Source organism: Lineus longissimus, chromosome 17 (assembly GCF_910592395.1).
Source record: "Lineus longissimus chromosome 17, tnLinLong1.2, whole genome shotgun sequence".
Classification (NCBI taxonomy): domain Eukaryota; kingdom Metazoa; phylum Nemertea; class Pilidiophora; order Heteronemertea; family Lineidae; genus Lineus; species Lineus longissimus.
Window position 1 is genome coordinate 5,449,804 of NC_088324.1, and position 72,089 is coordinate 5,521,892.

Sequence of the window (72,089 nt, forward strand, 5' to 3'; positions counted from 1 at the left end):
GCTCCCTAAATTCTGTCTTTTGTGACTCTGTTAGGTGTGCACCATCTAAGTTCACATTTGGAGGATCGGTTTTGGGCTCACTAGTAGTGCCCTCTGTTTTTAAGGAAGTGGACTGCACATTATCCCTAGGTCCAATATCCTGTGTTGGTAAGCTGAGATTAGCAACTACATCCACTGGGGTCAAATCTATGTGACCCAAATTAGTACACCTGTACAGTTTAATAGGCCTAGTTGTGAGATTGTAAATTTGGAAAGGAACCAAGTTGCCTTCCACTGTGGCAATACAGTGTGCCCCTATCAAGTGACTTCTACCGATTAATCTTGGGTTTGGAGTTATTACTCTCTCCGCAGGTCCCGGCACACAACAATTTCCATTCTGTAGTTCGCCCCAAATTAGCTGCTGCTTCCCTGGTTGAAGAACAACTGTAGGACTTGCCCTAAGCTTAACTGCATTATTTAGATAGTGAATTTCCTGAATTTCTATTGGTTCACTGCCAGCTAGGGTTAAGGTACCATCACCAAAATCTATATGGGCCTTGTGTTCATTCAAAAAATCTAAGCCTTATACAAGGTCATGGGATAAGTCCCTTGCAACATAGACTTCCTGCTCTCAATCAAAATTACCAAGTTTAAAAGGTAATATAACTGTACCCAATAAGGGTAGGGCGGCGCCACTGGCAGTGACGGCCCTCTTCCCCCTTGCATAATCAATGGTGAGGGAAGCCGAATTATATTGAGAATCAAGAAGCTGTTGCTTTATCAGAGAGATTGTCGGACCACTGTCAAGCAATGCTTCAACCCTCTTCTTCCCACCAGTGCCGGTGGTGAATTCGAAACTTTGGTCAAAATTCGAGAGTCATCGCCGTCGAAATATACTTCATTAGTATCAACCGAAAGTGCCAAAGGATCACTGGTAGTGTCAAATGTTGCTTGAACATCTGGTTGGGTAACAGTGGGCGTTCTTTCAGTTTCCAACCCTGGTGGGGCACACCAGCGTGGATTGCGGCCAAGCAACCATGACCTGAATGACCAGGATACGCAAGGACAATGGATCTCACTTAAGGATTTTATCCGATTCATTAAGCGTATAATACCCCGCCACACCGATTCATGGACTAATACACCCACTGCGACCAATATTGCCAATCCTACACCCATAGCGAAAACCACACCACCAACTCTACATACGATATCCCTGACTATAAACATTATATAACCTAATCCACCAAGCAAAAACATAGTCCATACTATGCATATAATCTGTACATTATCACTGGGAGGTACTACACTTGTGCTAGTATTGACCATTTCGTTCTGCCCACTGGCATTCACATTTCCAAATTCATCATGGTTTCCTCTGTGCACGTCTGCACAAGGTGTTCCCATGTTTTATCACAGGCCCCATTGGCTTCACTAACTACAGTTTCAACAATCTCAACATTAGATACTATGGATTCTATACCGTTGGAATCCTTACTCTCAATATTTGTCTCAACAATATCTGGCAGAACAGCTGATTCTGCTACACTCAAGGTTTGTTCGTTTGGACTCTGTACCGTAAGTCCACATACACTCTCAGTGCTTGGTTTTTGTGACAAGTTGTTCCAGGGATTATTTGGTTGCTGGATGGCTACATATGGTGGCTTGGCAATAGTTATGTGAAAGTATAACCAGACTCAGTAATATCCCACTGAGTCCAATCTCACTTTCGGTCGGCCGAGATCTTATCCTCCTTGATAACTAGAAAGTACCAAGTGGACACCCAAAACGCTTCATAAATGAACAGGAAAACGGATATTTGGTTAAATTATTATTATTGATATCATCTATACGGATTCGAAGTCCGCTTCCAAAAGCCTAAAGGAGAAAAGTAAGGTTAGAAATGGGAATAAGAGAATGAGGTGAACTTACAGGTTGGCTGATAATCGAGGTCTGTCTATCGCTTAGTTGGGCAAACCGGTGTGGCCTTTTACACCCAACTTTCCGGACACCTGATTGGTCAATAGACAGCTCACTCCAAAATCACCCCGACTACGAGCCCACGTCATCGACTCATGGTCCCTTTTCCCAGGGCTCTGGCTTCTACCAACTCTGCCCCCCCAAGAGAGACTGCAGTATCTACATTTTTCTCGAACTGAGAAAATCAAGTGTAAAGTTTTCTTGCTTGCCCTGTGAAGCATATGAGTGAATTGAAAGGTTTATGGGATGATTAGATACTATATTGGTGTATACATTTTAGGAGTTAGAAATGGTATGAAATAGTTTATCTACAAAGAATGTAATGTAGATACTGCAGTTTTACTTGGGTATTTATATGGAAATGGCAACATAGAGACCGCAGTATCTGTGGCAAAACAGCTTCCATTGGGACAAATATCTACAGCAACCTAGAAAAACAACAACTAGAGATATGAATGTATCAAAATGTATTAAAAACAATAAAAACAATTAAAACTCATTTAAAAATTTTGCTAACTGGCACAAAAAAAACTGCCATAAACACTAATGTTTCGACCCAAACGCTTTACAGAAATCCATCAAAGGACTTAACAAGTCCACATCCACGTCATTGTAGAAAGATGGGCTATAAGCCACATATAATGTGCACTTCGATATCAGGTTCTTCACCTCACAAATGCTTTTTTATGTTGCTTTATGTTTCCTGTTCGTGTCTCTAAACTACAAGACCTGGTAGCAAGTACTCTGCCACAAAGACAATCTCAAATGTTAGCATAGGGGAGGAATGTTTAGTTTCCTTAAAAAGCTACACGTAAGACATTTGAGTTTTGCTTCCGACATGCAGCTCGAAATCAACTACAGCTTTCATGTTTTTCCTAGGGGAGATGACTAATGAATGAGCGATATTCCACAGGCACACACACGCAGATTCAATAATTAGTCCAAGACATCAAGTTCTGCATTGTTGTCTTCCATAAGATTGTTCCAGAACAACCTTCTAGAAGCTGGCATCATGTTACAAAGCTTTGACATGATATCAGCTTTTTTGACAGCAGGGATACCCCTCCCACGTTCACGTAGCTTTTGTGGTACCTCAAGATCAAATCTATTCTTCAAGAAGTCGACCTCAGTGAAATCTACGTCGTTGTGTTCCTTTTTGTAAAAGAAACTTGTAGAACCTCTGCGAAATTGAATAACACTGATGGCGGCAAGCAGGACTTGTGCTCTCTTGAGTTTGGGCTGCGACTGGCCACCTTTGTAGGCACGGACCTTTTCATTCTCAAGAACAATTACGTCTGCACTCCCTGAATTTGAACTTGCAATGACGTCAACGAATTCTTGGAAATCGTACACATTTCCCCCTTTCCGGCATTTCATTTCAGATTCAACGACACCTTTCCACTGTTTCATTTCGAGTTCAACGCCATGATGGAAAGAGTCTGCTGACATAAACGTATGCCCTGGCTCAAAGAATTTGAGGGTGACGTCTTCAAAACTGACCCTGTTGCTGTTGACTAGTGCCACAAGTTGCGTGATGATGCACCAATTTTTGTTCTGGGCTGAACAATTGTCAAGCCACAAGATGACATGCTTTTTGTCACGGACTTTTTCCAATGCAGTCAGAAAGGCAGATGTTATCTCTTCGGCTTTCCTGCCAGCGACCCCTTCATGCCACACTATAGAAATGGTTTTCTGTTTGGGCTTTCCTTTCTTCCTTTTGCCAAGCGTGGCAAATGTCTCATGGAAGGCAATGATCCTGCGCGTGAAGATTGCCGTTTTATTACCCGGCATTCTCTGGAGCATAATCACTTTCTGAAGATCGGCACTTTTGACCACGCAATCATCAGGCCAATCTTTGTTGCTGTCCTCTTGGTATTTCTCACGACCTATGTTTGCTCTTGTTTTGTGTTTAGTCCAGTTTTCGCATTCAGGGCAGTTGTCATGAATGACACCTTCCTTGTCCACAGCGCCACTGGGATTAGCATGCAAATTGTGTTTTGTACAGGTTTCGCACTCTTCTTCACCTAATTTTGCGAAGCTTATGTTCATATCCCTTACACTTTTCCGATAGGTCTCTAATCCACACTTGAAATTGGGGTGTTTCTCTCGAAAGTCAGAGTGCATAAACTCCGATGTGATATCGCTAGGAAGATATTTCCTGTACGGGGCATGTTCTCGTCTGTAATGACTTGTAGATGGCTTAAATGACAATATGTGCTCCTTGATGGGATCCCTGTCGATCTTCTTGGTAGAAGGTTGTCGTCCTCGCATGTCAGGTGTACTCGTAAGATCTGCTGGAGCAGTGGTCTTCATAACTGTAGTTATCAAGCGATCATTCTTTGTGTTATACCCAAGAGTGTTCAGGAAAAATGCTTTGCACACCTGCTGATCAACACCATCCGCATTTGTCAGTTTGTACAAGAATGTATTGTCACGTCTACTTTCATGCTCTCCTTTAGATAGTCTCTGCTTAGGAATCCTCGAAACATGACGGAAGATCATCTGGCGTTTCCCATTGTAGCTTAAACTCTGGAAATCCTGCCAAATCTTCGTTCTTTGGTTGTCATTTATCTTTTCTGAACACCCTCTTTTGCAAGATAATTTGCAGGATTGCCAGACTGGTGTTTGTGCTGGCTCAGTAGTCTTCGACTTCTTGTGTGGTGGCTCCTCGACTTCAGTATCGGGCGGTCCTGCTGGAAGGTCTTCATATGGGTCGTCTCGGTGGGTCTCGGCTGCGTCACCAAGAGTGTTCTCTGCCAGTATTTCGATGGATGGTTCATCTGTTGAGACATCGCCGGGAAGGACACCAGTAAGCAACTCCTGATCTGTCTCAAGGTCGGCAGCTAATTGTTCTACCTCTGTTGCTGTAGCCTCCACCGCTATCTCAACCGCTGGTTCTGGTACAACGTACTGCATGGCGTGAAAGATGGCTGCAGCTGGTACGACTGCTTCAGGATTAACAGGGCTTCTTGTTGGTTTGATCCTTGGAGTGGCAGCTGAAAATGAGAGAGTTAAATTTATAATGAAAGGTCCATGTACTGGAGCACTTTGTTACCTTTGTTTCAAAAGAATTGCACAGGGAATCTGATATACCCATCATTGCTGTTGCCCTAAGCCTCTGAATGTCCATAGGGTGGGCCTGCCGTGGGATGAACAAGGTCTATGAACATGTTGTGTCCTTTGGTAATTCCACATGCAATATGTGACCATCCCTGCTACAACACTGTCTACAGGGTAGTCACATTCCCCTTCAGTGCTTCAATCATATTTACAGCCGCAGTCCATTGGCTAAAAGCCACCTCCTTCATCTAAAACATCATACCCGCCATCATAATCAGCAAGGTATTCAAGGGCGCCGTTCGACAAAAACTTCTGCCTCTGAGGCATTTTTTCAAACACGTGTCATGTCCTGCTCCATCCTGCTGACTGCCAAAATAATAGTGTCATGTGTCTCTCCCTTCAGATTTTACATCGTACTGATGATATCCACATGCAGGGAGCATTTATACGCTGTGTGCTGCGTTGTGCGATCAAGAGATACATAATGAGAAAATTTTAACCTCATGACGTGCGGTGCACGTCATCCGCACGGAACAGTGCATGTGTCATGACGTGCACTGCACGTCATCCGCAGCGAAAGGGTTAAATCATTAAAAGTGAATGTGGCTGACAGGAACCATGAATTATACACTTACCTGGGGTTGGTTGAAATTCCATTTTTTCTCCATCAGTGTGATGCGTTACAGGAGTCGAGTGTGCAGGTTGCATTATTTCACCATCATTCTAATGTTTTACTGGAGGTCTTGCGGAAGGTCTCGAAAAGGTGTCTTGCATGACCACTTTATCTGAAAATGAAATGAGTAAATTAATTATTAGATTTCATGTACCCTAAAGTTCCTCCAGAGAGAACAGATATGGGCGAGATGTCCCAATCAATAACTAGGGCTATATTGGCCCTTATTGGAGTGATTCATCCCTGCATCATTCCTCCCAAGTTCGATTAGAAAGCCAAAAAATTGGGCTGGGTGGATTTATGGCGTTGATGGGTTGTTGGCAGAATCTGAAACAGTGTACTACACGAAGTGGGGTCCACACGGGAAGAGGGCCCAGCACCTGCATACCCTAGGATGGCTATTACTTGAGGATATGTTAGTAGTAAAAGCCTCGGCAGTGCCCCCTCCCTCACCAGGTTCAGAGGCCTGGCAATAGGCTTGCGGATGGGCAACCGGCGGGGGGAGGAATTGCCTGACACCTCCAGCCTGAACCAAATAAAAAAAAGGAATAGCGTCACGTTCTCTCCCACGGAACATTCGGGTATGTAGGCATAGGCCTACATTTTGTACCAGTATGGCCTTCATTTAACATGATTCTCCGATATACCCGTGTTTGAATAGTTTAGGCCTATCATGACCTAATGGAGGGGATAAAATTGTGAGTTTTGAAGCAGTTGCAGATGCAAAATACACAGGAAATCAATTGTCGGATGATCGTGAACTATTTCCGGACGATGTAGGCCTAAATCCTTTCAAAAGTCATAGATAAAAGCAACCATTACAATATGGGAGCTTTACACTACATAGACAGAACCAATTGGTTTGATAACACCTTAGGTGGACGTATTCCTATAGAACAACCCATGTACATTTAGGGTCGGGCGGTAGGCCTAACCTTGAAACAAACTGAAAACTTTCTGCCTCACTGTAACTTTCTTTGACTAAAACTTACCATTATCATTGACCCTCTTGCTTCTTTGTGCCTTCAGCGCCATTTCTAAGATGATCCTTCTGCGAGAACAAGCCATTTTGTTGGAAAAATGGCTTGTGAAACAGAGACAATCATGCAATGAGAGAGAACAATGTCAAATTGAGATGTAATCAATTCTGCAGTAAGTGCAGCCTCACTTTCAGAAATGTGACTTCTCCCAAGCAAAACTGCAGTATCTTCCAGATTTATGACGCCATCCCAAGCCAAAGTGCAGTAAGTGAAGATACTGCTCTTTTGCTTGGTTTTACCACGTCTGATCTGTAGATACTGCTAATGTGATATACAGTAACAGGCCACCCTGGTGGGAATTATGGGAACTAAAGTGTTCAATAGAAAGAGTGTGTTGAGTTGTGTCATGATATGTAAAAATCTCAATTTGGTCAAAATTGCAGATACTGCAGTCTCTCTTGGGGGGGGGGGGGGGGGCAGAACTACCCTCGTCAAAATCAGGAGATCATACTATGTAAGTTTAGATAACATTGCTTAAAGTAGAAACAAGTCAGGGACTAACTAGGAGTACGCCTATCCTTAAATCAGTGGTAATACTAAAACAGAAAAGCGATCTCAGCTATTGTAGGACCAAATACAACATATGACATCTCATATGAAATAAGAATTAATAACGAATAAAGGGATGTGGTTTAAACTCTTCAGAATGGACCAAAACCAAATGTTAGGTCGCAGACTTAACCTACAGTCAAATTGTTTGTATAACTAATAGGCCTGAGGCTCAAGTTGTCTGACAGAGGTGACATTCTAGGACAGGGTCCTCATTTACGGACGTCCTTGAGTGAAACCAAATAAGCTAGGCTGACTACATGCCCTGCCATACATCTCTTAATAACATCTACAAGTACCTTCTGACAACCAGCTAGGCCCTTAGTGGAAGCTGACTTAGGTCGCATTTCAATATTACATTTAGACATCAGAATACAAAATACAAAACTTTAATGGCAAACTTCAGCGCTCAGTTACACTCCCCCCGTTTTGGTAACCCTTGCCCCCAAGGTGTCATAAGTAACATAGATATGCGTAAGCACTGTTAGTCAAAGTCCAATAAGCTGATAATGTCCTTGTTCCTGGAAGTGGCTCTCCGTCTCTCGAGAGGGGCACGTCTGTTACGGAGCAATTCTGAAACAGTTTCATCTCTGAAAGACACCAACGCAACTTTGAAACCGCAACTCTGAAAGTAGATAACTTTGTTGTCGTCCGCGAGATGTCTCAGCCGGTGCATCAAGTAGTGATTAACTAATGAATGCCCAGTCCTCTGGTCTATGTATAGTGTATAGTGTATAGTGTATAGTATAGGCAAAGTTTGAGGAATCTAGCGCTGCTGTTCAAGGAGAATCAACCACACACATAATTAAGCCTTTGTTACACGTTGCATGAGCTACATGTACGAAGTCCGAACTGAACAGCCTTCCAGCCCCTTTCTCCGGAAATTTAGTCAATGAAACCCTCATCGGGATTTTCCACAGCAGCAATAGAGGGGGGGGGGGGCGTTATAGTCACCAGTCAACATTAGTCATCGGGCCCTGTCATCAACTTTTGAAGTTGATGTTGGCTCAATATGTAAGCCATACCGGTAATTAAACAAAATGTACCTCCAAAATGGGGGGGGGGGGGGGACATTCTGGGCATTTTTTTGCATCCTAATAGATTGAAAAGAAAACTTGTCACTAATCTACCGACTATATGTATTTCTCACTTACATGCATGCTACACATGACATTATACATAAACTAATTATAAAAAAGTATATTCTCCGATACTGTAGAGTCCACGAGAGCCGTCACCATCACTACGAAAGCATTGGTATGTCCTGGCCCAGATAACTTGAAATTTATCCTGTAAGCCTTATCAAGCTCAATGCATGCAGTGTAAATCACTACCTGATAATTTTTTATCTTTGCTTTTTGGTCTGATAATTGTAAACGACTCTCACATGAACCATTAGTATACAAAGGCCTACTTCTTTCTCCCCATTTAACATTCCGACTCAAAAAGCAAAAGTATAATCCTGTCAAGAATGGGAAAGTACCGTGATTAGAAGTAAGCTATGATTTGTCCTTTAATCATTTGCTTAAATGAGAATTGGTTCGTACCTTCCGAATATCGGACAATTAAATGAGGAGAAAAACGTAGGTGTAATGAACAAGACGTAGAAGCAAAGTAGGCTACATTGTGTATAGAACGGCACGAAGTGCAATATATTGTTCGTCACCCTTCAGGATTTTCACAAACAGCGCAGCCGTGCGTACACAGGGAGAATATGATGAAAACTCTATATAAAATATTAAGAAGTGGGAAGCCAATCTATAGAAGTCTGTCAGCAAAACGTTTGGCCAAAGTAGCCTTCCACATGTCAAAGTGTTTGGCTGAGGATACGTCTAAAACAATGAACTCTCCCTCATCTGAGTAGTTGGTGTCGTTGTTGCTGCTCTTTAATAACCAGGTCGAAAGAAGCCCGTCTTTAAATCTCTGACAGTTTTGATGCATTCTGTGACAGTATGACCCAAGAAGATCGTTGCAAAAGTCCTCGACCGAAATGAGAAAATGTCCAGGCACTGTACGAATTGAACGTCCGTTTCTTTCCTCAGCTCTTACCCAGAGTCGTGTTTTATTGGAAATGCCCAAGAGGACCTCGCCCTCACCAGTGTTCATTTGTTCACCAATTTGAGCCTGATATTCACTCGTGCTTTCATACGCCATTTGCTCCAGAGAATCGTCTGTTTCCCCAAGCAAGGCCTGATCAATGTCCACAGTCATCTCAGTATCAATCTCTAGTGGCAGGGTGTCTGACAAATTGGTTGGGCCGGCAATTCCAGTTGTGATTTTTCCTTTGCCTGCTGCAACTCCATGAAGTTAATTATTGCTTCAAAGGAATTGAACTGATCGGCGATATTCAAATACTCCTCTGAAAAAGGGATGTCATCTGTCGACTTTTTGTTAAGTGTGATTCGCTTGCGGCGGCTTTCTTCCTCGGCTCGTGTTAAAGATGCAACATCACTTACGGAGAACCATTCCTCACTCTCTACCCCATCCAACTTGTATGCAACTTTGTACCGATATATTGGTTTGTTTGTTTTGGTCACAGTTCCTTCAACCGCCAGTCGTGCCTTCATGGACTTTCCTCCCCTTTTTAGGCGTTTGTCCTTTCCCTGTACCCGGTCATACACCTTCTCGCCTACCTCGTAGGAGCTAGGTGGATCTTTTCCAAGACGTTTCTTGACCATTTTGTCGGCAAATTTCGTCGAGGACGCCCGCGCCCTACCTCTCACAACATCTGCAGCCTCTTGAAATGAACGCATGTCTTCCTTGGCAAGGTTTACATCAAACTGTGAAGTTATCTGAAAAAAGTTGATTTGAAATTAGTTTTTAGAAATTACTTAGTAGTACCAGTAGGCCTAAAATACCAATCGGTGGCAAGTGCTCGATGACCACTCTTTGGATACCATTCATATCAGCATAAAACATTGTGATTCATGTTCAAATCGGAGTGGCTTGACATTTGACTGTGATGCGATAGCAAGGACTATTATATCAATTTACATGCTGTTGACACTGAAAGCATTACCTCTGTTCCTTCGTCATCCGACCCCTCTTCACTAGATATCCCAGCATTGTCTTCTTCCGCTTCTGACGTACTGTTGACTTGCTCTGCCTTCTTCCCCGGAAACCATGGATGTCGTGCATAGTATACTTCAAATGGACAAAGTTTATCTAAAAGAAAAATGGTCAGAATTAATTACATTTCGTGAATTCGATTTCGTGAACTTCAGATTTCTTGGGGACGATTCTTCGCCTCCCAATCTCCACAATCCTGTCTTCCTCGATTCCCGTGACGGGCATCAGCTTCCTACTCAAGAGGTTCACGCCCGACCACTTCTTTTTGCAGGCCCTCTTCTCTAGCTTAGTAGACAAGTCCCGCCACCTCACATCCTCCCCAAGAAACCGTAAAAGAACCTCATATATGTCGTCGTCCATGGCATACACTGACGAATCCTTCTTCCCATGTTCCTGAAATAAAATGGAGATACACGTTCATGTCTTTCAAGATTTTGAGTCGAAAAAGCGGAAATACTTGTTTTGGCCTTTGAGGAATAGGCATCACCACCGCCGATCCTTCCTCTGATAGCAGGCATACAGGGGTGTCTATATACTGAAGATCGAAGACCGAAGACCCCCTAGAAATCAAGAACCCAAACTAAAAAACGAGGACCCGAATGTCAACTATTAAACAAAGACCCCTTTCGTTTTATAGTTGACACAAGAGCCTTCGTTTTATAGTTGACATCAGGGTCTTTGTTTTATAGTTGACATTAGGATCTTCACTTTATAGGTATTTTGGATGGGGGGGGGCGGGGGTCTGTGATCTTCAGTCTTCGGTCTTTACTCTTCAGTGTATAGACTAACAGGGCCTGATACGAACCATAACATTATTTGGCCGATAAAATTATAGTGGACTCAACATTCAATGGCAAGAGATGTAGACCTAGGCCTATACTACCGGTAGAGGGTAGCGCCAACATTGTATCAGTGATTAGGGCGTTTTACAACTTTTTTTTTCATTCATTTATTCATCTGACATATCTGAGAGTGAAACCAAAATTCACTATTTCACAAGCTAACATTGCTTTTCAATATCAGTATAGTCCTAAACTAGGCCTAAACTGGTTTCAATTCTCATGTGTATGGTGAGCTTCTCCCGTCGGTCACTACCAGTCTTTTTCAGATAGACAGTCATGTTGTTGTCTTCAGGATCGGCTCATTAAATTAGAACACTTTGCAATGAAAGGGTAGGACTTGAAGAGATCCAGTCGTGGCACAAACTTTTTAGACTGAACGTTGTAAAAACAACTAAAGGGGTCATTGACTGGAGCATGTAGGTGGGTTAAACCTCCATGACTGGAGTCAGTAATGTTATACAATGCTATGCAATGCTATCTTGATGCCAGCTCGCTACCCACGGGAGAACTAAAGCTGCAAAAAATTAACAATGGAAGCTTCTTCTCGTTAAAAGGAATAATCAACATGCTTCATCTTGGCTTCTATCATCGCCGTGTGTTGCCTAGGCCTATATAATAATAATTATACGACTGCTCATCACTAATGGGGTCCTGGGTAGGCCTACACATGCTCGTTGGTCAGCCTAAAACATGACCCATGTGGAGACCAAAGCAGGAAAAATGTTGGAGATGAAAATGACCCCCTTTTCATCCATAGTGCCGACCAAATTCAACAGATTCCGTGAAAAACACCCCTTTTAATGAAGAAATGATTAAATGAGACCCGAAGATCGAAAATTTACCCAATATTTGCTGGTCACCCCGCCCGCCACTAAGGGTATGAAAACAACCCTTGCTAACGCGCCTTTTTTACCAACTAGCATGGTGTACCCGACCTCAGAATGCCTATTGAGTGAACCGAGCCCGGGTCGGACAGAAACACATTCAGCCATGCCTTAGTACTAGTAGCCTACGGTAGTTGATAAAGCTTGGAATCAGTGAAACCTTGAAACCAGTGATAAACTTTGGAATCAGTCCTAAAAATGCATAAAAAACATGAAATAATGCCATTGGAACCTAAGGTGGTAACGAATCAATATTTGGAGATTATTTTTACATGATCAGATCGGAATTTGACGGCAGTTTAGAAATCAGTCGCATATCCGATTCAACAATCTATATTTTAGAACAACCCAGTCATACCTCGCCTCCAGTGAACATTACTGATCTTCCAAATATGGGCATGCACGTCACGACACGCCCACCACACACCCATGATATGGACCAATCAGCGCTCCGCTTACTAAGCCACCACACGGGGCCTACTTGAGCTACGGAGCGGTGTGATCATACAGGGTGATACAGAGAAGATTGACTACATCATGCAGTACCGGCTGGCACTTATCCGTACATCATCTTAAACATGACAAGAAACGTAGATGAAGGTTTATTACCGAAGGTTTTAGCCGGGTTTGGAGATGAAAAATGTGAACAAATTCCTTCGCTGTGAGCGATTTCGTACATCTTTATGTATACATCGAGGGATGTAGATATCTTTTCGTGATGTCACCAGTTCTAAGCGGACACATTTTTTAGTGATTCCCGTGAGCATGTTTGTCCTATCTACCAAGCTTAATCAGAGCATTATATACAAAATGATTCTTCTGATAAAAACGTTTTATATTAGTATATGGAATACAAAACAATCACAAAACCTTTCTTTTGCTTTCATTGAAAAGAAATCATTAGATATTTGCAATTGCGGCCCGTCATGAATATAAGTTTATTATTTAACGACAACAACGCATTTCAAATGCATTCCATGATGACGTCATCCTCCACAGAAAGGTGGTTTCTGACTGTAATTTCAAGCGAGATATTCCAAACTATGATCAAATTTAAGAAGAAATGTCCCTTTGTACGAAACTCGCCTTTATTAATTGTAATTCTTCAGATCTTTCGTGATACATGTAGCTTTAGCATTCATGATGGTGAAAGGTAGTTCATCTGAGCTGGTGTCAGCAGCGGCGGCGGCGGTTCAATCTGTAATTAATAATCATTTAAATAAGCCTAATGCTAATTTTACCTAAAGATATAAGACATGAGAAATTGATATAAATCGGCAACCAGAATCAAACTTACAAAGCTGGGGACTCTAAAATGTCTCTGAAATAGTATTGAAAATCATATTGAAAATAGTTTGACTTTGAGTTCTTATAATTATCGTGATGTTGCTTTCTTGGCTTCTGATATCTCACTGCCGAGCGAGACCACACCGTGGACGCCTGTCCTACTTAAAAGGAGACTATATCCTGTTTAACAGATAAAATGGTCATTTTTTGTCCTAGCTGTACCAGTTACCAGAGTTTCAAAGAGAATAACGTTAATTAACTTTGTCAGAAAGTTCCTGTTGACAACGTGGTTGACGACCATCCCAAAGAAAGATGCTAGAATTTTACGTCAACAAGTAAGAAGAAGTGTGGTATAGGCCTACATTGATTTTGTCCGTAACATTCCGGCCCCATAAATGCGTCCTAGCCTAGCATTTACCTGATAATTAAACCTAAATAAGAGATGAGACAAAATCCCTTAAAAACAATCCTATTAGAAACTTATTAATAATCCAGCCTAATATGGGCCTACATGCATACCGTAATACATATCATGGATGAGCAATCAATGGTTGTATGAGACAAGGTCGCACATGCCAAACTTTAACACGCAACACCAAAAAGAACATCCTGTAATTTCAGTGTCTGCGTCAGTTCACGAAGCTCACTAGATATCAACAGACGACTCAAGTAAACACAGCTTGGTGACAGGTCTTATCAGCTCATTATGCTGTGTTTTGATTTTGGCTGACCTCACCCGGCCATCCTTTCCAGGATACGTCTCCATCACTCGTCCCAACATCCAGGAATTCCTGTGAGCATTGTCATCTACAATCAGAACCAGGTCATCTGGTTTCAGGTTTTGACTTGCGTGACACCATTTCTGTTGCTCTTGCAGGGCAGTCAGATATTCCTTTGTCCACCTACGCCAAAACAGGTCAGCGACATATTGCACTTGCTTCCATTTTCTTCTGTACAGATCTGTCTCATCAAATAGTCCAGGAGGTCGGCATGATCCCGGACGCAGTAGCAACAAATGGTTTGGTGTGATAGGTTGTAAGTCATCTGGGTCATCCGACAGCTTTGTCAAGGGTCTTCAATTTATTATGGCTTCAACCAGGCACATCATTGTGTTAAGAGTCTCATCTGTCAGGTTCTGTTGTTTTATTATGCCGTCTAATACTTTCCTAACAGACCTGATCTGCCTCTCCCATACACTCCCCATGTGGGATGCTGCAGGTGGATTGAATACCCAGGTGATCTCTCTTTGACGCATGTATTCTTCAACTCGGCCAAGATTCCATTCGCGAATGGCTCTCCTCAACTCTTTCTGTGCCCCCACAAAGTTCGTGCCATTATCGGACCGGATCCTGATTGGTGTCCCTCGTCTACTTACAAATCTCTGCAGGGCGTTGATGAACGAATCTGTGGTTAAACTCTCTGCCACCTCAATGTGTGTGGCCCTGGTTGTGAGGCAGGTAAAAATGCATCCATATCGCTTTACCAAGCACCGGCCTTGTTTGACATGATACGGGCCAAAGTAGTCCAATCCTACGTGACTGAAGGCTGCTCTAGGGGGAGCCACTCGGTCAGTAGGCAAGTCTGCCATTTGTTGGGTCATTGGTTGAGCATTTCTTTTTCGACAGCGCATACATCTGGTGATGTTTCTTCTTATTGCGAGTCTTCCCTTGATGATCCAATATTTCTGTCAGATTTCTGTCAGCACCCTTTCTGATCCGGAATGGCCCGTCAAATTGTGGAAATATTGAACTATCAGGTCGACCACGTGACCTTTCTTAGGCAATATGATCTGGTGTTTCGTCTGATCAGGCAGGTTGGAATTTCCCAGACGACCACCCACGCGCAGGACTCCATTGACATACAGCACTGGGTTCAACTTTCTTAGCTTGCCGGTCTTGGACTGGACATCATCAAACGCCTTCCTTTGCACGAATTTGAGCACTTCCTGCTCGGCTTCCCAAAGCTCATTCACAGTAAGACCACCACAAGGAGAGGTCGAGGGTCCTTGCACTGGATTACCCTTATTCCTGACCTTCTGACGCAGCACCTTCTTCAGTCGCAGCAACCATGCCATCCCCTTCTTGAGCCTATACAAACAGGAATAGTGATTTATTATCCTGCTGATAGCCTGGTGTCCTTGATCTGGAATCTCACCAGTTACATAAACCTTCACCTCGGGTTTGACCTCAATTCCTTCAGTCTGGTGTTTATCAATAATTGGCTGGTTTGGCCAGTCCGTCTCTGGTTTCTTCAGGAATTCGGGTCCGTGTTTCCACCGGTCATTTCCAATCAGTTCATCAGCTGTCATACCTCGTGATACGTCATCTGCTGGATTCTGATCAGTTGGTACATGCCTCCATTGTGTGGGCACAGTGTTCTCATGGATCTTAGCCACCCTGTTTGCAACGAATGTTTGGTATCTCTTTGCCTCATTCCTTATGTAATATAGTACAATCATACTGTCCGTCCAGAAAATAGACTCGCAAAGAGGAATCTCAAGTTCGCTACGCAACAGTTTGTCTAGTTTCACTGCTTCGTCAGCTGCAGTCAGTTCGAGCCTTGGGATAGTGGTGGTCTTTAATGGGGTTAGCTTTACCTTGGTCATAACTAGTGCGCAGTGAACACGTCCATTAACGTCTTCCTGTCTGAGATAGCTTGTTGCGCCAAGACCTCCTTCTGATGCATCCGAAAAATGGTGCAGCTGGCTATGTACTATTTTGTCCAGATCGTCTGAACGTAGACATCGGGGCACAGAGAAGTTTTCAAGCTTTGGTAAATCCTCACGCCACCTATTCCATTGCTGCTGTTGATCTTCGGACATTTCATCATCCCATCCTAACCCTTCTCTGCACAGATCCTGGAATTAGGTCCTCGCTTTCAACACAAATGGACTGACCAGTCCCAGTGGATCATACACCGAACTCAGGATGCTGAGCACACCCCGTTTTGTCATCGGGCGGTCTTGTGTGGTAATACATGGTCTGAAGGTATCCAGCTCTACATCCCAAACCATTCCCAGCGCTCGTTCCATGGGTAGACCATCACTGTCTAAATCTAGGTCCTTCATCTCCTTGGCCAAATCAGAATTTGGGATGGCTTTCAAGAGAACGCGGCTGTTACTGGCCCACTTGACGACATCCATTCCTCCTCTTTTTAGCAGTTCACGGAGATTGGTCGACAGCACAATTGCTTCAGGGTCATTCGGCTTACTTCAAAGGACATCGTCCACGTACATTGACCTATTTACCGTTTCGGCCGTCTCTGGAGGGAAGTCTGAAGCATTGTCAGCTGCAGTTTTCTTCAATGCATAGTTTGCGGCACTGGGGCTCCAGACTCCACCAAATATGTGAGTTCGCATTCTGTAATGAATTGGAGCCTTTGTCATGTCACCCTCATCAAAATACAGAAAGCGGAGCACGTCCCTATGGTCCTTTTCAACCCTGACCTGATTAAACATTGCCTTTACATCTGACGTAAACCCTACTTTCTCTTGGCGGAACCGCAACAGCACTCCAATCAACTTATTTGTCAAGTCGGGACCTTGTAGCACATTATCATTCAGTGACGTTCCTCTGTGTTTGGCAGCACAGTCGAAGACTATTCTTGTTTTGCCTGGCTTCTTTGGGTTCAATACGGGATGGTGAGGAAGGTACCATTCCATCCTTCCTGCCCATTTCCTTGTCTGGCACCACTTCTGCATAACCCTCTTCCAGCAGGACCTTGATCTCGGTGTTGTACTTTTCATGCAGCGTAGCATCCTTCTGAAGTCTTCTTCCTAGGCTTTCCAACCTTTTCTTTGCCATAGTATAGTTGTCGGGTAAATTTGGGGGCCTTTGTTTGAACGGTATGGGCAAAGTATAATGTCCATCATGTAACACTGCTGTCCTATCCCAAAGGTCAATCACCTTTCTGTCATCCATCGATAGGCCAGTCCCATCACCTAGATTGTCGAGCTTCCAAAATTGCTCAACCTGTTGCTGTAGACTTGTGTCATTGTTTACAAAGTGACAGCTGTGTCCATCGGTCCTCTCATTTTCCTCAAATGGTCCGTTTAGGGTCCATCCCAGGGTTGTCCTTACAGCGTACGGCACCCCTCGGGGATCGTCATTATGACTCTTGACCTCCAGTGGAACCAAGGCCTCCGGCACGTCCTGTCCTATGAGCAGGTCTACCTTGTCAGTATCTACCGTCAGGATATCCAGTCCTTGTAGGTGAGGCCAGTCATTTAAATCTGTAGGTTTTATGTCATTGGGCCTAAGATTGAGGCTAGTCTTGGAGAAAACGTGGGGAAGAGTAATGACCTCCTTACCATCAAGGTCAGTTACTTCCAACCCATAAATCGTGGTCTCAAACCGACTATCTTTCCTTTCTGTCGTTGTCAATTCTGTCACTGTCGTTTTACCTTTTAGTCCGAGTTTGGTCGCCAGGCTTTCAGTGCACAGTGTGGCAGTAGAACAGTTATCTAACATAGCATAGGTTACAACTTCTTCACTCCCTCCAATACCCTTGACCTTTACCGGAATCATCGGCGACGCAATCCGCTTGTTACCGGCCCCAGTGGACAAGCTAATGGCATTGTTCCCTGCGGGTTTAGCTGACTTTACATCTGTCTTCTTTTCTTCAACATTGTGGCCTTGTGCCCGAGGCTTGGGTGCTGGAGCGCCATCTAAATGAAGGAACGTGCTGTGCTTCTTTCCGCAGCCCGGAGCCTTACATGCGGGCGGTCTTGTGCAGTTCGAAGCAAAATGTGATCCTCTCAAACAATTCTTGCAGACCTTGTTGTCTCTGATGGTAACCCATCTCTCATTTTGCGTCATCTTCTTGAAGATTTCACAGGCCGTCACATAATGAGGGCCTTGGCATACCAGGCATTTGGGTGTCCTGGGCTTGTCACTGCTAGAGCCTTGGTCTCCTATATCTGTCTGGATACTGAACGTGGACCGTGGGCGGGGCTTTGGCTTGTTATCTTACTTCTGGTGAGATTCTACCTTGGGCTCTTTAGCACCACTCTTGCCAAACACCGGATCATTTTCTTCTTCAGCAGCCTCAGAGATAAACTGCAGGAGATCCTTTACTCCTGGGTTTCTTGAGCCATCGTCCTTGCTGTGCCGGATCTTATAGACCACTCTCTTCCATCTATTCTGGAGATACAGTGGCAACCTCTCCACAATCTGCACCAAGTACGAATCGTTCATCATGCGATCCAACTGTTTCATGGCGGTCAACGTTTCAACGCAGTTCTTCAAGTCATCAGCTAGATCCCTTATTGCTTCTGGATCCTTGGCTTGCCTCCTGTTGACAATCCGGTCGACCCAGGGCTGACTAACCACAAAGTCACTACCAAACCGGTCCTTTAATAGTTTTCTTGCGAGTGTGTAACCCTCTGCCGGATCCTTTACTGCGCAACACTCAATCACCTGCCTTGCCTTTCCTGTACAGTATTGCAGAAGCCTACTTAGCTTGACACTGTCGTCAATGAGGTCACGGTCAACGGAGTTTTCGAATGCCCTTATAAACAGCCAAAACCTAAGAGGATCCCCGTCAAAGGTCATCAGATCTACCTTAGGCAACTGCAGTGTATTTAATAACATCCTTTGCTGCTGTTGCCCTTGCTGCAAAACCTCCATAAGAGCGTCTGGAACTGTAGGGCTACTCATATTACTTACTGTTGGCTGGTTGCTCATCACATTGCTTCCTGGAAATGGTGTAAAGAAACTGGTGTTGACAGGTGGCACACTTTCCGGTGCCATTGGGGTAGATTGATAGTTGGCATAGTTAGTCATATTTCCAAGGACACGACCTGGTTGAAATTCAGGTCGCGTTGGATCCAATCTAGTGTCATTTGTCTTTAACACATTGGGACCACCGTTCCTGGAAACGCCCACCTTCTCGGACGCTACAGGACTTCTACTTGATTTAAATGCTCTTTCCTTTGCCTGAGCATGTGCTAATTTGGCCTTCATTTCCAACTCTTCCCGCTGTTGTGACATTTCAAGCTCTTTCTTGGCAAGAGCTTGTCTCTCCGACGATAGCGATGCCTCTACTTCATACGCGGCACACTTGGCTGCTGCCTGCATCTGGGCCATGGAAACACTGGACCTGTGGCTGCCGCTACGGCTACTGACAGACCTGTGCTTACAAGCTACGTTTGAAACTGAATCGTCTGCGCTAATTGTATCTAGTGAGCTTACATCTGAACTGACACTACTGGCCGCCTTTTCCGAGAGCCTTTCCGTTAAAGCCTCAGACCAAGAAGATATTCCTTCTAGGCGTCGCTTCATGAAACGCGCTACCCCATCGCAATACAACCTTGACTCGGCAATATCTTCTGCACTGTAAAGAAGACTATGATATGCATTATGGCATGCAAGAAAATTTGTGAAAATCCTACCTAAATCGTCACCTAATTTGGTAATCCTTTCCAACTTTTCCTTTGAATCAGTACAGTCCAACAGTATCTGAATCTCATTTCCCTTTCTTGTCAATAGTCCCTTTGCAGTTGAGCGTCTTTGCTTTAAAGTCTTTAATTCCCTTTGAAGTAACATTGCAGCGGCCATTTTCACAATCTGTCTCGGTCAGCGTCGATCAGCCTCGAATCATTAGATGTTCCTCCGAACGTCGCAAGATACAAAGACGGTCAGCGTCGATCACCCTCGAATCATTAGATGTTCCTCCGAACGTCGCAAGATACACAGACGGTCAGCGTTGATCAGCCTCGAATCATTAGATGTTCCTCCGAACGTCGCAAGATACACAGACGGCCAGCCTAGCCTGTCTAACCTAACTAAAGAAAGTTCCTTCGAAAGTCGAAAGATAATTCCATCCAGAATTCATCTTTATTGAACAGAAATGTAATTTCGAGCGAGATATTCCAAACTATGATCAAATTTAAGAAGAAATGTCCCTTTGTACGAAACACGCCTTTATTAATTGTAATTCTTCAGATCTTTCGTGATACATGTAGCTTTAGCATTCATGATGGTGAAAGGTAGTTCATCTGAGCTGGTGTCAGCAGCGGCGGCGGCGGTTCAATCTGTAATTAATAATCATTGAAATAAGCCTGATGCTAATTTTACCTAAAGGTATAAGACATGAGAAATTGATATAAATCGGCAACCAGAATCAAACTTACAAAGCTGGGGACTCTAAAATGTCTCTGAAATAGTATTGAAAATCATATTGAAAATAGTTTGACTTTGAGTTCTTATAATTATCGTGATGTTGCTTTCTTGGCTTCTGATATCTCACTGCCGAGCGAGACCACACCGTGGACGCCTGTCCTACTTAAAAGGAGACTATATCCTGTTTAACAGATAAAATGGTCATTTTTTGTCCAAGCTGTACCAGTTACCGGAGTTTCAAAGAGAATAACGTTAATTAACTTTGTCAGAAAGTTCCTGTTAACAACGTGGTTGACGACCATCCTAAAGAAAGATGCTAGAATTTTACGTCAACAAGTAAGAAGAAGTGTGGTATAGGCCTACATTGATTTTGTCCGTAACACTGACACTACTGGCAAATTGCTATCAATAAAGTCAGCTGGGACAAGATTGGCAGTTGGAAGGGTATGAATCGTGGAAGGAACGCACCCGATTTCACGCGGTACTTGCACAGTTATTCCACGGTTTAGTTCTGACTATTCCAAGGTTTATCACTGGTTCCAAGGTTTCACTGATTCCAAGCTTTATCAACTACCGTAGCCTACATACCGGTACTACCGGTATATGGTATAATGATACGATAGATAGGGACAGTAGCCATTGGAGATGCCTGGTCATAGTCTTTCAAAAAAGGGAGCCGCTATCGGCCGATCCACTAGCACTAAAAGGTATATCCTACAAACCTTGTCTTCTGGCTCCGAGTCAGGCTCCGAGTCAAAGCTGTCATTACAAATGTCATGAATGACGGTCTTCAGTAAAAAAAAACAGAATGAGTAGTAGCTTTAGCTTCTTCATCTTTGGGCCTCAAAATAACCTTAGAGGAAACTGACCAAATGTGTACATGTATTGAGATAACCTCATTGCTAAATATAGCCCCGTGATTATAGCACCATGATAGCGCTAACTGTGACCACACGTAGCGACTCGCACATGGTTGCAGGGTTGCAGCAAATGGCGTGCCATCTGGTGCCTATACGAGAAATCTAATGTTTCAGAGTTGCGGTTTCAAAGTTGCGTTGGTGTCTATCAGAGATGAAACTGTTTCAGAGTTGCTCCGTAACACACGTCTACCAGAGCAAGATTCGTAGTAACAAAACGATGTAAATAGTCTGTTGATTAACCAACCATCCTTTGATCAACTGGGCCAGAACATTCCCGGCCATGCAGACATTATCCACTTACAAAATTATAGGCCTAGGGTATATGATAAACATGTATAAAAACAGTTTTTTTTGCATTTGAGTTGTCATTGTCTTTTACTGGTTATATTCACCACCAGTTTGACGATTTTTATTTGTGTATGCAGGAGGGACAATGGGTTTATGGGTGTGCATGTGTACAGGGTATGAGGGTGTCGCAAAAAATCGGATCTGAATGAAAGAATGAACAGTAGTTGATAAAACTTGGAATCAGTGAAACCATGTAACCTGTGCTAAACCATGGAATCAGTCCTAAAAATGCATAAAAACATGAAATAATGCCATTGGAACCTAAGGTGGTTACGAATCAATATTTGGAGCTTATTTTTACATGATCAGATCGGAATTTGACGGTAGTTTAGAAATCAGTCGCATTTCCAATTCAATAATCTATATTTTAGAACAACCCAGTCATACCTCGCCTCCAGTGAACATTACTGATCTCCAAAATATGGGCATGCACGTCACGACACGCCCACCACACACCCATAATATGCACTAATCAGCGCTCCGCTTACTACGCCACCACACGGGGCCTAATTGAACTACGGAGCAGTGTGATCATACAGGGTGATACAGAGAAGATTGACTACATCATGCAGTACCGGCTGGCACTTATCCGTACATAATCTTAAGCATGACAAAAAACGTATAAGGAGATTTATTACCGAAGGTTTTAGCCAGGTTTGGAGATGAAAACGAGCTCAAAATCACTGAAATCGAGTGGGTTTAACAACAACAACGCATTTTAAATGCATTCCATGATGATGTCATCCTCCATAAAAAGGTGGTTTCTGGAACTACTGGCAAATTGCTATCAATAAAGTCAGCTGGGACGAGATTGGCAGTTGGAAGGGTATAAATTGTGGAAGGAACGCACCCGATTTCACGCGGTACTTGCACAGTGATTCCACGGTTTAGTACTGACTATTCCATGGTTTAGCACAGGTTACATGGTTTCACTGATTCCAAGTTTATCAACTACCAAGAATGAACAGGTGAAAGGTATGCATTTGTACTCTACTGTAGACCAAGAAATGTTGCATGCATTTTTATTTGGCATTTTTCAGAACCTTCAAAATTCGCAAAGATTAAAGGCTGTGAAAAACTAAATTTAATTGAAACTACTGTTGGAGTGTTATCAAAACACCTAATGAAAACCTTGCCAATGATGCCCTTTCACAAAAACAATAGCGGCACATATTTCCTGGTTTACAGTGATTGCATTCCCATCGTTACTATTTGTCGTTACAGTGTTATTTTCATTTTGGACTTAATTGTTTATTTGCATTTACTTTACAAAATGTGCTTTCTTCAAGTGCCAATGAAATGCTTCTCGTAACACAATATGTTATCCCTAATAAAGTAATAAATAGTAAGCTGACTTTATTGTCCAAAATCTTTCTCAATAAGTGTTTTGAATGCATCCATGACAACAGTTCAGGAGTAGGCAGCTGGCTTCTAGTTGGTAACCCACGACTTGAGAGCATGGTGAGAGAGTCCATAAGCCCGCTCTCGAGTCACTCATTGCTGAGAGAGACAGAGACTAATTTGCCTTTGGAGAGGGTGACCACGATTCGCCCTACCCATCTGTTGGAATCTCACAAGTTCTACTCTACCTTGAACGCAAAAGGGACTCGTAAGTTGTCCTTTGCTGATGTGATAAGTAGGCTATGACGCCTCTCAAGCCCTAGGAGAAGGTCAGCCATTTCAGGCTTAAACACCAATGGGATAACAGGCCCACTAATGGAACTATCAAAGTCTGTCAGGATCTGTATGCCAACGACTGCCCGCTAACTGAGGAACCACTACACTAGGGAAGCACTCTGGTTTGACCCATAAATTGCACGTCGAGTCCCCAAGCACAATTTGCATCATGACCAAGCTTTAAGTCACTTGCAAGGCCAAGAACAAACCCTAGATCAAGCACAGGGATTAACAGTACTGGTACATCACAACACCCTCGGGCCTCTCACCTCGAACAGCATAAACGGTTGCTGAAGGTTGGCAGGTTGGTAACTGGAGCACAACAGATCCCCCTGCCTAACTAGTGACATAGAAGTGACAAAGTGACTTGTCACATATACCCAAGTTGCCATGAGAAGACAATCCTTCTTGGAGGGGAAAGTAAGTTTCCAGGGACATTTCCATCTGAAAGAAAGCCTACAAGGACCTTTCCGCCTAAAGAAAATGTTGTAATGAGCTTACTTTCCCCTCTAAGAATGATTCTCTTCGCATGGCAACTTGGATATGGCAAGTCAGGACATTTGCAGATGATAGGCAGGAACTCAGAGTACTATATTCCATTATAAATACCAGGAAAGCAATGCATGGCAGGCTGCTGAGCACTTACAACCTACGGGTCGGGTCTACTTTTTCCTGACCGCTTCAATGGGTCTTCAGGGTACTCTTTTAACCAGGGATTTGAAATATCGAGAGGCAGAGTTGATTGAAAACCACAAGTTATACTGGATGTAGGCCTTGGCACCTCAAGAACTCCCAGCTGAGCATTGGGCCCCGTCACCTCTTGTTTTGCCATCCCAATGACTCCCAGCGGTGCATTTGCCTGTGGTCTCTTGTCATGCCACCAATGACTCCCAGCTGAGCATTGGGCCCCGTCACCTCTTGTTTTGCCATCCCAATTACTCCCAGCGGTGCATTTGCCTACGGACTCTTGTCATGCCACCAATGACTCTTAGCTGAGCAGTGGCCCCATCGTCCCGTGTTATGCCACCAATGACTGCCAGCTGAGCAGTGAGCCCAGACAACTCTTGTTACGCCACTGATGTCTGCCAGCTGCTGAGCATTGGGCAATGGCGACTCTGTAATGCTACCAATGTCTGCCAGCTGAGCTCTTCTTTGGAATTGTTTTTCCATAGGTTGCCTCAATTGACTGGGCTGGCCTAGCCCAGCAAGCCAACAACATTGGTCAATTGACTGGGCTGCCCTAGCACAGCAAGCCAACAACATTGGTCAATTGACTGGGCTGCCCTAGCACAGCAAGCTTACAACATTGGTCAATTGACTGGGCTGGCCTAGCCCAGCAAGCCAACAACATTGGTCAATTGACTGGGCTGCCCTAGCACAGCAAGCCAACAACATTGGTCAATTGACTGGGCTGCCCTAGCACAGCAAGCCAACAATTTTGGTCAATTGACTGGGCTGCCCTAGCACAGCAAGCTTACAACATTGGTCAATTGACTGGGCTGGCCTAGCCCAGCAAGCCAACAACATTGGTCAATTGACTGGGCTGCCCTAGCACAGCAAGCCAACAACATTGGTCAATTGACTGGGCTGCCCTAGCACAGCAAGCCAACAACATTGGTCAATTGACTGGGCTGCCCTAGCACAGCAAGCTTACAACATTGGTCAATTGACTGGGCTGCCCTAGCCCAGCAAGCCAACAACATTGGTCAATTGACTGGGCTGCCCTAGCACAGCAAGCTTACAACATTGGTCAATTGACTGGGCTGCCCTAAACTAGCCAAGCTTGCCAACAACATAGGTCAGCTTCCAAATTTTTGGCTCCAGTTCATTATCTTTGGGAACGACTGATCCCTCATCTTCAACAATAGCTGTAAACATTTTACAAGGTTTAACTGGCAAAATCTACGATTTTAATCCAAGATTCCTTGCACAGCTTACATTTAATTTCAGTGATATGCTGCAGCATAACCATTGCCCGACAGTTTTTTTTGGTTGCAAAACGTTCTTTGGTTTTTCTTTCACCAACTCAATGGCCGTAGACACAAGAAATCACGAGTTTCAAGTATGTACAACATGAGAGATATCTTTAAGAGTGGATCATGCTCGTTTTGGCACAAATATCTCTAGCTCCTCAGCAAGAATTCCATGTGAATATTACCATATTTCACACACTGCATCCAGCATGACCTGTCGACCTCAGTATATCTAATCTTCTTTTATTGTCATTGCCAATGTCTGTATTTGTGAATTCATGAATAAATGTAACCAACTATATATTTTATTATAATGTTTTTATTTATTTACATTCATTTAATCAAACCCTGTTCAGTCGACCATTGTTAACCATAAGCAAGACAAAACAAATATACACTATGCAATAAATGAAACCAACTATAGGGCAGAGACGTGTATTCATCCACGACTGGAAGTGTGTCACAGTCAAATAGAGCTTATCAAAATGTAAAGTTGTGGTAAATACATGGCTGGGATGGATCACAGTGGAATAAACTCTCAATTTGTGGTTGATTCTAAATCTACAGAGTCAGGCCATCACAGAAATATGCTTTCTGATAATATATTTAAGAAAATGTGGTTACTGGTCAGTTTAGATTTTGTATTTTGATAGGGCCATATCAATGCGCCAGTTACGATTTGATGGATATGCTGTACGGATATAATTTTTTCTCAGGCAATCGGTATTGGAATGTTGTGAAACTTTATTATGATATTGACAAAGGGTTCTTCTCGACAAATATAAAATTTTGTGCGGATTGATTGGTCCTAGGTGTACTTTTTCAACCAAAACTTATGAACAACAACAAACACTGAATGTACACAGTGTAAAAAAGAGGGCTCTGGCCTATATACTTTATTACAATGTTTTTTATTTATTTACATTCATTTAATCAAATCCTGTTCAGTTGACCATTGTAAACCATACGCAAGACAAAACAAATATACAATGCAATTTATACTTGCACCTACAAACACAAATTTCACATGGCTTGCAATACAATGATGATTGCCTAATTAATCTCCCATCTATCTGTGCTAGGTTTAATAATTCGAAGCAGTGAGACATGTGGCCAAGGATTAGAGTACACTACAGTGCATATACACCAGAGCTATGTTCAAATAGACAATTTTGAGTTATTGTTGAAGGAAATTGCCACGACATGCAAAACCATACTGCCTTGAAAATGTATGTGTACATTCGGGGCCATCCATTTAGTACGTACGCACGAAAAGGTCTGATTTTTAGATTCCCTTCCCCATGCATTACCCCTAAAGACCCTCCTTCCTTATTTTTTCCACTGAATGTTTGCTGATGTTTGAAAATTATAACTGATGTTCAAAACCAGTCACATGTCGTCAGAGGAATTGTTGGAGGCTCTCCATGCATTTCACAACTTATGGCTGTCAAATTGCTACTATAAGATATCAGCATGATATATGATATATATCTTGCTGATTGCTGATATCTTTTAGTAGCAATTTGACAGCCATTATTCCAAAATTTAAGAAATGAAGATTTCAGAAATCTTTCAATTTCCACTTTAGTGACATGCAACTGGTTTTGCCAGAACTTCTGATTACAATTTCCATCCTTCCGTTCATTCCATAACCTTACTTTCCATCCCATTTCCTGAAGAATGCATCGTTTTTCCTACAAAACAGAAAAAAAAACCATCGTGAAATGAATACCACAAGACACTGAATTTCAATGGCTTGCCAAGGAGTTCAACCAATGCTAATATTTGCTTGTTGTTCAGGGCCAGGCTGTTCAAAACAATTTTTGTCATTAATGCTGGCGTTAACTCAATTTAGCTTTATAATGCCCTTTTAAAAACTTAATGCCAAGTTAATTAGTTTATGCCAGCATGAGTGACAAAACTTCTCTTGAAGAACCAGGCCCAAGTTTGAGAAACTCTGTAAACTGATAGAAGCATTGTGGGCGAATTGAAAACGATTTTTAGATGATGGGCATGTTCAGTTGTACCTCCTATATGACCACACCAAGCTGATACATATCCCACCAGAACCTCCCGATTTTATGATGAAATTATGTTTGGTCATATTACATTTTAAAGGATTTCTAAAAGTACAGGTACTCCATAAAAGTTCAACTGTGTCATAAAAGGAGAGCCGTCAGTCTATAAGACTGCATTGATTATCAATTTGACCTGTATGCTGACTGTTATTGTGAACCGCCAAAATCTGTCGGTTAACATGCAACAAACCTGATGTTTAATCAGCTTCGAAGAACACTCGGGTAACTAGTAAATCCGAATCTAATCACTCTATATTTTATTGATGTCGTTTCCGTGTCTCTCCCGTCATGACGCACCGCACATCCCGCTCAATCCCAGGAGGAGACGGTGATGTCGTCAAACTCAGTCCGTCACAAATAGAATCGCTGATTGACAGGGAGACTATCGGCACTAACTAGGTCACGAAGTTACCCATAGCAGTCTCTCCTATCTCACGGTTGAAACTGCAGAATACATTTTTCACTATTCAAAAACAACCGTTCCCGTATCAACTGTGTATACAAGTCACCCACATACCATCCATAAGACCCCCTAGCTCCTGCCTACATCCCCCTTTAATGTGACTTACATTCGCCTGTCGTGGTCAAGGCTTTTTTGTCGTTCCCGTTCACGCCTCTCATTTTGTTCACTCTGAAATTTTAAAAATATCTCATCAACAACCCTTTACAAAATGATGTATGGGCAGTTTTCTCCCTCATCAATATCGCTTTTGGGTAATATGGGAATGCTAATTTCAAAAATAGCATCGCAAAGTGTGCATAACCCCTCACCAGCCCACGCATGTTCTTATTACCCAAAAACAACTGTTTTCCCAATGCCCGAAAGTTGTCAAACATAACTTATTTTTCTAGCTTAATTTTCATGAATTGGGCCTATTGACGTCTTATGACATCAGCAATCCGACAAGTTACCTGTTCTCTGGCCTGGGCTTTCTTCTCCTCATATTTCATATCCTCCTTCCTTCTTGCCTCATCGTGATACTGCTGGCGTTTTTGCTGTAAGTCAGAAGCAATTTTTTAATAAGAAATTGTCACAAAGCATGACTGACCATGCCCCTGAAGAAAAAGTACCAAAAATACACCAAAACCCCGATGTGCAAATCCTTTTGATCTGGTAAGACCTGATGCCAAGTCTACTTTCAATGTCACTCCATGCAATAAATCCCTGGCCAGCAAAACGTTTTTCTGAATCGGCAAGGTAGGGGTAGCTAAAAGCTGCACCCTATACACCCCAGAACAAAAGGTGTTAAAAAGTAAAGGAATGGGTGTAAATTAATATGCACTTAAACTAAAGGGGAATTCGCCATATGTCCATCTGCCTACCATAAGGCCTTTTTACACGGTGCTGGTTCAAGACAACCCTCCTGAACCGTCACGAGGCGTGTTCGGTTCAGGACGGTTCATTTCGCTTTTACACGGGGACGGTTCGACGATCTGGCCTCGATCCGGCTCCAGGCCGGTTCGTCACTAACATCGTCAATTGGTGGCGCTGATCAATCTGCTGGCGGTGGAGGTACGAAAATATCACAAAAACAAATAATACAAAATGGTTTACCATGGCGCCGGTGAGATGCAGAGTTTTTGCTTTGGTACACAGCATTTGTATGGAAAGAAAGCTCTTGCTCTCTTGCTCGGAGCCGGTTCGCTTTTACACGCATAAATAAACCCTCCTCCACCGGCCTACACCGACCCGAGACCGGCGATCGGAACCCGCCTCGGACCAGGAGGGTTCAGGACGGTAGGTTCGCTTTTACACGAGGGAAAATAAACCGGCTGGTACCTGAACTAGTCTCGATCTGGCTTGAACCCGCACCGTGTAAAAACGCCTATTGAGACCATAGGGTGGACAATAACCATGTTCCCAAATGGTAAGATGCAATACACGTGAGGCAATACACGTGATGCAATACACGTGAGGCAATACACGTGATGCAATACACGTGAGGCAATAGCCTTCAGGTGGAACTTGGTTTTGATGAACAGAGACAATGGGGCATACCACCTCTCACACATCTTTGACAGCCTCGTGAAACCCCGGAGCGACATGGCCTGGGGGACCCGAGGCGGGGCCCAGAAAGAAGTAACAGCATGAACTTTGATTCCCAGTGCAGTGCTGCCATCTATGCTGCTTACTGGGTATTACTCCAAAGACATGAGGATGTCAACCGGTGAGGTTGATGAAAACTTTGTCTCAGGTCTCATCATAAGGAACTATTACAAAAGAAAATGTATATCAAGTGTATTTCAGAGATCCGATGAAGTTGTTTGGTCATCATAATCTTCGATATTTAGTGATAGGCATCTTTGCGCACACGCACCCTTGTCCTGTCCTTTGTATCGGTAAGATATTTCCGATTGTGTAAGAATAACAGTTAAAATTGCTGGTAAACCCAAAGCCAGATCATGGTAGTTATGTATTTCCCACAATTCGAATTTAGGGCAATATGACTAGATTTTGATATCTGAATATTGGAGAATTGAAAAGGGGTCCAAGGCAATGGTGTGTTTTCAAGCATCCCCTTATGCGGTGGTCACACTAGCGTTTTAATGCGAATTGACTGCACATTGAAACTTTAATACGCATTGGGGTGTCAAACTCAAGACGCTTTGTCCCGTTTTCAAACCGCTTTAACAAATACGGCTCTGTAATACGCATCAGCGAAGTCTCTCTGGCCAAGCCGCATTGGAATTCGGAGTGTGACGTGCCTAATATGCATTAAGGTAATGAGCATGCACACAGCGTGACTTCCCGCTTTTCCAACTTTTTCACATTCACCCTGAAATGATGCTTAATCAGCATTCTCTGACATTGCCGTTGTCCATTTAACCAAAAATACATAAAAATAATTGTCATCAATAAAAACGATCATTTCCATAGCCACGGCGCATCCATCCAACCAGCTAACAGAACCAGCAAATGACGTAAAATTTCTATGGCAATCTTGGCACATGAGGCACTGATTTTATTCCTTACAATTTGATTTAAATTTCCTCACTGAGCGTAGTGCGAGTTTGGTTTCTACCCCTCGTTTCTCGTTTGGTATGGATCTTGGAGACTAGAGTGGCATCAAAAATGGATCGAGCGCGGGAGTGAGTTTAACAATGCAATTATAGGTGGCGCATCTTCACTGCAAATTCAGTTTAACCTGTTTAAATCCAAAAAGAATGCGCATTCGGCCAAGTGTGACGCGACCGGCTTGAAAACGATTTAGACCGTACTCTCCGGAAAACGGTTTCAATTCGCCTTCAGTGTGAACGTAGTACAAGGGATACTGCAGGGCTTGACAGAAAGATGGGGATCTATTAGCCCAGTGCTGGTCACACTTTGCCAACTGAAAAAAACACAAAAAATGAAAAGGCCAGGGGCCACTGTGCTCACCGTATAGATATTTGGTGGTTTAATAGGAATTCATTTTAGAAACATGCTACATGTATAGTATATAGGTCAAATCAAAATTGGTACGACATGTGATGTATCCTTGCTCAGAGTACCTACCATAATGAAATGGCCAGGGCCATTGTGCTCACCTCATGTGGAGGAAAGATGGACAAAGAGCATGGTCTTGTGTCATGTAGTGTTAGGTTTGATGTAGGTCCAAGCAATTACAATTTCCCCAAAATGGCCAATTTACAGTACATTCGACCTCTGTGACCTTGAAAAGTAGGTCAAATCAAAGAAGACCCGGGTGACACATTGAATGGTTGTTAGAATTAGATGTACCTATGATATAAAATTGGTGCCAATCGGGCAAGTCATTACTAGGAATAATGGCATTTTGAAGAATTTAGGATTTGGCCCCCTCCCTGGAGGCCAAACGGCAAATCAGATCGCACCAAACTTCGGTACCTGAGATCACCTGACCAAGGGGTACATGTGTACTTAATTTGTGATCAATAGTCATTGCAGTTAAGAAACGTGCCATAGTTACGGCCTGACGGCGAATTTACGCCATTTGACCTCTGTGACCTTGACAAGAAGGTCAAATTAAAAACCTGTGTGACATATACTGTATGGTGGTTAGATGTACCCATGATATCAAATTGGTGGCAATCGGGCAAGAAGTTAAGGAATAATCACATTTTAAAGGGTTTTTGGATTTTGCCCCCTGGTGGTCAAGTGGTGAATCATATTTGGTCCCTGAGATCACCTGACTAAGGGGTAAATGTGTACCAAATTTGGTATCAATAGTCATTGCAGTTTAGAAACGTGCCATTGTTACATCCTAACGGCTAATTTACACCATTTGACCTCTGTGACCTTGAAAAGGAGGTCAAATCAAAAACCCGGAGGATATATGATGCACCTTTGCTAGAAGTACCTGCCATATTTTTTTCAAAATTTCCCGACTACTATTAAGGGAGATATTGCATATTTTCACTTTTAACGTTTGTCCCCCTGGTGGCCAAACCATGTAACGAATCGGACCGAAACTTGGTCTCCCAGGTGTCATTACATAAGGGTACATGTGTACCAAGTTTCAACTCAATAGCTCTAACAGTTACGAAACGTGCCCTGCTAACGGACGACGGACGACGACGACGACGACGACGACGACGACGACGGACGACGGACGCCACGGTATGGGATAAGCTCACCTCTGCTAAGAGGTGAGCTAAAAATATTATCGAAAACAAGTCACTAATAAGCAAGCACTTTTACCTTTTAATTTTTTGGCCACTGCATGGTGGCCAAGTTGAGAATCAGATCAAACCGAATTTCGGCATCAGAAGTCATCTGAAATAGGGGATTATGTGTACCAAGTTTCAAGTGCATAGCTTAAGTGTAGTTACCCTCAAACGACCAATTTACCCCAATTGACCGCTCTGACCTTGAAAACGAGTCACTTATAAGAGAGATATCACACTTTTAAGGTTTCCACTTTCGGCCCCTTGGTGACCAAGTCAAGAATCCGATCGTACCGAAATTCAGTGTCAGAGGTCACCTGACCTGAAGGGTCCTGTGTTCAAAGTTTCAAGTCCATAATTCCATCGGATTAGAAACATGCCACTGTTTTTGAAACAGGATACGGACAACGACGACGGACACTGCAGTGTTTTATAGACTACCGTCCCGTACGGTGAGCCAAAAACACCCCCATCAACACATTTTGGTGCATGGGTGCTGAACATAATGTTATCACGAGTGACCCCCCCCCCCCAGCATCTAATTTCTTGATGTTGAGGGGAAGTTCCTGTAAATGCACCTGCAGTACTCTTGTGGTGGATTCCCGGCTAGACCACTCAAATTCTTGTTTGGTCAAATCCTTAGCAAGAACTGTTGCGATCACCAACTTTGTAGCTTGCCTTGGGCAGCTGGCTTACTTAATTTGCATGACCTGTCAGTTGCAGTGTCATTCAGACCACTTGGTCTATACTTGGTCTTCCCGAATCATCTTGTTGTATGTACTTTATATATTTCTATGTTGTTTTACAATAACATTAGAGTTAGATAGAATATATGTGTTTGCATGTATCCTATACAACAAGCCACGTGCTAGTAGGCCCCACACTTTCCTTTTCTGATACCCAATGTGGATGTGAAGTACCCCGTCATGCTTGACCCCACAACAACCATGTGATAGCAACAAGCAATGTTCACACTTTGAGCGTTTTGTGAGGCGAACTGTGCTTATATTCAGGGTGAGCTTAACTCCGGAATACTAGCGCATGTGCTTAACAATGAGAAAAAAAAAAGCGAAGATAACTCATAAAACCTGTGTTGTTTATTCTTCCAAGTACACGAATGCTGGTTATATTTAATCTAATACTGTTTATAATCCAAAACGCACATATTGTATGTGTGACGATAATCCAATAACAATCCAAAAATCGGGCAGGAACTGCACAGTGTGCGAGGTAAAGGACTGTTGCATCGGCCATACAAGAATCCCATACTACCGGGACACTGCGCAGTCACATGTGCACCACGCAGTACAAGAAAGAGTATAGTATAGAATTGACCCCACGAAATCTATAGGTGCATGTGCTTAAAAACGGCAAATTTGACCAGGTAAAACACGGTTGAAAACAAGCAGTTTTCGTTTATATGCTCATGCGCCTAAATACGCATGAATAGGGTAAAACTTGAGATTACTTACTAGACTGTTAAATTTGGAATGTGAATGTTCCTTTGCTGCTCGGGCACGCGCCTGCTCTTCTGTGAGCCCACCACCTTTGAAGAAAGACACAAGTGTTAAAGAAATAATGGTTCTATATATGAAGTCTACTCATCTGTGACCCTCCAATGCAAAACCATGCAGTCACAAGTCACATTTTAAGTCTCTTTTAGAAAGCAACAATTTAAGTCTGATTTAGAAAGTAAAGGGAAAGCCTAAAGATGCTGTTACTCAAATAAGATATCCTGGGGATGTTGCGCTCACATGGGGCAACAAAAGACTTGAGTGAATGGATGATTCTAATGAAAATTAACCAATGATCAAGCCCTTTGGTTTCAATTTTAGCCACCTGGTGGCCAAACTGGGAATCGAACAGCACCAAGATTCAGTCTGCAAGGCTTAATAACATAGGGCTAGATATGTACCAAGTTTCAAGTCAATAGCTCCAGTAAAATACGAATCATGCCACCATCAACAAATTTACGCTATTAGACTTCTGTGACCTTCAAAAGTAGGTCAAATCAAAAACCGGTGCGATTCGTCATGTTTCAAATCATATGATAACATTTTACCATTGATCAGGCAGTTTCAGTGTCGATTTTAGCCACCTTGTTCCAAACCAGGAATCGAACCGGACCGACAATTCAGTCAGTAAGATCTTATTTCATAACATAGGCCAGGCCACTGAGCTAAATATGAACCAATTTTCAAGTCATTGGGTGATATGAATAAAGACTAGCAAATGCTTTTATCTAAAACTCCATGTACATGTACATTTACACGAGGTCTTTCTGTACAAAATTGAAGTAAAAGCATTTGCTAGTCTTTATTCATATCACCCAATAGCTCCAGTAGTTACGAAACGTGCCACCATCGGCCAGTTTGTCACCTTGATTGAAAAGAACATCAAATCAAAAACCACAGGAAAGGTTTCATGATTATGGCTATCAGAGTTCATAAGATATTGACTAAGGTTTTCTGGCCACCTGGACTTGCCGCCTAGACTTGAGCCAGAAAAAAAGCTCAGATTGTAATAATTTTTGGTACTTTGTAAGTCATGTTGTCAACAGTCAACCAGACACCAAGTCGCAACTTTGTGCCATCATTGTTGACGGATGACACAGAGTTCTCCACTATGCATTTCGTTTGTGTCAAAATATGGCTGCAGCACCCGACCCAAAATTTTTTCACAGAGAACGCCAAGTTGACAGACACCGGACAAGATGTGATCACATAGCTCTCTCTCCCATGGTATTGTTAGCTAAAAAACCCGATCAAAACTAGAACATTCAGGGCCAAGTTGTTAGAAAGCATGTTAGCTTATAACATGATGTTGACATCTTGTTTCATGTACCGGTACATCAATGCACATGTAACAACATATCAGCATGATGTTATGTGCTAACATGCTTTCTAACAACCGGACCCTGGTGCTTTTAATGGTGGAACCTCCCTTTAGCAGACACCTCTCTATTAAGGACAACCTCTCTATGAAGGACACTTGATTTGGTCCCAAATTGATTCTTTCGGTTCAACTTGACCTCTCTAATCAAGACACCCCTCTACTAAGGACAGCCCTTTTCAGTCACAAGGGTGTCCTTAATAGAGAGGTATCCTGATTGGAGAGGTTATACTGTATTTTTGGGTTTGCGATACTAACCTGCAGTGCCAACATAGGACATATGCCCTGGCTTCTTCTGTTCTTTATATCTCTCATATTCCTCGGATTCCTTCCTTGCTTCTGTTGAACAAAAGATACAATTTTGAAAACATTATGTGCTATATCAGTTCTGGATTTATCGTTTTAACTTCTCCTACCATGACTAACCTCTAGCCTGAAATTCCATGTTTCTACATCCTTAATTCCCAGGGAATCCATGCTCACTTTCCTTGGACACAGTGGGATAAAATAGAACAAGCTTCGTTCTTACTACAGAAATTTTCCGTATTGAAGGGCAAAACTTAGCAAATCTAAAGGTCTCACAGAATTGAACAGAGTCATTTTTGCCTTTACTTTCAATTTTTCTTATACATTTTTTTTTGCTCTTTATTGTTTTTTTTTGAATTTGTCTTTTTTAAAGGGCCAACTTGGGCATTGTTGGGTTTTTGTACAAAAGTGCCTTCCAGCAGGACTGCAACTTCTCCAAACAGGATTGATGAAAACTATTTGAACTGCAATACACAATACACTAGAACGGAGTGTAACTTTGGGCCTCCCTGAAATTCGCAAGCCATGCCCAATATGCCTTCCAACACTGGTGAAAATCGTTATCAGAGAAAGGCATCAGTGTAATAGTACAATACAAGTGGTGGTGCATGGTGGCAAGTCGGCACATTATCCTCCTGGCCAGGTAAATCCCCCGCCCAAGTTGTCCCTTTAAAGAGAACTGGAACCGCTGAGCGATTTATTCAACTTTTCGACTTTCACCGCCCGAGAAAGTCAAACTTCCAACTTCCTATTCGAGTTCAGATTTGTAGCTCCGCCCCCAGTGCCCGAGCATGCGCAGTTCAATTTGTTATTATTGAGAATCATGTGAGAATCACGTGAGTCATGCGATCTTTCATTCATGAGTTTTCGTAGTAAATTCCATAGTAGTGACGTCACTCAATGATTGACAGCTAGGCGCCATGTTTCATTCATGCCTCGTTCTGATCACCCGATACGCGGGAAATGAAAACGAGGTCATACGAACTGGCTTGGCGGTTTCAGTTCCCTTTAAGGTGAAACAGCAATGTTTATTGTTTTTACTGTTTACTGGCCATTTATCCTGTTTGCAAGACATAGATATACAATCACATGAAATTTGGTTGCAATCCGACTTTGTTTAATTTTTCAAGATCGCGGCCTGACGGCCATATTTGAAGTCCGAGCGGGACAAATTTTTGGGATAGAATAGAGGGTCCCTAGATACATGTCCTCACAAGTTGAGAACCTTCCAGCTCAAATAGAAACAAAAGGTGCCACCTATCGGTGATTTAGTGAACATTGGCCTCTGTGGCCTTGAAAAGTAGATCAAATCAAAAACCCGGGTGATATGTCATTCAACCTTACCCACCATAAAAATTTCGTCACTCTATATACAACCATTAGCTTAAAAGGGAAAAAAACAATTTCCAAGATGGCCGCCTGGAGGCCACAAAGTAGGTCATATCGCGAAAAACAAGAAAAATAAGTCTGGGCATATTGCCCAAAGCTACCATCACACCAAGTTTTAGCCATCCAGCCCTAAGGGTGACGAAACTTGCTCCGCTAACTGACGACGACGGACGCCACGGTATCGTATAAGCTCCCCAGAAGTGAGCTAAAAAGCAACTGGCTGTGGCTCTGATGTAGTATCATCAGAAATATTGACAATAATAAATGTCATGGCTCTAGCTATCAGCGTTCATGAAATATGACAAAAAAAGGTTTTCAATGATGGCCACCTGGTGCTCAGAAGGTAGGTCATATGACGATGATTTTTTGTGTGTCAAGTCATGTTGTCATACGACATTCATACACCAAGTTTCAACTTTCTAGACTCAACATGAGCAAATGTGCCACCATTGTTGACAGACAGACAAAGGACAAGACGTGATGATATAAGCCCACCCAGGTGAGCTGAAATGTTAATGGGTGGTTGTTGCGTGTTGCGGTCGATGCAAAACAGTAAACTTCTCTGAAATGACACTTTCATTTCAGGCATTCCTATAGACATGGCCCGTTGATAGCGGGTCAAATCACAGAATTTCAGTAACCAACGAAAGAGCCGCTGGAGTCTTCTAATACCATAAATGTTACGGGTAATGGACAGATGGTGATCCAATGATTCTGAAAATATGAAATTAAGTGGTAAAAAGTTTATTCAAGGTTGACCAATCCCTTATTTAGTAGTTGAGAACCTTGACGAAAAGCAAGACATTTTCAGGGCTGCATTGAACATTTGAGTAACATCGTTGGTCGTGACCTCTTTTGGCCCACAACAATGCATTTACTTGGAATCTACATGTGAAAGGTTACGTCAGATAACGTCATGAGTGGGAACCGCTTAGCACATTGATTTGGGAAACATAACCATATTTTGTTTATTCAACTACCGATGGTGCTGACGATTATGGGAATTTCTCTGAACAACCTGTATGTCCTTTTATTAGCTTTCTTGGCATGGTGTTCATGTACAAATAGTCCGGGACACCAATGAGGTGCCCCACTGGTCCATTGAAAAAGATATGCGCAGTCCAATCTAGGAAATGTTGCACCGCTATCAACTGTCCACGTCTATAGACTGTGCCCTCTTTTATGCATGATTGATAGGATTCCATCAGGATCAGCTCGTCCAAGGGGAGACTGGCCTCCTTAGCCTTGGCCGGCAACTAGTCTAGGAGATGGAAAACTCTGATATAAACCCGGGCAGATGCTGCTCGATCAGCCTTGGCCGGCAAGGCATCTAGGAGAAGGAACACTCCAAAATGAAACGGCCAGGGGCCATTGTGCTCACCGTAAGTATTTTTAGTAGACAGTTACAGAAAGTGCTACAGTATGACAATGGTGAATATATTTTTAACTTTGACCTCAGTGACCCTGACAGGTAGGTCAAATAACAAACCAGGGTGATATGTGATGTAGACACATCCACCTGACCATAACAATTTCATCACTCGTTACACTACAGCAATCGGCAAAAAACGATTTCCAAGATGGCCGCCAAATTAAATCTTTGGCACCAAATGAATAAAAAAATGAAGAAAATGTAAGATAGAACTCAGAAAAGAAAAAAGGAAAAGATGAAAAATAAAAATATTTTTGGCTGTCCTTGACCGGGGTTTGAACTCACGACCTTTTGATTGCCACAATACGAGGAAAAACCCACAAAACATGCAATTTCGGCCATATTTGAATTCTGATCTGGCTGAAACTTGGCATACAAATAGTGGCTTCTTAGATGCATCATTACACAAAATTAAAACTCTTTACATTGAACAACGACAAAACGTACCAAGAACGGTAAAGTTTTCAACTTTGACCTCTGTGAACTTGAAAGGTGGGTCAAATCAAAAACCTGTAAGATATGTGATGTATCCTTGCTGGGAGTACCTTCCATGAAACTTTTATCAAAAACAAATCAGTAATAAGCGAGAAATCACACTTTTTGAGTTTTGAGTTTGGGCCCCCTGGTGGCCAAGTCAATAATCAGAACGAACCAAAATTCAGTGTAAAAGGTCAACTGACCTAGGGGGTCATTTGTTCAAAGTTTCAAGTTCATTACTGTTGCGGTTGAGAAACGTGCCATAGTTACACTCAAACGGCCAATTTACGCCATTTGACCTCTGCGACCTTAAAAAGTACGTCAAATCCGAAAAATCGTGCAACATCTGAGGTAACCTTGCTAGGGGTCCCTGCCATAAAAATTTCATCAAAAACAATTTGCTAATAAACAGGCTATTGCACTTCTTACTTTTTCAGTTTTGGCCCCCTGGTGGCAAAGTCAAGAATCAGATCAGGCTGAAATTCAGCACCAGAGGTTATCTGATATAGGGGGTTATATGTACCAAGTTTCAAGTTCATAGCTTTGGTGGTTGAGAAACGTGCCATAGTTACACTCAAACGGCCAATTCACGCCATTTGACCTCTGCGACCTTGAAAAGTAGATCAAATTAAAAACCCGTAAGATGTATGATGTATCCTTGCTATGAGTACTTACCACAAAAGTTTTATCGAAAACAAGTCACTAATAAGCGAGATATCACACTTTTTAGATATCCACATTTGGCCCCCTGGTGGCCAAGTAGAGAATCAGATCGGACAGAAATTTAGTGTCACGGGTCATCTGACCTAGGGGGTCATGTGTACAAAGTTTTAAGTTCATAGGCCTAGCGGTTAAAAAACGTGCCACTGTTTTTGAACTAGGATACGACGGACAACGACGACGATGACGACGACGACGACGACGACGGACGACGACGGACGACGGACACTGCGGTGTTGTATAGACTCCCCTACGGTGAGCCAAAAACAAACCCGGGGAGATGTCACTCATTAGCCTTGGCAGGCAAGAATCTAAAGCGGACAGGTGGAGCCCGAGAGCCCTGACAGGATCAGCTCGTCTGAGCATGCCACTTGAAAATATTGAGGGTTGTTGAAGGCGCGAGAAGAAACTTAAGGTGGCGCTCCAATCAGTAGAAAACATTTGGCCAGATTTCTTGTCTGTGGGCTTTGTGCAGAGGGCAGTCTGGTTTACAACATCGTCCCCATGGTTACCTAGAGCCAAGAGCATGAATTAGGTTTGTCAAGCTGCAATGACGGAGCGTTTACTTACGAGCTTCCACTTGACGTTTTCTTGTTTCATCCGGTGGCATCACTGAATAGCCTCCACGGCTAAAAATGGGAGACGATATAGTACAGCATTAGAACTATACAAAGGGATACGCTGTTAGTAAATACTGGTGGTCCAGGAAAATAGAAATGCAGTTATACACAATGCCACAGTGCACTCATTTATTATCAAGACAAGAATTCACAAAGACTAAGAATACAGCAACGTAACTAGCAAAGTTCCAATTTTTGACAATAGGGGGCTTTTGCAAGATAATTCGACTTCTATTCAATGACTATCATTACTATTGGCTGGTTGTTGCTTGATTTTTGTCAAAAAATACATGCCTCAAATTGTGTAACCTGTTTAGTAGCGATTATTCATTGTTATTAGGCTAATTTAATAAGGAAATGGTATTTTAACAAGGTTCTAAAACCCTCTTAGACAAAGAATGCCCATCATCACGCCATTGCACGGGAAATAAAATCATCAGTTTTGTCTAGACGAAATGCTTTGTATCTCCTATATTTTTAGAAGTTCAGAGCTTAATATAACAATAAGTTATCATCTTGGTAATATCTTAACAATGAATCAATAGTATCTGAGCTCAGGAAACTTTTACCCAACCTTTTGAGAAAAAACTTGAGTGCTTTTAATTTCTGAAGTTCCAAATTCTTAGTGTCTGAGTTCAGGAATCTTTTACACACCCTTTTGTGAAAAAAACGTGAGTTTTTTTAATTTCTGAAGTTTCATATTCTTAGTCTTTATGAATTCTTGTTATTATATGTATACAAATTTGCTGAAACCTGGTATCTAGACTATGTTAAATTGTTATGTATTTGGATTTATTTGTACGACGGCATCGTTGACATTCTCTTCATATTCAGTAGGCCTACACGGCCATTCACGCACCATCATGACCATTATGTTTATTCAATATCTGCCCTTGCTGGCTTAGGTGAAAGGACCCCTACAAGTCACGTTTCATGGGGATGGATGTTATCAAGACTGCCCTGATCGGCTAATGACCCTTTGGGCAATTCCCAAATACAGAAACTAAGTTAATGGCTTCACTGTATCTTTTCTCCTGCCAACTTAAAAAAAAAGAGGTAAACATTCTGCGGCGATGCCTTGGCGGGGAAACTAGACAGTTCACGGAGATGATCACAAAAGTAAAGTGCCTTTTCTTTACGGGAAGGCCTTACTTTCGTCTTGGCCAAAGGCAAGAATGAAAGGCGAAGGCTGTAAACTTACTATTCCAGTCTACGCTCAGCAACTGGCTGAGATCCTAGCCCTCGGTCCTGATCTTCCAAACCCAATCCACTTCGCTGTGCAGAAAACCCAGGGCGAAGGTCTTGAGTTTGACGACGATCACATGGTCTCCGAGTCGGACTCTGTCCATACAAAGACTGTTGCTGGCCACTTGAACTAGCATATGCACCCCTGGTACCATTACCGTAAGCACTACCTGAATACCCTGGACCACTCATTCTCCTGCTCTGGCTGCTGTTCTGATATGTCCGTGTTTTAGGCTGGGAAGGAGTCCCCCTGTGACTGTTAATACCAGCACCTGTTGTGCGACCAGGACAAGAAAATGCAGGACCCGGTTTCGATTTTCTGCTGATGTCAGGATTTTTCGGGACAGGTTTATTACCGCCTGGCTGCCGTGAAACTGCGGGTTTACTAGTGTAAACTCTGCTCATTGTGTATTAACAGGTTGGCTAATAATAGATTAAAACAATATCATCTGTACTTCCCCATACTTCGGGGAAAACCGCGTTTCTTTGCACTGTTTTGATTCAGTGAATCGCATCTCGGCATTGTTTGGAAAATACCCAGGTGGGAATTCCCTAGTTTTGAAATGACGTCATTAGGTACGGTGAAGGCCACGTACCTGTAATAAAGTTTTAAGCCATTTTCCAGTTAAATAGGCAATATCCATCAGCTCATAACTTTTTCCCAGGCGTAATCTGGGAGGAACGCTTTCACAGGCAAATAGACCTATCCTAGCCTGTCAAACCATGAAATTTTCGTTGTACGTTATGCATGATAAATTCAAGGTTTGGGGGTCTGAACATAGGGGTGCTTTTTTTTCAATCATTTTCACCGTTGACTTTTTGGAGTGTATGGTTCCAACATATTCACATGAACCTTTAAGATTGTGTAGTAATCTCAAAATGTCAAAAAGTTTAGCCCCACATATCATACTAAATTCTAAAAATATTTAAAAATGATAAGACCCTTATCCACTATTTTCGTGTACAACCTCGACCTGACCTTTAATTACAAGTGCGTGACCTAAAGGTCTCACCAGCCAGTGCGGTGGACTCCTTCGAGCTTATACGTGTGCTCTTGGTGTGATGCATTGGCCTAGAATGTCCTGATGTTGATCCAGTAACCATATCTAAGCCGCCATATATAATTTACCTTTGATTTTACTTTTATCATAGTAGCTTTTACATTTTGGTAGGTCTTGGCATACGTGTAGGCCTACAGGGCTTAGCCAACATGAAGTCAAAATAATAAAGCGGCAATAATTCGGGTTTGTGCCATATGAACTACAGAGTGGCTCAGTAAAAATGTTGCACTTACAAAATGGTTAATATCTTTTATCATTATTGGCATTTTATCCCCTCAATAGATGTATGTATGTACTTGAAGAGCAAGCTCTCTCGATTAATTTGACACCAACAGAATCATAATCCTTCCATGGTTGACTGCACAGGACAGATTTTATGGACTCGTGTGAAATCTCACTTGCGCCAACTTCTCAGTGGTTAAACAGGACAAAGAGGAAGCATTCCCAAGAATTAATTTTATTCACAGTTAAACACAAACAGGAAAATTACAAGATGAATCTGTTAAATGTCAGTCTTCAACTGTGAATAAAATTTATTCCTCTTTGTCCTTTGCCCTGTTCAATCACTGAAAGGTTGGCAAAGCAAATTTCACATGAGTCAATACAATCTGTCCTGTGCAGTCAACCATGGAAGGATTTTGAATCTGCTGGTGTCAAATTAATCAAGAGAGCTTGCTCTTTAAGTACATGTATATGTTTGAGGGTGAATGCCGAAATTATAATAGATAATAACCATTTTGTAAGTGTAACATTTTTATCGAGCCACTCTGTAGTCCTGTTGCCAAGACTACCTGAGACCAGATTGAACCTACGAGGTCCGTCGCGTGCCAACTCGCCGCACGGGTATTGCATGTATGATATACATTAATATATGTCTAACCCTTACCCTAACCCTAAACCTAACCCTAACCCTAATCCAGCAACCTGATTGGCTCCCACGATTTGGCACTGGACACTAGTGTTCCTAGTCACATCCTATTCTACATAAGTAGTTTCCATCAACAAATTGCACAAAAAATAAAAAAAATAAAAATCTGACTGAATCATTGCGCTTTTCCGATTTGACCCGAGTTAGCTCTCCACGCATCGAATCTTTTCACGTGGAAAGATACACTAGTGATGCGTTTCCTGGCGCTAGAGTCGACACCTTGACGTCATGGTACTGATATCGACTTCACTGACCTGATGGCGCTAGACGCAAGGACCCAACGTGCCGCGAGCGGCAAAATAGCGAAGCTGGCGAAACATTTATAACGGGTCACCGTGGCCTTGTAATGGACTTATAGCGCGATTGTGGGGTTGTAACTATTTTGCTGTATATTGTCACGAGGAAAGAAAAGCACGCAACCTAACGCCGACCTATTTATGTAAAGTGATAATTAGAAGGTATATAGTTCAGGAAATGTTAATAAATAATCATTCCATATCGTCTTTTTAAACATTTTTAATTGTAAAAAATATATACCTACCTCACAGAGTCTCTGCAAGGGTCATTTTTTTCACAGTACTCGCGCGCAGCCAGAAGTTCTTTACTTATTAGTCCGGCGCATGTCAGACTTTCTTTGTACGAGACGTTTTCCAGCACGATGTATGTGGACAGAAGCAACACTGCGCAAGATTACCTCGAGCAGGGGTAAATAATAGATTATGCTAATGAGCATACCTTCCTAATTGAGTTTTCCCAGAATGGTCCATATCGCGCGAAGCTCGGGATGGCATGGTTGTCTGTTGACTGTATGCCAGTCTCTCTTTAAGCACAGTCAACAGACACCCCTATACCCCCCCCCGCCCATACTCAGAAACCACAAACGCCCATTCCTTCCCGCTACCTTAATACATCTGTATAACCCCGCAACTGCGACGATGAATGGAACGTTGCGTCTTTATTGCGGGGTGACGTGAACTCGGATCTCGGCGTGCACTCACGTAGCGGGAAAGGTCTTTCGCGCCAGGACTTACGCGTACTGAAAATAACGAATAACGCGTTTTTCTACTATCTGAGAGCTAGTAAAGGCGTTCAGCTGCTATGCTTGTTTGATATAGTATGTAGATTCGTTTATCAATAGCGTTCGAAAAATGAGGAATAAAATGTAGTTCTTCAAATTTTCGTCAGCGACTGTCTGACATGTTCACGGATGTGAGACCCAACCTCCAAATGAGGCAGGGTCAAGGCCTAGAATGCGGCGGGATGATGCCCGCGTCCTAACTCCGTCCGTAGTTGCGGCAGATAATATGTCCGGAAGTTGGTATCCATCGGTACGATTAAGTTTGGCTCCCTTTGTTCTGTTGTGGATCGCCTCCTTAACCTTTCTGTGCGCGTTGCGCGGCTCATGATCAATTATCACTATATTGTCAATGAGGGGGCCCTACACACAATTTTGTCCCATTTGGACTTTGTGGGGGCTAAAGGCCGATTTCATAGCATTACAGTCAAGTGACTTCTGATGCTCCTCAGTCCGTTGACCCAGCGAGCGTTCGGTCTCTCCCACATTCTCCTCGCCACACGTTGCGCACTTTTGAGAGTAGATTACGCCACATTTTTCATTGTTGTTGAGGAGGTCTTTCGGACGAACAAGCGCGTTGCTTAATGTTACGTGACTTACAGTAGAGGCATGTTATGTTTCGCGTACACACCTTTCAGTCTATCCGTAGTGCCCTGTATGTAAGGCAACACAACAAACCCAGCGGGATTTTGGGTCTGTCATAGGGTTCTTTACTTTGGCGCTTCTTGCTGCGACCCGGGAGCTCACCCTCCTTAAGAGCCCACTCCGGACAGCCACAGGTCTTAAAAGCGTCCCTGATCCTTGGCTTCTCCGCGTTTCTGAGTTGCTCTTTTTCATTGAGGGTGTCAGCCCGAAGCATGAGAGTTTTCACAATGCCTTTCTGATGCACATGGTGATTTGAAGACCATTGCAAGTAGTGGTCAGAATGTGTCGGTTTCTTATAGACATCGGTGGTAATCCCCTCTTGTTCTCTACACATCTGCACGTCCAACGTAGGGAGCACACCATTCTGCTCCTTTTCGATAGTGATTCGCTATTGATAAACGAATCTACATACTATATCTAAGAGCTGAAACAAAATTGGAAAAGCATCAAGCACGTTCAGAAAAATAGTTTACTAATGAACCAGCAGAGAAAACGCCCGTTCCTTTAAATTATTGGCTTCAATTTTCGAAAGAGCTATTCTTAAAGAAATGAGCTGCTTTTTATTGCAGTATGCTTGTTCTTCATCAGGTTTATCAGTTAACTATTTTCTAAACGTATTTGATGCTTTTCCAATTTTGTTTCAGCTCTTAAGCCTGCAGCACACTAGCCGCCAACTTCGGCGTTCACAGGCGTTTTTTGCCGCAAGAGTCCTGATCGAATGCCTGAAAAATCCCTAGTCTGCTACGAACGGCGTCGGTGAACGCGACTTGACGCCACTTGCCGCAACTAAACGCCAAATATCTAACATGTTTGATTTTTGACGCGTGTCGCCGCGTTTGAACGCAAGAAGAAGCCAGGGCCCGGTTGTTCAAAGCACCGATAAGGTTATCGGTCGATAAGTGTTGTCGGTGGATAAAAATCAGTTGTCGGCCGATAGGTAATCCACCGACAAGTATGAGTTCTCAAAGCCAATTTTTAGGCCCTTTTAGTTGTCAGTGGATTTGTCATTGGATTATCCCACAATGCACCTTGTCATCTCACTTCCTGTATCAAAAAAAATGTCTGACCAAGAGCTGTCTGCTGCAGAAGAGAATGGTGAAATTATTAGAAAGAAGAACTTTACGGATAAAGAGGTGGCTCTGCTGCTCGACCTAGCAGAGCCACACATCAAGCTTTTAACATCAAAGTTAACAAACACTGTCACCAACAAACTAAAGAAGAGTGTTTGGTGTGATATTTCAAGAAGAATTAATGCCCAGGGAGTGGAACAGAGAACCTGGAGGGAAATTAAATGCAAATGGCAAGGGCTGACAAGTGGAGCCAAGAATAAGATAGCCAAGGAAAAGAGAGAGAAGAGGAAGACCGGAGGTGGACCAGGCCCACGACCGGTAGACCCCGTGTCACAGAAGATAGTGAGCCTTTTTGGTGACAGCCCAAGCTGGGCTGGAATCTCTGGTGGTGTGGAATCTGCAGTGCCATCAACATCAGCAGCACTGCCAACAGCACCAAATTTCAGGTCAAATGGGTCTTCTAAGACAGCCCCAGAGATGCTGGCTCAACTAGCCACTGGTTTTCCCCCACCTACACAGTTAGAAGGTATGACACACATGTTTGTCTTATTGAACTTTCATTTAGGCCTAATGTTCAATTGCATTTTCAGGAGAGAAAAAAACGTCTGCTAGGCCCACCACCATCTTTTGGCAGACTGCCAGCCAGGAAATCGCATGTCGGCCATTTTTTCATTCTTTTCAAAACGTTAAAATTTCCTGTCATATAAACAAAAGTTGTCAGTGGTTTTTTAGGTTTATCGGTGCTCAAAAGCACCGTTAAATATATCGGTGGTTTTGTCGGCAGTTCGAGCTTGTCGGAGCTTCTAACAACCCAAAACTGTCGGTGGTTAAAGTTATCGGTGGTTTGTCGGCAAACTATCCACCGACAAGAGATATCGGTGCTTTGAACAACCGGGCCCAGGTGTGCTACGGATGGCCGCCTGACTTGGCGTCGGCGGCGAGGCTATGGCCAATCAGCTTGCGTCTTGATGTTACATGATTTTAAAATGGCAGCCTAAAGTGGCGGAAAAGACGCTACTGGACGCCAATTCTGGGCAGGTGTGCTCGAGCTCTGACCGGGATCCACTGGCCGCCAACTTTGGCGTCGAGAGGCGTCAGCCGAACGCTTCTTGTATAGTCTATAGTACTGTGCACAAGTCCTTGCGCAAAAGACCTTTCTCGCCGCGTGACTGATCCGAGTTCAAGGTAGATTCATAGCTCCAGGAAACGCCTCACTAGTACATCGTTCCGCGTGGAAAGGGTCGTCCCACCCTTTCCACTCCCATTTGACCCGAGTGCTAACTCGGGTCAAATCGGAGTCAACATCGGAAAAGCGTGATAATTCATTCAGATTTTGAATATTTTTACTTTGTTTGTGCAATTTGTTAATAGAAACTACTAACGTAGAATAGGAGATGACTGAGCAGCCGACAGCTGAGTAATATTGCCCTCAATAATGCCATTGGTCCTTAAGGGTAAGAAAATGACTGTTTTCCTACTATTGTCTCTCAAGAATGCCAAGAATACCAGGCGTATTGCGTTGATAACGAAAGAAATATGGATTTCAAAAACGTCATTTGCTAAAGCATAGCCTGTGTATGTGTATAAGTTGTTTGACGAATTGTAAGAATTTCACATTTTTAGCAATGATTTTGTCTGAAAAAATGGAAAATTCTGACGATTTGTCGTTTTGATTGATCAGAGACCGGGGGCGTTAACATTCGGGATTTTTAAGGCAAGTGGCTGCTACATTGGCTTTAGGATACATGTGCATTGTAGTTGTATGACATCGTTGTTGTTCAATTCAACAAATAAGTACACATCTTGACCGCCAAGGCGTTGAAAACAGTGCGTCATCGGTATGCTCCGTCCAAACCTGACGTTCGAGGTTCTGATTCAGGATGACATCTACATATTTCTCTACTGACACTGCAGCATCTTTAGGAGGGTCTACCGTCACTTATAGTCGCTTGGTCTTCACTCTCTACCCGGATCCGATCGTGCGAGGCGCAGTGACTGCAACCCTTGGTACCTCGAGATGCAATCCGTAGTTGATCAGATACATTGGGTAAAAACTGATTATAAACAGAATAAAAAAAGATACTGTATATATACATTTGCTGTTAGATGGCGCCACAATCACCTATAACTGAGCCAGCAAATGACGTAAATGCTGTGTATTATTGTGAAAACTGTTGCTTTAGCCTTCCACACGCGTTAATAAACGTTTTAAATCGGTCCTAAATTTTGAGCTACTTGCTGAGTACAAGAAGAAATTCACGGCGTTGTTTGTAATTCCTAATTCGAATCCTATTTCGAAAGTAAAACCTCGAAGATTTGGTTGGGAGATCGTCACATGCTCCAGGCAACATCGCCAGAGTATGAAGTCGACTGTTAAAGGTAAAAGCAAGACTAAAAGAGAAGTTGCTATGACAACCAACATGACTGTCATTGACCTTTCCTGCCTTTGACGCGTTTTGGAATCTCCGAGTGCCTTGTCCTTTAATTCTGAACTGTGTTTCTTAAGACTCATGATTATTGTAATATTCAAAAGAAATAGCAACCCAAGTGGAGGGAAAACGTCAAATGTTGCGTTTATTGGGTCAAACGCTGGGTCATACCAGGCGAAGTAATCGCTGAGTACGCACAACGAGAAAAGCCCGGCGCCATCTTGTTGCGCCGACCGGAAGGCACTCGGCAGATAAATCAGCACGTGCGAAATGAAATTTACAGCCAATAGAATTCGAGCTTTTCTCATCGTGCACCACTGTGCCGCCTTCAGGGGAAATTCGACAACGATGAATCTATCTATCGCAATGATTAGAATTTGCCAAATGGACGTGTTGTAAAATATGTGCGGAATGAAGAAAAATGCTTGACATCTTACCTCTCCTATTAGGCGATATTGTAGGAGATTTGGCCATACGTTAATTACCCACATTGGCAGTAGAAATATAACTAGTGAACACGTGTCGGATACTGCCAGAACTTTCAAATAGAGACACATCACGCTGCTGCGATTCGATGGTGCGCTCATCACAAGGAAGCAGAGGGTGTTTCCGACCGCCCCGACGGTTATCAAGGCTGGGTAGACGAAGCGTTGCATCATCGTGACGTAGTTGCCGTAATCTTGGTTAAAACTAGCACAAACCTGAGATACTGGTGTCGCGGTCGTCATGTTGAGTAGCCCTACAGCATGGATTGTTGAAGGGACTAAATAGGCCACAGCTGGCTAGGCAAGATTACGTTGTGAAGTCGTCATTCCCATCTCACAATACCTCAAAACTACTCAACACGCGGTACGAGAAATATATTTAGTACTGAATCAAACAGGGTACTGCGTTGCTTGAAGCAAGTTGATACGTTACGTGCAAACAAAGGTTTAATATCAAATCTCAATTTAATAAGTATGTTCATGTTACTACTAACATAGCATTATTTGAAAAGGAAAAAAATGCCCTTAACCAAACATTCACGGAACGAATGGTTTTGAAAGATAATTTCTGTACTACATGTATGCATCCACTGTGTATGCATGACGGCCAATCAATCATCTAATATAGGAACCCAACGCCCTAAATCTCTCTGGAAGAATGATTAGACCAAGATACATTGAGTCCTAGTTTAAGCTCCACAGTCAATTTAGGTAATCAAAGTTTCAACCATTGTCAACTGCGAGATGAACCTTACGGAGTGGCAAAAACACCTCCCACCTTTGCTTCTCATTAACGCGATTTAAAGCCATTCCCAATTGTAAGAGGGGGAGGTCGAACACCCCTCATGATCATCCCTCCTGTGTACCCCCCCCCCCCCCCCTCGCTATAAATGATGTTAGGTCCCGCTGCCGCCTTCATTATTTCGAGTAACGTAACATTGAGTGTGAATTTATCAAACCCTGCCGCCGAAATTCCGACCTCACAGTTTCTGATTTGGGGAGGTGGCTTATGGTAGTGTACAATTACAAATGTAGGGTAACCTGGTAAAGAAGGTCGCCGCTTTCTTTCTATTTCTGACCTAATAAGAATTCAGCCCGGCTGTCTGATCCTCGTTACCAGATCGCACTCGTTAATTTTCTCCAGTCCGAAAGCTCTCGACATACATGTACTGAGGTGTACCCGTGATTTTTACGAAGATATCCGCCTCCAATAGCGTTGAGCGCAGTGGTTTACTGGTTAACCTGTACCGATGTTTTGTTCGTGTCGTGATTTTCGTCTGTTCCATGGGGAAAAATTGAAATAAAGTTAGTAGGTCGTTGGCAAAATACAAATGAAACAGCCATTGGCCAAGGTGCTCACCGTATAGATATTTGGTGCTTTTTAATTCATCCTGGTTGAGAAACATTGTACATGTATAGTATATAGGTCAAACCAAAGTCAGTATGACATGTGATGTATCATTGCTTGGAGTAAGTACCATAAGAATAACATCAAAAACAAGTCACTAATAAACGAGATATTGCACTTTTTACCTATTTTAGTTTTGGCCCATCCCATTATAACATGCCCGTTTACCTGACTGATATCTTGGAACTCTTAATTGATGAATTGAAGCCTTCTGGGCCACCGTAGATGCCGCGCATGCGCATTACCCGCGAAAATGGGGGAGCCGCTTCGGATTTGTTTTGGTCTGCATCGATCTTTCAGTGAGCGATTTCAAGATTAATTCACGCTTAAAACATCCACGCAGCACCCCAGATATTTTGTTATTGATCTCAACTTTCGTAATAAATAAGTTTTTGCGTGTGTGCAATCGTTGAAAGCTAGTAAATCGGCACTTAGTGATAAGACCCGCGAAAACTGGCTCCGTCATCATACATTGTAAATCTATTGTCGGACACGTGAAAAGGATTCGGCGAATATGCTGGCAGCGATATTGAATAAAGGGCTGAAGTGTGTGGATTTGGGACAAGGATGTAAAAATTGTAGACTGAGGTTAAATTATTTCATATTCTTACCAGGTTTGAGCTGCATCATCAGCAGAATCGACCAACATTTTTTCTTCATCCCGGCAGCCGCCATCGATCAAGAACGGTAACGGGAGACCGGGTCTTCTCTCGCCGTAAATTTCTATCAAGTGGCCGGCAACCTCATCATTCGTCTTCAAATTTTCTTCACTGCGTATCAATACCCAACGGTCATAGTTTTCCTTTGACACCCAGATCCTCTTACTGGCTCTTGAAGCCTTTTTCGGTCGGCCCTTTCCCTCTTTAACTTTAATTCGCGGCACTGTATTTTTTCTACATAAATTATGAACTGCGCATGCCCAGTAGTTTGACGAGGCGGAGCTTACTTGAAGCGGAAATAGGAAGTTGCATTTTCTCGGGCCATGAAAATGTAAAAGTGGGCTGAAATTCTGCTCGTGCACAGTTCACTTTAAGAGTAGGTTTACCCTGATATACTTTTATGACTCACTAAACAACTTGAACACCGTTAGAGGAAGGCAGTCGCGTTAATGGTATCAAACTAAAGGTATTGAAATAGCAGTTTTGCGTTGGCCTGCTTAAACACAGTTGGAGCAAAGGTACTGAAGGTATTGAAGAGCGGATGTGTGTAACTTCTCCCTGTTTAGTTATAGGGCCTATTCATATTCTGTGAAGATTTACATGAAGGACCTAAATCTGTCTATTCAGTAGTTTAACGCTGTTTTAAGCTGAACGCCCTTCATGAATTTGGCCCCATTTGTCTAAGCTTGATTCCATCTAGTCTGTCCACATCTCCCTATCTACCATAAACCTACATTCTGGTAGTCGCATATACTACTTGCTACATTTTCTTATCATTCATCCCATTCCTTGCTATTAAATTCGGCCAGCGTAGCTATTCAGGCCGCCAGGCCTCTAGTTTATTTGCCCCATGGCCTACAAGAAGTCAGACAGTGAGCATGATGAGTGTACTATCAACTGATCAAAACTTTAATCATCTCTAGATATCAATCTTGACACTTTTAAGAGGCGCTGAGTTCATGCCTTGCAGCTTACCAAATACATATGTAAATTTTCATCTCAGTGCGTGTTTGCTATAGGTATATTTACCAATGGATCCAGGAGTGAGATGGTTGATTACTAAGTATTTAAAATTAGTTACTTTCATCCATGTTTTGTCCGTCGTATTATATGCCTGGCTTACGATTTAAAAATCACAGTACATGTACAGGACTGATTACCATGATCACATTTTGTGATAGTGTCCGTGCCATGTCAACACAAACCAGTCTGCACAAACTGAGTCTTTCAGATAAAGAGTCAGGTCACGGCCGGTTTCCTTTGATCCCAGTGCTCTTTCGGGCAATTAACTGGAAACCATGATGAATCCCTTTTTAATTCAGCTGCCAACGGAGCTGAGATGCAAAACAATGATGGAACGACCAAAATTCAACGAAAAATATTTACTCATATGCATATGAGGTAATCATGATTTATCGAGTTACAAATACATACAATATAAATCATACTAAATGAGCCGAAGATTAAACCATTTTACTGCATGAAATCGTTAAAGCGTACCTAGCTTTCAACTCTATCAAGAGCCTTCATCGGACATGCCATACGCATGGCCGAAAGCAGATTGTCCCATTTATGAATATGTTGCAAAACCTCGGATGACGTGCAGCTGGGCCTGCGATGCTCCAAGAATCTAGCTTTCAAAGTCCGCTCGGTTTCCCCCACATAAGAGTCCTCACAGGGGTCATTGTCACTTCCTTCACATTTTATCAGATACACCGGTCCACACCGCTCCTTGGGCCGCACCAACAACTGACCAAAGTGTAAGTTGGCTTGAAGTGCACCTGTACACCATACTTCCTGAAAACCCGACGTAGGTTTTCCGAGCCATTCAGGGCAAAGGGTAGCGTGATGTGGGTGACTGGTTTGCTCTTAGTCCCCGCGTCACCTGGCGTGTCCGGCCAGGACACAAAAGGACGGGAAGGAATGTTGGCACTTCGAGATAATAGTTTTTTTTCGAAACCTGTAATAAATGATACATTTTGAATACACTGAAAAATGGCGGTTTTGAAACCTGTGTATAAACAATTCCCATGATACCTTAAATATAGCACAAATATCACAGAACTTTAATTAAACTCTACTAGCATATACCCGAGGCGCGGGCTGTTCGAGGAATAAAAATCGGATTGTGTGGGTGCTGGTATGTTGTGGGTTTGGTGTAAATGGGGTGCTGGTTTGTGAGTAACACTTTTTTGTGTAATACTTCTTGAAAACGGAACTATGTAACCATGTACATGATGTACAGGCGTCCACAATGCTAAACCGATTCTCGGAAAAGCAAGATGGTGCAGACTGGTGATGTACTCGATATCAGCCAGCGATTAGCGCCTGAATGGTTTAAGTTACCGGTGTGTGCGTAAATCTTGTCTCCCGTTGGGTACATTGTGTCCTAAGATGAGCTATTTGTGAATAAATGGCCGTCTCGAGGTGGAAAAGCAGCATTGAGACAAGACCACTAATGAATATTCATAGGTTGGAGGGTCCAGGCCTATCTATTAGACGAGTGCATGTTTTTTACTCTCAAGTACATATTTGGAGAGGTATTGAAAAAATATTTGCTGTGGCAAGTCTACAGATATAAATAAATTGTTTGGTAAAAAAAATAATTTTGAATTTTGACAACCTGGCAATAGGGGGGGGGGGGGGGGTTCAAATTTGGAGTGAAAATGGCCGAAATGGGTAAAAATGTCCACTTGTGTCAAACTTGTCAATTTAAAAAAAAATTTCCGTGGTCAATCACCAATTTCCATCGCACCAGTTACTCGCAAGACTAACCCGTATATCATATCCGAATTTCAGTTTCACTACCTGACGCATTCTTTGATGGCGGGCATTTTAAATAACTGGAAATGGCTTGGAAAATCAATTGTGGTCTTGTCTCTATTTTCCCTTCAGATATGGGCGCCGCCATCTTGCATGCTGGCGTCAGTGACGTTGATTGTGATTGGTGGATGATGCGCGCATGGAAGGGACCATTTGAACAGGACATCTGATTGGTTGATAGCGGAGGTGGGAGGTGGCTCGGCAATTTTCGTGACGGTAATAATGCAGAGAGATAACTGATGGACTTCTCGGCGAAGAGATTACTTGGAGCTCTCCAGTTGACGGCATCTCCACAAAGTTGTTATTCATTCCAAAACCACCAAGATATTCGACGTATGACACCCTCAGTGACACTCTTACTTATGATCCACACCTACGAAACCAAAAGTTGCAAGAATTCGACGCATTTTCGAGGCCCAATTTTGAAACAAAAATCGCCTCCTATTTAGCGGCCACAACGCGCATTATAGTATAGATATTCCGTAATCCTAGTCGTTTGATCGCAAATGTTCTCAAAGCTAATTATCTAAGCTGGTGATAGAAGCAAGGGAATTAACTAAATGTCTATAGTACCAAAAAGCCTACACAAACAAGTGATTAACCGAGTGTTTAGATATGATAAATGGAAATTACGAATCCACATATCCCGATTTTTCCTGTTTTTGTGTTATGATAAAAAGGGTTTGCCCCGAATTGGGCCACGATCCGTCTGCTGTTGCTCTAAAATTGACTGATGGCGGAAAGCGCGAATACCGTGACGTTGCATAAAATAAGTCATGCGCTATTAGATCACACGACGATCTGTACAAGGCGTAACTCGCGCCAAAGGCCTAACTTTTAACGCGGGCTTTTCAAACACTACTAAAATAACAAAGTCCATTTCCGTTTTGATATTTTCAGCATAACAGTCCTTAGATCTGGCTTTGGTCCTCAGCTTGTTGAGGGTCCAGCCAGGGTAGCCACTGGTCGCCAACGCCTGTTTGACATGGGCCACCTCCATGCTCCTCTCCTCTGGTTCCGTCACGGCAGTTTCAGCCCGGTGAAGAAGAGTTCTTACCACCCCAATTCTTCTGGTCGAGGGGATGGTTCGACGAAAAAGGTAGGTATTGGTCCGTACGAGTGGCCTTACGATAGACTGTGGTCGTGATGGCGCCATCCTGAGATCGGTTGGACAAGGTGTCCAAAAACGCTAGCTTCCCATCCTCTTCTTGTTCCGTAGTGAACTGAATATCAGATTTGTCGGGAACCTCCAGTGATTGGTCGATCACCACTTGAAATGAATGACAGGTCACGTGGTTACGAAGCTAATTAGCTTATGGGTAATCAACTGATTGAAGGGGCAGAAGTATTAGAACCGTCAAGCTGTATGTACGTCTTCATAACTGTGTTGTTTTTGATGTCTGTTTATAGCCAATACAATATATCAAGGAAATCAATCTTCTTCGTTATTTGGACTTAGATGCTTCTGGGGCCAAAGCCTTGGTTACCCGGCCCACAAGATTCAATTGAGTTCAGTGTTCAAAGAATTCCGTGGAGTGCGCCTTCTTTTGCTTAGTATGAGTGTCATTCACGTACCTGAACCACCATCCCAGTGGGTGAGAGGCCGTAGATAGGGCTTTTTGTTCAAAGTCCTCCATATACAAGTAGCACAGAATAGGCGACACTGGCGAGCCCATGGCGGCACCATGGATCTGTTGGTAAAACCTCCCTTGAATACTAAAACAGGTACACTTACACATAGTTCAAGCATTTGGATCATTTGACCAGGGGTAATCTTGGTGCGTGCCCCAAGTGCGGTGTCATATTGGAGCCTGCTGTGAATCACCCCAACGTATTAAATTTCGCAAACTATCATAAAGTACTTCCTTGCGACAATCATTTGTGAAGCTTTCAAAACTTTTGGCTGATTTATTTGACCCTAAATTAGCAAAAACCAAACATTTTAGTGTTTGCATGCACCAATGCACAGGAGACTAATAGCATTCCGCGACGCTACTATTCATAGCTCACAAGGTCATTTGAATAAGATATTGATGACGTTTTAGTCACGTGACAGTCGGACATCGACACTTATTTCTACGAATTTGAGCTTATTTCAAAGTCAATTATCTTTGACCCTGCATTGTTTTTAGCATGAATGATACCATAGAGTCAGATAGAGAAATATTCAGAACAATTATGTAGTATTTCCAACACTCGGACATGTGCCAGATTGAATCTAACTGCCCTAGTTAGAAAGCCTGAATCCATTACGAAACCGCATGTTTGTCCGACATTGCCTGTAATTCAGCGATGGGGAAATAGAGTGCAGCAGCTGCAGTGACGTCATCTTCGCGAAAGGCTATTGCCAGATCCAATCTCAAACAATAGGAATGATGGAGTCTCCCTCTATTCAAAACAGAGTGTGCTAGGCCTGCCATTGCTTGTAATGCATTACTTGTGTTGGACACGTCACCTTAGCTTTCCATGAAACATAATGCCAGCTGTCAATAATGCCAGCTGCGAAAGTTCATTACACTTTCGCTTTTCAGATCGTTACCGGTCCTATAAACCAGGAATACGTCTATGATAGATACCGATTCAACCGATCATTAGGATAATAAAGGACGGACATAAAATGACTATCACAATCCAGTGAGAGGAAAAACCTTCGTGTATAGGACTAGAAATTATTCGTACAGTTAAAGGAAAGGAAATACCCCTCGTGTAGGACAAACTTACAATTGCATTGTACAATATTAGGATAGAAAAACTGCATCCATGTCTGTTTTAGATATGAGGTCATTATTACTTATTTCAGTTCTTGCCGTGGTGGCTGTCAACGCTGTATGTTATTATTTTGTATTGCATTCACTTCTAAACTCTGTATCACTTCGAACTCAATTCCGACGATTCGGCGAGACAATAAAAATGGAACGAACTGCACCTGGGGATTACCGCTCTAATGTCATTCGAGAAACAATCCATAACACTCGTAGCACATCTATGAGTTCTCGGGTGACGAAGACACCCGCTGTAAAAAAGCATTTCAAAACTACTGATTCACAATTAAAATCACCCGATCCACCCTCACTAAACTTGAAAACTATCGACGAGAAGACAGCCGACATGTTACATCGAGCATCACTCTTGGTGGACGATCTGACTTTGTCACCTCCATCGTGCGACGATGACATATACTTGCTCGTTATAGTAGTGAGTACGCCAATGCATTTCAATCGTCGTGCGGAAATGAGGGATTCTTTAAAGGTGACGCGGCTATTTGATCGGGGGAAGAGATTTCGCATCGTTTTTTTGACCGCAAGAGTAGATGATCCCAAGACGGATACAAAATTACGCAATGAGAGTTTAGTTTACAATGATATTATCCAGGTAAACAGCAGAGAAGCATACCGCAACCTGACGTATAAGGCCCTGGAGTCTTTAAGATGGACGTTGACGAAATGTCCACACGTAAAATTCATGTTGAAAATTGATGACGATGTGTTAGTGATCTATGAACACATCATCGACTATGCAATAGGTTTAGAGGCAAAGAATGCTACCTTCGTATATGCAGGTTTGCACAATCTGTATCCAGGACCTAACAGGAATGCTAAAAGTAAGTGGTATCTATCTCGAGAAGATTATAAAAATAACACTCTACCACCCTTCGTCTGTGGATTTGCTGCTCTATTTTCACAATACGCTGTTCGTGATATTTACCACGCATCCTTCCATGTTCCACGAGTCTACAGCATTCCGAGGCAGACGTTTCCTCAGGATGATGCGTTCTTCGGAATATGTGCCAAGTACGCCAAAATAAAACTGACAAAAATACTGTGGATGTGCTATACCTGGTCTCATGTGAAAGCGGCAGTGAAAAAAGACAAGTGTGCCATGTTAAAGTTACAAGCTGTCCATGGTGTAACTGGTTACACAAAGATAAAACAATATTTGGAACTACTGAAAAATATGACAGTAGTTGAAAGGGAAACTTGTGAGAAGAAAGCTATACCTCTTCCTGGAGATTGTTGGTAGTAGGTGATACACCGATTACTCAGATGTAACAGACGGCTTGAAACTTTATTTATTGATTGATTTGTCTAAAATAATCTAGATAGGAAAATTTATTGATAAAATTGAAATAAAGCTAATCAGTTATCAGTTCCCTTCTGAATGGATGGATATAATTTGTTCAAGCTGTCACACGCTTACTCTGTGGTAACACATTGGTTTCGGCAGTCCCTTCCATGCAACTTTCATGTAAGGACCGTGTACAAAACCATAGGAAGCATTTGAAATATTATCGTAATTACCGTCAGCTGTTTGTGTACATTTTGACAAAATACATTGATGAAGACCTTTTGAAAACGTGATGTCTAAAACCCTCGTGGGGTTCATAAATTTATTCATAATGACATAGTTTACTAAAGGGACATATTCCTACAATATATGAAACTTGACTTATTATCTTTGGATTAAGTTGGGCTAGTATATATATGTATACTACTTTATAGGCGGGAGGCAAGAATTCATATACATTAGTATACATGTACTTAGATTATGCGATATGAAAACCTTGAAGGATAATCACATTGATGATTTGACAGAGCTTATCTTTGAAGTATAACTTTTATTAAATCTACCCTTTACGGGGTTGATTGATGAATAGATTTACATTTACATGAGAACATTTAATGACAGTTAGTTTTGATTAGAAATAATAAATTAATAGGTGTGATTTAAGTTTAGTTGGTGCACAATGGGTCAACTCGTTTTTTCATAGCATACAGCTGTTGCGCTCGCTTCAGGATTTTTGTCGCCATTTGGGGATCGCCGGGACAATAGGCCTTGGTCACGGATGCTGGTTTGCATAAGGGCCGAAATGTTCTTTTTCCGGTCTGATCGTGACGGTCTCTGAATGGTTTGGCGTTCCCTGATTGGTCAGTTATGACGAGTCCGATCGGGGTCTTCTTATTTAACGGCGCATGCGCGGCGGTTGGCTTAACTTAAAAGGGGTTATATATTACTCCTTAGCCAAGGAGACTCTGCTGCTGACCTCGGTCCTGACATTTGCGATCAATATTCCAAATCTCGTGAAATTCATTTTCCCAACGCTCTTCTAGAAAATCCTGAATCACAATCCTACCAAAAAAAACAACACCGTTAGTTCTCAGTACACGGTCCATTGTTTTCAGGCTTGTACCTCCCCTAAAGTTTCTCATGAAAATACTTATATTTATTCATACAATTTACTGACTCCTCGATTTCTTCGTTTTCCTACGGATTTTTCATCTATCTGGACGTGTATGGCAAGCGGAGTGTCCAGTAATTAAAAAAACCTAGATTTATTAAAAAAACCTGTTTTTTTACCGAATAAACTAAGTTTATTTGGAAAAAATATAGGTTTTTTTTAAAAAACAACTTTGTTTTTTTCCTTGAAAATCGGGTTTCTTTAATAAAACCAAGCTTTTTACCTAATAAACCTTGTTTCTATCCACAAATGTCAAGTTTAACAAATAAACTTGTTTTTTATTCCCTAAGTTTTTCATCCAGTGGTAATAAACTTAGTTTTATAGAAAAGAATCTTGGTTTATTAACAATAACTGGACAAATGGCTAATAAACCTACCTTTTTACGTAAAAAACTTGGTTTTATACAAAACAACTTAGTTTTTTGCAATAAAACCTGGTTTTATTGTAAAAATGTAGGTTGTTTTGAATAACTGGACAAACGGCGTGCAAAAACCTACTTTCTATCGAGAAACTTGTATTTTCTACCTCGTCCCATGTACACAAATCCGCGATGTTATCGGGACGAGGATGGGCAACCTCGGCACCACGTGGTACTACTGCCCTGTAGCCAGTGCGATTCTTGCGCTAGCGGTAGCACATGTAGCATACAATCCGGTATCACTATTGAACCTCGTTCCTAGTCATCATGATCACCGCATTCATACCTGGGAAAGCTTTGTAATGCTGCACTGCACTGCACTCTGTAAACTAGTTAGTGAGATTCTAGGTCTCACTAGCCAGTGGTGATCAGGTCAACATTGGTCCCCCCTTAAAAAAAAGTTCTTCAATCTCAGGCGATTACCATGGATACAGATAAGCCTATCATATCGCTATTGCTGCATGTTCAAATGTCGGTGTCCTGGACGCAAGGGCCCAACGCGCCGCGTAGCGGCAAAAAAGCGAAGCTGGCGAAACATTTATAACGGGTCACCGTCACTTATTATTGGACTTATAGCGCATTTACGGGGTTGCAACTATTTTGCTTTATAGTGTCACCAGGAAAGAAAAGCATGCGACCTAACGCCGATCTATTTGTATAAAGTGATAATTGGAAGGTATATAGTAGGAAATATCAATAAAATAATCATTCCATTTCGTCTTTTGAGGGCATTTTTGATTGTAAAAAATATATGTGTACGTCACCGTAGTCTCTGCAATGATAATTTTATCAGAGCAGTCTCGCGCAAGTAGAAGTTCTTTACCTGTTAGTTCTTCACTTATTAGTCTCAACGTCTGGCGCAAAGCCAGACGTTTTCCATTACGATTTCACTACGATGTTTGACAAGAAGGAGCAGTGCGCGAGATATGCTAATGAGCAGACTTCCCTCGCTTGAGTTTCTGAAGAATGTTCCATATCGCGCGAAGCTCATCACTACTGATTATGACAGGCGTGCAACGGTAGGTATCTGCTCCCCAACTTCCACCCTAATACGGTACAATAAGTTACCATTTGATGGGAATGGGACAATGCCCTCACTGTGTATGGAGTCATAGGGATAAGAAGAGATTATTCATTAGTGTTGGTACAAGTGATTTTGCCCAAAAAGCATGCGCATTCAAAAAACAAAATATGCAAGGTATCACGTACATGACCATGACGACGTGCAGAAAGTGCACTGGCCAGTGCATACCCTATGGCTATGTACTAGCAAACATGGTAAACATGAACAACATCATTATTCATCGGCAGTTCATTTTACTCCGAGCTTTTCCTGAAACATATAGCCATGATGATTAGGCCTACCATGTACCATGACCAATAACAGCACTAGATCATGTAGATGTCAACAAGTTCACATGAACCGTATAATCCTGCATGGCGCATGTGGGGCATGCGTCTAAACCAAAGCCCCAAAATCACTTGTTTTGGTCTATTTCAGTTTCACTTGTGTTTCCCCCGTCTCCCAGTCCATAATACATTTACAGTTTACAATCCCCGATCATGGCCCAACAAAAGGTCATCGGTTGACTAAAGGAACACAACTGTTCAATGTATTTATAGTTGAATGCGATCAAACTACGTCTTTTCAATCGTGGATTGTAAATTTAACCCCATGGGCCTAGGGAAGGCCCTATAACAATACTTTCGACACAGTTATTATCTCCGCTGCCTCCACCATGTTACACACAGTGCTCACTGCTGATTCTAAAATGCGCCACCTAGTCAAAACAGGACATATGTTCTTCTAGGAATAGATCTCTTTCCAATATTTCGTCATTCCACTATCGTCATCACCTCATCATACTTTCATTGACATTACAGGCACACATCCACAGAGCACTCTTCAAATCATCTACACAGTGGTTATCCAACTAGGATTATAAAGGTAATTTCTTAGCCCCGCACAGTGGGTTTCAGTCTTGATAAAGGGGCACTATCCAAGATAAAGTTACAAGAAGTAGTCAATAGGGGTCTCTCACCTCTCACTGTATGTCCACACTATTCACGCTTGTACGAGGAATACATTCAATGCTGAATCTAACAACACCCAGTGCCCTTACTCTGTATATTAGTCACTGGAAGATGGGCCATTTCATTCCTTCCTTCTACTTCACCTATTGTCTCATGGCAAACGCCTCAGTTCTATGATATCACATTCGCTTTCAGCTGTCATGCAACGCAACAACTGTGCTATCTGCCATCGCACATCAACGAAGAAGTGCAGCCGCCCACATTCCACCTCACGTCTGTCCGTCCAGCTGCAATCCTCGAGGACGCCCCACTGTACCACGATTTCACTACGATGTTTGACAAGAAGGAGCAGTGCGCGAGATAGGCTAATGAGCAGACTTCCCTCGCTTGAGTTTCGAAAGAATGTTCCATATCGCGCTAAGCTGACCACTGCTGACCATGACAGGCGTGCATTGGACTGGTACTGGTTGGAATTGAACATTGAATATGCTGGTGGTGACGCTTTCTGATGAGAAGTTGGTCGTGACTGATGCAGTATCCTTGGACTTGTCCACAGCATCGTTCAATCATTGCTCTCTGAGCTGCCTTGATTCTGTACTTACCCAAATACTAAGACCAAACGCCTGTTGACTGTGCTTTAAGAGAGACTGGCGCCATGCCTAGAGATATGACTGACCCCTATTGGCAAATTTGTATGACTTTATCTTGCCTACCTAGCTGCTGCCTATAGTCTCCCTTTAACTGCGGAACACTTCAAAGTCGATAAAATGCCATGTTCCACCTTTTAATGTGTTCAGACCGCCATTTTCAAAATAATCAAGTCAGGACACTGCCTTCTAGTCTCATAATAAATTTTGCTTTCCTCAATAATAACATTTCTTCTTCTTCAATGCTTTCATCATTCCAAACTTCTCCTCCTCGGACTTTTACAGGGGTACAGTCATGGCAATCAAAACCCAAATACTGAGACCAAATGCCTGTTGACTGTGCTTTAAGAGAGACTGGCGCCATGCCTAGTCTCTCTTAAAGCACAGTCAACAGACACCAACCCCCTCAGACTCAGAAACCACAAACGCCCAACCCTTCCTGCTACCTTAATACTTCTGGGTATTTTGTGAAGAGGTAGCTCTGACGATTATTTGAGGAAAATATCAGCTTCTTCTGTGCACGTCCGCAGTGACCAGGCCTCGCATGCTATGTATAGCTCAATCGGATGTTGACATGAACTGGTTCCTGTCAGAGTGCACATGTTCTCAAGGTGAGACTTCGCGGTCAAAATGCTCAAAGAAAAGCCGCAACGACACCCTATTTTGGTATCAAAATTTAAAATTGTTATTATTTTGCTTTCTCAAGGTGATAAGTAGAAGTTTATAAAAATATTATTTCACCATCCATGTTAATCGTCAAGTTATAAGGCGGCAAGGTGAAATTTTCAAAATTTTCATCGATGTACAGGGTGTCTCATGTATTGTGCTGCCCCCATGTTCTCATGACTGAATTACTTGATAACAATGAAAGCTGGTCAGAAGTATTCTAGAAGCGACAAGCTGTTCAGAAATGTATAGGTTTATGTGTGAGAGTGATATACTGCAAGGTCGACAGCCACTTGAACAGGGGTATGCATGAAATGACGTCGCGCCATTTGTGGAGCCAGGTAGGCCCGGCCATTGCACTGGCTAGTGAGACCCTAACCTCATCCCAGATAACTCAATGTAGGTAGGATCGAGGTTTAAAAATGTAAGTTTTCTAATAAACCATTTTTAAAAAAAAAACTAGGTTTATATTAGTAATTAAGTTAGTTTTTTTTAATAAACTAGGTTGTTTTGGTAATAAACCTTGTTTTATTGAATAAATGGACATATCTGCACCGAAACTTATATTTCATACGATTATGTGGTAAAAAACCAAGTTTTTTAGGTAAAAAACCAGGTTTTTTAGCATAAAATGTTAGTTTCTGTTAAAAAACCTTCTTTATTAGGAAAGAAAGTAAAAAAACTTGGTTTTATTAAAGAAACTCGGTTTATTAGCAAATAAACAAGGTTGTTTTAAAAAAACCTATATTTATTCCAAATAAACTTAGTTTATTAGGTAAAAAACCAGGTGTTTTTTATAAAGCTAGGTTTTTTTAATTACTGGACACTCCGCTTGCCATAGACGTGACCCTTTGTGGCCTTCTATCGGCACACTGCAGGTCGAGATCTACTCCCTCTCGGAAAGCCCAACATCATCAAAGGCTCGGTGTCTCTGGAAGATCTGACCTAACGATTTCCTGTTGGGTCTTCCAAGATATCAGCGCTTGGTGAAACAGACACAGTGCCAGAATATCTGGCACGCAAGAGGGTTTTTTTTGGAACGGCTTATAATTCCCCTTGTTCAGAAGTGCGTATCTCATCCCTTGCTAACGTACGGTCACCAACTTGGCCCCAAAATTCACTCATGTCTCGTGGTTTAAACCCGAATTTGTTTTTTACTTGGAACATGCACGTTTGTTCGATTCTACTGAAATAAATATACAAGCCCTTCGGCGATAATGGCTCACTGTGAGAAATGATTGCTATAATGTTGTCAATGTGTACAGGGACTGGACCAATTGGTTCACTTACTGAATCCAAGATGGCGGACCACCAGACTAAAATGCGAGTACTAATTGAAGAGCTTAGAAGTATAATCAGGCTAAGGCACATTTTAAACCCTATATTTGGAGAAAAATGCAAAAATATGAAAAAAATCTTCACATTCCCTGGAAACACGCAAGTGATGATTTCTAGATATCGCTGAATCATTAAGAGGCACAGATTATATGTGTTTAAAGCATTTGCTTCTTTAAGGGTATAAATACTGCAAAATGTGCATAAACCAAGAAGGGTTGTTACAACTAGTTACACTACGGACTTAGTGATAAGGCCTCGTCCCATCGCCCTTACCGGCCACTACGACAAGTCAATACTCTTGCTGATGATTCGTCATTATTGGTCGTCGCAAAAACAACGAATTGACACAGATATCAACTAGGTCAACCAATCACGCGGTAGTCTGGCGGACACACCTCCACGACACACTTTATGTGACTTAGCATGGTGTCCCTGATGCGGCCACTAAAGACATGATGTAGATTGCCACAACAAACTTGTGGTGTGAAGCTGTGTACTCCTCCTACTATAATATTACGTCTGGAGGCAAAGTCGTAAGGTGTACAGTTAGCCGACGACGTTTGGTGTGCAGGTTTCTAATGTCTTCGGCATTCCGCGGGCGATGTGGAATTAGTCCGCCGAGGTTATGGAAGAAAAAAACCAAAATGGCGGGAGTGTCGGAGAATGAGAAGCGTACTGCAATTTTTTCCGCAACATTTTGAAGTACGTGGATAATGAGGCGTTGGGGAGTTCGTTCAAGAGCCATATAACTTTTGCATACCAGGGTTATGAAACTGCCGGCTTTTTAGAAAAATGTCGGCGGATTAGATGGTCTTCGTTTTCGGACATTTTTTTGTTGGTTGGCACGAACGATTGTTGTAGTCGTTCCAGTGCAAGTGGACATGGTGGAGCCAGTGCTAGTGGGCCAGGTTACTCTACCAGTGAAATATGCAGGCGTATTGATGTAAGTTTTATCTGTTATAAGCGCGCAGCAGAAAAGCTGAAGGCTTTTCTGCGAAGCGCTACTATGGTTAACGTGCATACGACGTATCCAATGTAAACAATGTTTCTCAAGTCCATGGATTCGTTTCAAATGGCTTAAATTTGACTTAAAATGGCCGCCAGAAGAGATAAACGCGCGAATGAAGCAACTCGACTATTCTGAGCTCCGAGAGAGAACCACACGTCGATTATTCTCACTGTTTTTTAATCAAACTTCAATTTCTGGGGGTTTGCCCCCCCGACATATGTGTTTTGATTTTTGATACTTTAGTGATAATATCCAAAAGATGCTTAAAATGGATATAATCCCGAAATAATGAAGCAAAAGACGGGCAGGCGTTCGAGAAAAAAAAATTTATTTTGAGATTTCAATAAACCTTATGAACGAATTTCACATGGGCCGTGGTGGAATCCGAAGACACCTTAAGGAGGAATGTATGTTTTTATGGGGTACCATTGGTTTTGCAGATCTTCTGGTTTTTTCTAAAGAATAATCAATATTCGCTAGCAGGCTTTTTATGCTCCCAGGTATGAAGAGGGTTCTATGTTCTTCAGGTTCTTTGTTCATCAGTCTGGTGTTCCTCAAGAGTCAAGTGTCTTCAAGTCTCTTGGCCTGCAAAAACCCTTTCCAACCAATTTTTTATGCATTAACCATTCGGCAACATGTTGGTGGGGGAAAAACCTGATCCCTGACCCCTTGAATTGGTTGCCCAGGTACGACCACAAGCAATTGTCTCAAGGAAGCCACCAGTACGACCTCTTGGTAGTCTTGCCAATATCATGCCAGTGAAAAGGAAGGGTAATGATGGTTTAGGGTTGCAGTTAAGGTACCATCGAAGGAGTACCTCTTCCTCGCTCTGGGTTAAACGTGTCAAAGGCCTGCACCATCATGAAGGTTTGGAGGTTCCACTCAAGCGCCCCGGGGTAAGCAAATAGGGGGGTTGAGGGGCCTTCCCCAATGCACTAGCTAAAACATGTCAGAAGGACGGGGGTTAGGGGGGGGGCTTTCTTTGCCGGCTATTAATGATGATGGAGTTGAGTTACTGCTAAAGCGATACACGGAGAAAACTGTGTATCAAAACAAAAGATTGGCGGAAGGAACTATAGCAGGTTCCCAACCAGGGGGTTTGGGGGGTTTCCCCCCAACCTAAAGGCGCTGCGCGCTTACTAGGGCACTGCACTGATAATATTATTGATTTATGTCAAGAAAATATAATTTTATTGATTTATGTCAAGAAAATAAATTTTTGATAACTTTGAAACCTGGTGGACGCTGGTGGACGCTGGTGGACGCTGTTTAGGATGTCCGGCCTGTACGTATACGTTGACTTCAGAATTCACCGGCCATCCGCATCAGGCTGACGCTGGTGGACGCTGGTGGACGCTGTTTAGGATGTCCGGCCTATACGTATACGTTGACTTCAGAATTCACCGGCCATCCGCATCAGGCTGCAAGTGCAACTCTGTCAGTCAGTGTCACCCAAACCAGGTCATACCAATGCTACCAGCGATTCACAGACAACTAATTGACACTTCGATGAGTATTTCCATCACCTCGACATCTGAAAACTTACTGATTTTGTACGGAAAGCAAGCAGTGAACGATGTAAACATTAATGGATGACGGTAATTACGGTGATTACCTCGTTCCGAATGCTCACCATAAGCTTAGTTGCATACAGTCATACACCTGCAATACTTCAACGATCCCAGGTTGATTATCGGCTAATGTAGCATATCATTATCACACCCCCGGATCAAACCTTACTAATCAAACCTGAAACTATCGAACTGGCACGATATTCGTTCTTTTCTTTAAATATTTGTCGATGGAATTAAATGGAATCAAATGGAATCAAATGGAATAAACTGTTTGTGGCCGATTTGCACTACTTACACGCTTCCAAAAAATCAACATTTTGCGAATGTACTCGATTTGTTGGAACATAGTAAGCTCGTCCCCTTGTACGAATGTACGTACATATGACCACAATAAATCAATATGAATAACACCCTGGAAAAGGGGCGTGGCAAAATTACATGGAAAAACGAAAAAAACAGATATATACGATGGTTTGTTGTCCAAAAACACTTCACGAGACACACCTATGATGCCAAACACAGCCAATGATGCCGATTGCGCCCGAATCGGTCAGCCCTTATGGACAAACGAGGTTATCGCAAAATGAGGTTAAAAAACCCATGCAACTTTAATGGTCACTATAGACAGTGAGCCAATAAAAGTTGTTTTAAATGGCCAATTGGATAATGAAAAAGCTTTAGTATAAGGTTGGCCCCTTGAACCTCTTCTGGCGAGAAAACTGTGTTGCATTCCGAAATTAACTAACGACAGTAGAACTGCAAAGGTCGAGATTCTAAAGTGTTTCGATCTTCGTACTTGTATACCAGCAGTTTAAAAAAAAACCTAACCCGCTTTCGATAATGCAGATCCACACTGATCTAAATGTCTTTACGGTTCTGTAACAGCCTGTGTTCCGATCCGTTCCAAATACGGGCGACTCGTTCAGAAGCCGCGACGATTTGTCCATGATCAATACACCGCGCGGCGGTATGTCCGAAACTAAGTACGCATGCGCACTCGCTATGAGTATTATGACGTCATCTACGGACATTATATGTGACGTCATCCGTGACGCGAAGTTTGTGTTTATTGTTAGCCGCGGATTGGGCGTTTCTTTATTGTTAAGACGTTACGACGTTTTGACGTCGCAACAAGAAAACTCACTTGAACAACATGGCGAATCTTTAACGCAAGAACATCCTGCGCCGCCTAACCGCATTATACGGTAACCGGAAAAACGCCGACCGACCGACCGACCGACCGACCTACCGACCTGTCAACCTACCGTCATATGCAGTATCCCTTTCGCTTCTCTATAGCACATGTATCTGTGTAGGCTAGTGCCCAGCGCAATGGACGTGATGGAGTCCGACGTGTCTGACAGCAGCATCTCCAGTCAATTATACCGGGAAAACGAGCCCACGCGGTAAGGAACTGATAACGATACTCTAAAGATATGCTTTGTCTACATGGTCGGTGGATATAAAAACATGATTTGGGCCTAATCTATGCACTGTAGTTTTTCTACTCGAGTGTCTCGACCGATGCAATGCATGAACTGCAACGCGCAACATGCATTTGTTGTCATTTGAACAGCGCACGTGCGCTTGTTTACAATTTCATTTCACATGACCTGCTATCGTGGATTGGATATATCGCATTGACTTATGAGACCTGAGACTCAACTACGAAACTCCTTGGGTTGGTAGGTTGGTAGGTCGGTCGGTCAGCGTTTTTCCGGTTACCGCTGCTGTCAGACATGTCGGAATCCATCACGTCCATTGCGCTGGTCACTACACAGATACATGTGCTATAGAAAAGCGAAAGGGATAATGTATATGACGGTAGGTCGGTCGGTCGGTCGGTCGGTCGGCGTTTTTCCGGTTACCGCATTATACCGCATTTTCCGCTTAATTATAAAGCTAGCACGCGAGGCCTTTACGTGAGTAATGTGTAATGTGTAATGTTTAATGTGTAATGTGTATATAATGTCAATTAAATGATTTATGAATTGTATTTTTTTTCTATATCCGCCACGTATAGTTGTTTTGTTTGTCCTCCGCCGGCTACGGGCTGCGACAGCCTGAGTTGTACAATGATCAGACTACAACAGATACGAGACCGATTGAAATCGGACAGCGTATAAGAACAAAGACAAAATGATTTGTAAGGACGTGTTCAATCAGATACAAGTATGACGACTGAAATCGGAAAGCGTATAAGAACAAAGACAAAATGATTTGTAAGGACGTGTTCAATCAGATACATGTACATGTATGTCGGGATGCATCAGATAGTCCAAACATAGCGGACACAGATGGCTCCGATCAGAATACAGATGATAGGAGTACATTTGAAAGTATGGACGTAAAAGTGGATTTAGCCGTATAGACTCAAGACAGCGAGAGACTACCACAAGCCAATGTACGTCACAAAACAACATGAAAGTGATTAAGATTTGTGATTGTAGATATTCAGGTATACCAGTAGTCCCCTATGCTCAAGGATAGGAACATATAGGCCTAGTCATATTATGTCATTTATAATTTTTATCAAGAACAGCCTGTTGTGTCGACGTGTACAAGTCAGTTCTGGATTAGTTAGCAAAGGGGAAGTACGGTTTGGATTTCCGTCTGTATGCCACTTTGTTGCAGCCAACTCAACCAACATTTATACCGGGAAACATCAATTTACATGATTTATAAAGAAGCGTCGTTTTCATTGTTAGTATCACAGCAGCCAGGTTACGTTCACCTCAGGGATTCCATCGACCTGAGGGAGGACAAGAACTCGTATTGAGTAGCGTCCAGCTCAACGTTACATAGACACTGCAGAATGATCATCAATCAAGCGATTCCCTGAGAAGAAACCGAGGAAGGTCAATTTGCATCCATCTCAGTAATGCAGACATCTTAGTGGTGACAAGATGGAAACGATATAAAAAAGAGATAAAGCATTGTTATAGAAAAGCGAAAGGGATAATGTATATGACGGTAGGTCGGTCGGTCGGTCGGTCGGTCGGCGTTTTTCCGGTTACCGCATTATACCGCATTTTCCGCTTAATTATAAAGCTAGCACGCGAGGCCTTTACGTGAGTAATGTGTAATGTGTAATGTTTAATGTGTAATGTGTATATAATGTCAATTAAATGATTTATGAATTGTATTTTTTTTCTATATCCGCCACGTATAATTGTTTTGTTTGTCCTCCGCCGGCTACGGGCTGCGACAGCCTGAGTTGTACAATGATCAGACTGCAACAGATACGAGACCGATTGAAATCGGACAGCGTATAAGAACAAAGACAAAATGATTTGTAAGGACGTGTTCAATCAGATACAAGTATGACGACTGAAATCGGAAAGCGTATAAGAACAAAGACAAAATGATTTGTAAGGACGTGTTCAATCAGATACATGTACATGTATGTCGGGATGCATCAGATAGTCCAAACATAGCGGACACAGATGGCTCCGATCAGAATACAGATGATAGGAGTACATTTGAAAGTATGGACGTAAAAGTGGATTTAGCCGTATAGACTCAAGACAGCGAGAGACTACCACAAGCCAATGTACGTCACAAAACAACATGAAAGTGATTAAGATTTGTGATTGTAGATATTCAGGTATACCAGTAGTCCCCTATGCTCAAGGATAGGAACATATAGGCCTAGTCATATTATGTCATTTATAATTTTTATCAAGAACAGCCTGTCGTGTCGACGTGTACAAGTCAGTTCTGGATTAGTTAGCAAAGGGGAAGTACGGTTTGGATTTCCGTCTGTATGCCACTTTGTTGCAGCCAACTCAACCAACATTTATACCGGGAAAAATCAATTTACATGATTTATAAAGAAGCGTCGTGTTCATTGTTAGTATCACAGCAGCCAGGTTACGTTCACCTCAGGGATTCCATCGACCTGAGGGAGGACAAGAACTCGTATTGAGTAGCGTCCAGCTCAACGTTACATAGACACTGCAGAATGATCATCAATCAAGCGATTCCCTGAGAAGAAACCGAGGAAGGTCAATTTGCATCCATCTCAGTAATGCAGACATCTTAGTGGTGACAAGATGGAAACGCTATAAAAAAGAGATAAAGCATTGTTAGTCAGTTACATAGATGGAAAGGAATTCAATATCAATACCACCTAAAAAGCCCAAATCGGGTTCTTTAAAACATTTCTTCTGATTTGGAATTCTAGTTTGATGCATTTTTTTGCTGAAAATTGTGCGTAATTTCTGCACCCTGACACTGACAATGCTGAACAAAAAAAGTGGTCACGCAACTAAGATCATTAACAACCAAACTTCAAAGAAATCCATTCAGTAGTTCACGCTCAAAGCTCAAAATGATATTTACAAATAAAAAGGAATAGACTATCTAGCATTTTCTATTATATCTTACCTGAACGGCCAAGTAAGTTGTACGCGTTGCCATCAACACTCAGGAGTGCAATGCGCCCCATAAAGAAGTCGTTATTGCTGTCCTTCTTGTAGCCGACTTCGTAGGTTGGATGGTCATTCACCTGTAGGTCGTGATCAGGAAATTTGGTACTGAGGGAGCTGACCACTTGGTCATTTAGGTTTATTACACACGTACCAGACACATGCGAATACGTGACGAAAAGGTGTTGCCAAACGCCACGCGTCACAGAACCACCCCGGCTTCAAACAGATTCTGATTCGGATTGCTTCCTGCACTGTTGATGTTTCGTCTGAGATCCACCTGTATCTTCCCATCGGCCTGTACCACAATAATGAATTGCCATGGTTTGGACCAATCGCCGAAAAGGACTTGCCTCTTGCCGTTTGCAATTGATTTGAACCATATTTCGATGGTAAAGTCCTGCTTCTGGAACTTGACCGCGGGGACATGAGCATACCCAGTACCATTAAGCTCCAGGACGAGTTTGTTTATCTCGCTGTCGAAGACGAAGGAGGCACCTTCGCTGATTCTGAAAGAGATGAAGTGAAGGAATCTGGGTTTTACTTCTCAATCAGACTACAAGGCCACAGAGCTGAAGAGATGTGTATAAAGTTGGTATTTTGAGCATCGACATTGGAGTAATTTCCTAATTGAATGATGCCGAATTTATTGTCTAAGAAGCAGAAATTACTTTTTCTTGTTCTATTTGACTACTCTGAATGGGTTTTAAATTATATTGTCAACTTAAAGAAATGTGCTATATTCTATATTGTATAATAACATGGCTAACTCACGGTTTGATGTGATCTGTGGGTCCTACGAATCCAGTGTGATAGAGCTCTGCAAATAGATATTACAAGTAAACGGTATTCTTGATTAATCAGCCACCACGGCATAACTATCATTGACTAAAGTAAGTATGGCGCATGCGGGCTAGTGAAACAAGACAGACACACAGACATACAAATTAAGTCAAAATAAGGCCT

The 72,089-nt window shown here is 42.5% G+C and overlaps 3 protein-coding genes across 3 annotated transcripts; 1 reads left to right on the forward strand and 2 right to left on the reverse strand.

Moving 5' to 3' along the window:
* Window positions 1-15,050: 15,050 nt before the first annotated feature.
* LOC135500976 (uncharacterized) lies at window positions 15,051-16,184 on the reverse strand. The gene has a single exon (XM_064792696.1). The coding sequence runs from the start codon at window positions 16,182-16,184 to the stop codon at window positions 15,051-15,053; it is 1,134 nt and encodes a 377-aa protein (XP_064648766.1).
* A 9,535-nt stretch (window positions 16,185-25,719) lies between these two features.
* LOC135501251 (epithelial-stromal interaction protein 1-like) lies at window positions 25,720-41,730 on the reverse strand. Its single transcript, XM_064793269.1, has 7 exons — window positions 41,144-41,730; window positions 39,893-39,951; window positions 35,257-35,337; window positions 33,579-33,652; window positions 28,393-28,476; window positions 28,050-28,111; window positions 25,720-27,096 (listed from the first exon to the last, which is right to left on the reverse strand). Exons 1-7 carry the CDS (start codon window positions 41,590-41,592, stop codon window positions 27,057-27,059), a joined length of 849 nt encoding a protein of 282 aa, XP_064649339.1. The 5' UTR covers window positions 41,593-41,730; the 3' UTR covers window positions 25,720-27,056.
* Window positions 41,731-56,212: 14,482 nt separating this feature from the next.
* Window positions 56,213-58,860, forward strand: LOC135501679 (N-acetyllactosaminide beta-1,3-N-acetylglucosaminyltransferase 4-like). The gene has a single exon (XM_064793916.1). The coding sequence runs from the start codon at window positions 56,531-56,533 to the stop codon at window positions 57,788-57,790; it is 1,260 nt and encodes a 419-aa protein (XP_064649986.1). The 5' UTR covers window positions 56,213-56,530; the 3' UTR covers window positions 57,791-58,860.
* Window positions 58,861-72,089: the final 13,229 nt, after the last annotated feature.

What these genes read in the sequence shown, in the direction of transcription:
- LOC135500976 (XM_064792696.1), bottom strand. Translation starts at nt 16,184, where the DNA reads ATGTCCGAAGATCAACAGCAGCAATGGAATAGGTGGCGTGAGGATTTA.
- LOC135501251 (XM_064793269.1), bottom strand. Translation starts at nt 41,592, where the DNA reads ATGAGCAGAGTTTACACTAGTAAACCCGCAGTTTCACGGCAGCCAGGC. An exon ending in AAAACGTCAAGTGGAAGCTC is followed by an intron (nt 35,338 to 39,892) that starts GTAAGTAAACGC and finishes TTTGTTCAACAG; the next exon opens with AAGCAAGGAAGGAATCCGAG. An exon ending in GTCCTATGTTGGCACTGCAG is followed by an intron (nt 33,653 to 35,256) that starts GTTAGTATCGCA and finishes CTTTCTTCAAAG; the next exon opens with GTGGTGGGCTCACAGAAGAG.
- LOC135501679 (XM_064793916.1), top strand. Translation starts at nt 56,531, where the DNA reads ATGTCTGTTTTAGATATGAGGTCATTATTACTTATTTCAGTTCTTGCC.